Source organism: Martes martes, assembly GCF_963455335.1.
Source record: "Martes martes genome assembly, chromosome: 8".
NCBI classification, from domain to species: Eukaryota; Metazoa; Chordata; class Mammalia; order Carnivora; family Mustelidae; genus Martes; species Martes martes.
In genome coordinates this window covers 85248661-85319758 of record NC_137895.1, presented here as the reverse complement: position 1 = coordinate 85319758, position 71098 = coordinate 85248661, and the positions used below count along the sequence as shown (strand labels likewise).

Here is a 71098-nt window from a genome sequence, read left to right as displayed (position 1 = left end):
GGGAGCAGGTTGGGAGAGAAATGATGAGATGGGTTCAGATGTTGAGGTCCTTCTGGGATGGCTCAAAGAAGGTTCTGGGGGAGTTGTGGAAGCCAAAAGCAGTGGATAGGAGCGAATGGGAGGGGAGACAGAAGGAGAAGCCAGAGTGGGTTTCAGGGCTCATGGGAGGAGCTGGGGAAGAATGTGCAGGTGGAGAGAGGGATGAGGGAGGGGATAACAGATGGTGTTCTGTGCCCAGGGAGGAGGGAGGAGCTGGGATCCAGCCTCCAGGCTGGGCATTTTAGGAAAGACAAGCTCCAGGCTGTGGCTGCGGGAGGGACTGACTGAGGTGGGGATGGGGAGGTCTTTGGGTTTGAGGAGGTTAATGGGCAGAACAGAGGTGGACCTTCCCACACAGGAGGAGAGCTGGGCTTCCAGCAAGTGGAGAGGAGGTTTAAGGACAGAGCTAATGAAATAGGAAGGCTGGGGAGGGACAGAGGGAAAAGAAACAGAGAGAGGAAAAAGCAAGGAAAACCTGGATGGCCACATGGACATAGCTCGGATGGTGAAGGCTGGATACAAGACTTCCAGAACAACTACCCGTGGGAGCCCCTATTGCATGGGGGAAGCAGGCCTCTCAGGAGGGTTCAGCCACAGCCGGAGTTGTGTTTCTGAGGAACCCAGCCCCTCTTCTCTGGCCCCATGGACACTCTTTTCATTCAGGCCCTCAGCATCTTTTGCTCTGATGCCCCAAACAGCCAATGTATCTACCCCCTGACCCCACAGACTTCTCTTTCCAGACTCACCTATTCCCCAGAGCAACCTTGGCCCTGTAGTCTCCCTCAGAACCCTTCCCTGTCTGCACCCCTCCCCCCACAGGATAAACTCCATCTCCTCCCCGCCCCGCCCTGCCCCAGTCCTCTCACACCACACAAGCTGAGTTTGGGCCTACCTGTACTTCCCTGAACAGTTCTGTTCTCACCTCTAGGCTGTGCAGGGTAGCCTCCTCCTGAAAGGCCTTCCCACCCTCCTGGCTGGCTCCTGGCACCATCCTTTTCTTCCTCCAAGAAACCTTCCCTAATGTTCCAAGACTGCCCCGATTTTAGAGTTTTCTGGGCTTTCCCTATCACAGAGCTGTCACAACACTGTGCTCTCTCTGCTCTGGGCTGCCTTCCCCACTGTGGACGGTATTAGAGCTGGGTTTTGGGTCTCTGACATGACCCTAGAGTCCGGCCCAGCATAGAAGCCCAGTAAAAAGGTCCTGAATGAGTGTACCAGTTGGTTGAGTTGGGTTGGGCTGAGCTCCTGGTGTTCTAATTAATTCAAAGGAATACTGTCCTGCTCCTTTTCCAATAGGCTTCCTGGACAGTTGTTCTGGGGGAGAAAGATTGGGTGTCAGGGCTGGATTAGAATGACCTGGATGGCTTTTCACCATACCATTGTCAACCTTCCTGGAGGTTGTATGGTCTGAATTACGTCTGGGTGAGAATAGGGAGGGGTAGCGCCTACACCCTGAGAAAGCTTCCTGGGTGACGCTTCACACCTCCCAGCCTCTCCAGAAGCTCCTTGTTCAAGGCTGAGTTCTGGGCCATCTTCGAGGTGATAACAACCATCCCTGGGGTTCAAACCAAGGTGTGCTGAGTTCTGAAACCACTGTCCTTAGCATCCACACCGTGTTGCCCTCCCCACGACCACCAATACCACTGTCCCCTAGAGAATTTCTGGTTACTTCATTCCTGTAGGGGCAACTACACTCCCATCCTGCCCAGAATCCCGCATGGAGACTGTCTGAGCCAAGTGACCCCCCACAACACCTCCTTCCATCTAGCTCTGCCCGCACGTCCTCCTCCTTCCACAGTCCCGTCTTTTCCAAGAAGCTCTCTTAGACCAGATTCTACTCCTCCCAGCTCCCTCCCTGCTCCCAGTTCTGGATGGATTCTGATCTTTCCTGGGTGTGGTGCTATACCCCACCAGCCAGCGCAAGGCCTGTCCTCATGGGATGATGGGGCTTCATCCCATCCGTGGGTCAGGGACAGAAATGGGGGCAGGGCTGGAAAGTAGGGAGCTCTTAGGGATGCACAAAGAGGAGTAAGGCTGCAGAGCCTGAGCTCTGAGCAGCCACGACTGGAGGGAGGAAGCAGGTCACATTCCTGGAGAGGACACTAGAATTCTCTCCCCAGACAGGTGGGGGTGTCTGGAGCTGAGAGGGCAATTAGCATAGTGCTCTGGGGATTCCCATTCCATCAGCACCTTCCAAATAGTCCCCTGGAACAGCACGAGCCCCGGGCCCCCGAGGACTTGTCTAGCTGTGGACACAGAGTGGGGTTGGGGGTTGAGGTGACCCTGGGAAGGAGGCCCCCCTCAGGGGAGCCGGTCCCCACTCCTCGACTCTGCAGTCCATTCCAGTGTGTACTGGGCCATGCGCAGTCCTTGGTTCCTGAGAGCCAGAAGGAAAGCTCGTGATGGCCTGTCTCTTCCGTGGTTCCTGGGCGCAGGGCTGCACAGAGACTCGGATGACGGTTCTCAAGCTAGTCGCTGTAATTCATCATACGTGCCGGGCTTTGAACATTTCCCTGACATGAAGCTGCCATCAAGTAACTCAGCCATAAAGAACCTCTGCTTTTCCCTGGAATTCCTTCAAGCCGGAGTGGCACCGCTTTCTCGCTGCTACAGATCTGAATCTGCTCTGTACATCTTCCATTAAGAAAAAGTGAGGAAACAAATTAATCATTAATCATTAATTTATCATTACTTACATCTGATGTAAGTAATTCCAACCCAATCCACTGGGTTGGAAACATTTTTCAAAGCATGATATCCATGGCACTAGTGAGGGGTAGGAATAGATAGGAGAAGGTGTCTGTGGTGGTGAAAAGGTAGGGGCTTATCCCCTCCAACCCTGCAGAGGAGGCAGCTGAGGTCCAGAGAGGGAAAGAGATTTCCCAAGGTGGGACAGCCGATAAATATCAAATTCAAATTCAAGTTCCCAACTCCTAGACCAGAGCACGTTCCAGCAGGCCACCTGCCCTCTCCCTCCTCCCCGGGAGCGTAGACACTGCTCCCCCAAAACATATGATCGACTCCATTTTACATTTGTGAGTCTCTGTTCCTTATGGGACTCAGTCTTTCAAACACCCTCTTCAGAGTCTTTGACCAATCTATTCATTCAAGCATGGCGCCCCTAGTCAATTGTATTGTATCGTGTATTTATTATTTTTTTTTAAAGATTTATTTACTTGCTTGAGAGAGAGAGAGAGAGAGCACAGGCAGGGAGAGGGGCAGGGGAAGAGGGAGAGAGAGAATCCCAAGCAGACTCCCGGCTGAGCCAGAAGCCTGATGCCAAGATCCTGAGATCAAGACCCAAGCCGAGCCAGAACCAAGAGTCCAGGCTTAACCCACTGAGGGTGGCTTAACAGGCACCCCTATTGTATTGCATATTTAAATGTTGCTAGAATAGTAAGTCTTAAACAATCTCACAAGAAAGAAATTTCACTATGGTGACGGATGGTAACTAGGCTTATTGTGGTGATCATTTCACAGTGTATACAAATATCGAAGCGTTTTGCTATACACTTGAAACTAATATAATGTTATATGTCAATTATACCTCAATAAATGAAAAAGAGTGTCAGGAAAGTCAGTACTATGGATGAACCTTGAGGATATTATGCTCAGTAAAGTAAGTCCGAGAAAGACAGATACCATATTATTTCCCTTACATGTGGAATCTAAAAAAGAAAACAAACAAATGAGCAAAACCGCACAAAACTCACAGACACAGAATAGATTGGTTGTTGCCAGTGTGGGTTGGGGGGTCAGGTGAAATGGGTGAAGGGGGCCAAGCAGTACCAACTTTCAGTTAGAAAATAAATGAAGTCATGAGGTACATCATGGTAAGTATAGTTAATGATATTGTATTGTGTATTTGAAAATTTCCAAGAGAGTTCATTTTAAAAGTTCCCACCACAAGACAAAAAAATTGTGAGTTGGCATGGTGACAGGTGGTAATTAGACTTGTGATTATTTTGCAATACATATATATACCAAACCATTAAGTTGTACACCTGAAACTAATAGAATGTTACAGATCAATTACATCTCAATTGAAAAAAAAGGGTAAGTGCCAAGAGAGTTCATACTATACAATTCCATGTACATAAGGCACAAAATCGGACAAAATTGACCTATGCTGTCACCACGGGGGACAATGGTGATACTTGGGGTAGGTGGTGCTGGGGAGGGAACACTGGTGCTGGTCACGTTCTGTGTCTTGATCCGGGTTCTGGTTACACAGGTGTGTTCAGCTGGTGAAAATGCATCAGGGCTGTATACTAATGACGTGTGCATCCTAATGTATGTTTGTAATAGGTCAATTAAAAACTTCAAAAGGCAGGTGATCAAAAAATACTTGTCATTGATCGATGGAAGATAGCACTTTGGGACTATTGCTAAGCAACATTTTAAATATTGGATCAAGCCACACATCCCCATGCCCATCAGGGGTCCACAGTGTGATGAAGGCTCTCCCTGCCCCCACAGCTTAGGCGGGCAGCCAAAGGCTTCCGCAGGGGCAGGTGGAAAAGTCCTCATCTTGCAACACCCAAGCTTCATCAGGACCGGTAACCTCTGGCCCAGCTCCCACTGGGCCTCCCCGGATAGTGCCAAAGTTTGCAGTGAGTAAGGACTCTGAGGAGAATGTCCAGCTGGTAGCAGAGAGGTGTCGATGGGGGAAGGCAGGGGATGGCAGGTTGAAAGCCCTCTTGAGGAAAGGACAGCTGGAATCCAGAGCCTGGTGGGAATTGGAGCTGTGTGTGCTGACTCAGGTGGACATAATGACATCTTTCAGACAGTTTCTGACTTGCCCAGGTCTTGGAAGAAGGATGCGTTTGAGCGCAAGAGTGTGAATGGGTGCCTGCGCGTGCCCATGAACACGCCTGTGTTCTAGCCATTCCATCTGCCTAGAACACCTTGTCCGCCCTGCCGGCAACCCTCCCGTCCCAGTCTCCACCTGACAGCATCCTAGGCAGGCGGCCAGAATCAGTTCAAAGGCCAGATGTGGTCTGACACCTCCCTGTCTTCCAGCCAGAATTACTCCCGCCCTCCTGTTCTGGGCCCCCTGTGAGTCAGCCGTAGGCCCCCTGACTCCGAAGAGGGGTGTGTGTGCCAGCTCCAGTCCTGGATCGTGTGCTCCAGAGGGCAGGGACTCGAACCCCAGCTCTACAAAGGACCATTTAAGGGACAAATGCATGCATATTGCTCTGGGAGCCTGTATTAGGATTGATCGGGGCTAATCCCTCCAAACAAAGAAAATCATTAGCAGATTAATTAAGAGCCCTGTTTGGAGTACTAATTCAAAGGCTAATAATCTTTTAGCTTAAGCAAGTTCTGATGTTTTGATAAGACCTGTCATTGTTACAGTATTGATTGAAGCCAGGCCCTGGCTGTGGAATGCCTGAGTATGCAATTCACACATAATTCCTCCAGTAATTTGGGCACATTTTTCTCTTATTGACAAGCATTATAATGACTGTAATAAACTATGGAAACCTCAGGTGAAACAACACATGACTACACTTCTCAATAGAGGTGTAACCGTGAATTTAATGAATGCATTTCCTAAGTCTTTTGTAAAGGGTGTTCGTCCAGGTTCTGATCAGAATATGAACTATATGAGTGACTCAACAGCGTCCATTTATTGTCCATTCATTCATTGATGCATACAGCCTATACTCAACCCCACCACAGTCCTAGGCTCCAAGCCAGGGGCCATGGGAAGTATTTTCAAGTAGATAAGACACCATATTCACTCTCCTGAGCTTGTCTTTTGATGAGACTGGTGATCCCAAAAACCTCACAAGAGTACAAGATGGGGTTGGAATGAGTTAAACATGTAAAATTTTTTTAACAGTATATATTTTTTTCTTTCTACGAAAGTAATTCATGCTTCAGCATGGCTGAAACAATCTTGGAAAAGAACAAAGTCGGAGGAGTCACACTTCCTGATTTGAACTTACTACAAAGCTGCGGTGGCATTCTGTGTCAAGACCATGGTTCCATCAGTGGAATGGACTTGACAGTCCAGAAATAAGCCCATATATTTATGGGTAAGTGATTTTCAGTGAAGGTGTCAGGACAATTCAATGAGGAAATAATAATCTTTCAACAAATGATGCTGGGACAACTGGATGTCTAACATGTGAAAGAATGAATTTACACCCCTTGACTAAAATTAAGTCAAAATGATCAAAGACTTAATGTAAGAGACTATAAAACTGTCAGAAGAAAACATACGGGTTAGTCTCTTTGAACTTGGAGGAGATGCTTTCTCAGATACGACAGCTAAAGCACAATCAATCAATCAATCAAATTGGATATCATCAAAATTAAAAACTTTTGGGGCACCTGGGTGTCTCAGTGGGTGAGGGTCCTGGGATGGAGCCCTGCATCCTTCTCCCTGCTCAGAGGGGAGTCTGCTTCTCCCTCTGCCCCTCCCCCCAACTCATGCTCTCTCTCAAACAAATAAATAAAATCTTTTAAAAAAAATTTAAAACTTTTGTGCTTCAAGGAACACCATCAAGAAAGTGAGAAAGTAAAACTGATAGAATGGGAGACAGTATTTGAAATCATCTATCTGATAAGAGTCTAGTATCCCAAATCCAAAAGGAACATTTACAACTCAAAAATAAAAAGACAAATAACCCAATTTAAAAATGAGCAAAAGATTTGAATAGATATTTTTCTTAAAATATTTATATGCAGAGAGAGGGAAAAAATAGGTATTTCTCTATAAATATATAGAAAAGGACCAATAAGTACTGGAAAATGTGCTCAAGGTCATTAGTCGTTAGGAAAATGCAAATCAAAACCACAATGGGATACACTTCACACTCACTAGGATGGCTTAATAAAAAACAACAGACAACAACAAGTGTTAACAACGTGTGAAGAAATGGGAACCTTCAGAAATTGCTGGTGCAATATAAAATGGTGCAGCCACTATAGAAAACAGTGTGGTGGCTTATTAATTAATTAAATTATTAATTAATTAAATTGATTATGTATAGACTATAGGATCTTTTGCATTCCCAAAAGAGCGGAAAACCAGGACTTGAATAGATCATTGTGTGCCAATATTCACAGCAGCATTATTCACAATAGTCAGATTGGAAACCATCCAAGTATCCAAAAACGGCTTCATGGATAAGCTCAGTGATATATCCACATGATGAAATATTATTCAGCCTTAAAAAGGAAGGAAATCCTGACACCTGCTGCACTGTGGTTGGATCTCAAAGATATTGTGCTAGTGAGAGAAGCCAGACACAAAAGGCCTCCTATCTCATGGTTCCAGTTATATGAAATATCCCAGGAAGCAAATCCATAGAGATAGGAAGTAGATTGGTGGTTGTGGGGGACTAGGGAGAGGGAGAATGGGGGAGAATGGGGAGTGACTGCTAACGGGTACAGGGTTTCTTTTTAGGATGATGAAAATGTTCTGGAATTAGAGCATGGTGATGGGGGTACAACCTTGTGAATATACGAAAACCACTGAATTGTGCACTTTAAAAGGGTGAATTTTATGTTATATGAATAGTCTGTCAATTAAAAAAGATAGTTTTGGTTCATAACCTTCCTGGGAATTTCCTGTGTGAAACCTGGAAAAAAAAAAAAACCCGCCCCTGGCCCAGAGGGAGGCCACTCTAGGTTGGAAGGTGATGATTTTAATAAGTAAAGGGAACTTACAAACAAGGTTTGTTTTGGGCGACAGCAAGACGAATGGATCCCTGCACCTGACCATCAAATCTTAAAAGTTTTTAAAGAGGCCTTAACTGGATTCAGTCACATATATCATGTGGGTGTTTTCAACACCACATCACTTTCTCAAAGCTATGTCCTTGGGGCTGCTTCTGGAAGTGGAAAAGATAAGCAGAACCACATTCCAAAGACAGGGGAGGAGGCAGGAGCTTCTGATCACCCGGGTCCAGATCATGGGTCAACTGGTGATCCCATCCTCTTGATGACCTTCCCCAACATCCTTATCATAGTAAGTTTGGAAACAAATTATTTTTAAAAAGAAGAAAAAGCACCTCCCACATTCTCACCTGGATGATGTCAAGACTAGGGGACACATCAGTAAAGGAGGCGGGAAAAGATGGGGGAGTGTAACTGGTATTGGGGACAACTGACACAGACATTTGGAGGGCCTGAATGCCAGCTTAGACGACATGCTGGACAAGGAGGGGCCATGAAGAGCTCTGGAGAGACCAAGATGGCCCCAGTTAGGAGGTCATGCAAGAATCTGGGACAGATGTAGGCTTCAAGGGGATGGTGACCATCCCACTGAATGCTGAAAATATGTTCTTACTGTAAACCAGTGAGTGTTCATTGTGTGTATGCACAGTAAACAAGGAACGGGGATGGAAGCATTATTTACGATACAAAGAAAATGGAAACCACACCAATGTCCAACAATAGGATCTCTGCAGTTGGAGGAGAGAATGTTGCATGAGAAGATGTTCAAAATACATTAAGGGAAAAAAGCAAACACAATAAGAACCTGATTTTATTTTTAAAAAGTTATTTATAACCCCCACCTTTATATATGAGTGCAGATAGGTAAGCTAAAATGTTACTAGTAGTTCTCTGCTTGGTGGAGTTAGCTTGACTTTCTTTGTCTTGTGTTTTCTGTTTAAAATTTATTTTTCTTTGATGAACATGTATTAATTAAAGGCATAAAGATAAACATTAACTTAGATAAAATGGTAGAGAAAAAATCCCATTTTGCCAATTTTCTGGTTACTCATGGGAGAATCCAGTGAACCCCGGGGTAAGGGGAGACAATATCAACACATCCCCTAATAACTCAAAAGCAATTTGGTTTTTACTTTCAGCAACAGGGCAGAGCCAGGAGTTCAGAGGACCAAGGCAAGAATGGAGTTTCTCAATATTTGGGAGCTAAAGAAGGTAGGCAGGTCCACACTGCCAGCAGGCGGAAGGTATAACACTTAAGCATAAGAGGGGTGCCTGGAAAAAAAAAAGAGGGGTGCCTGGGTGGCTTAGTCAGTTAAGCATCTACCTTTGGCTCAGGTCATGATCTCAAGGTCCTGGGAACAAGACCCACATTGAGCTCCTGGCTCTGTGAGGAGTCTGCCTCTCCCTCTGCCTGCCACTCCCCCAGCTTATGCTCTCTCTTCCTGGCAAGTAAATAAATAAAATCTAAACAAACAAACAAACAAAACCACTTTAGCATAAGAAAGAACTTTCATCCACTCATATATTTCTTTGTTCATTCATTCATCCACCTGTTTGGTGAGCAGCTGCTGGGCGTTAGACCCGGGAGCTCAGTTCTGGAGTTCACTTGGACTTTAGAAAAAGTGCTTGCCCTTGCCAAGCTAGGATTTGGTTTATAACAAATCTATCCTCCCCATACTGAAATTGCCTACCTAGTAAATAGTTCAAGTGATTTCTATGTGTCATGTGCCAAGTGCTTTAGAATACCCCATTTGCTCCTCTCAACAGCCATATGAGGTAATTGGTACTATTATCACTCCCTTTTATAGATGATGAAACTGAGCTTTTGAGAAGTTAGCAGCTTCCCCAAGTTTCTAGGCTTGGAAGTTGTCAGCCTTCCGCCTAGGAATCGGCCTGACTCCAAGGTGCACATAAGGGCAGCCTTGGTCGTCAGCCACGAGACATGTGCTCACCTTGACTGTGTTTAGTGAGTTCCTGCTCTGGGCCAGGCGCTGCCTGGGTGCTGGGGACAGAGTGGAGACCAAGGCAGGGCCTGCCATCAAGCAACCCACAGAACTAGGTGGGAAGCAGAGATGGATACCATCCTCATTCCACAAAAGAGAAAACCGAAACTCTGAGAGGTTGAGAGGCATTTCCGTATTTGACACATGACAAAGCACATAAAAACCGTTTTCTTGCTTCTCTTCATGTTCCTCTTCCTGGTTTTTGCATGTTTTAGTGCAAAATTTACAAATGTTGCACACCGCAGTTGGGGAATGTTTTGTGAAACTAATTTTTTTTTAGATTTATTTATATATTTATTTTTAAAAATTTTTTTAAAGAATTATTTATTTATTTGACAGAGAGATAAATCACAAGTAGGCAGAGAGGCAGGCAGGGGGAAGCGAGTTCCCTGCTGAGCAGAGAGCCCGATGCAGGGCTCAATCCCAGGACCCTGGGATCATGACCTGAGCTGAAGGCAGAGGCTTAACCCACTGAGCCACCCAGGTGCCCTATTTGTATATTTATTTGAGAGTGAGAGGGCATGCAGGTGGGGGAGGGGCAGAGGAAGAGAGAGAATCCTGAAGCAGACTCCACACTAAGCGCGGAGCCCCACATCAGCCTCTGTCCCAGGACCCTGAGATCATGACCTGAGCAGAAATCAAGAGTCGGCTGCATAACTGACTGACCCATCCAGGAGCCCCAGTGAGACTAGTTCTTCAAACTCTTATTTGTACAGTTACAGGTCTGGCGTAACATGGAGGGAACGTGATTCCAATTCTTTACATTGTTCTACAGGAGTCGTTCTCGAAGTGTGGTCAAAGGACTCCTGCAGATCCCTGAACCCTTCCAGAGGGTCCACAAAGTCAAAACCATTTTCATAGTAATATTAAGACATTATTTGCCCTTTTCACGCCTACTCTCTCATGTGCAAACAGTGTTTCCCAGAGGCTGTGTGGCATGTGATGTCATCTCTGCTCTGATGGCAAATGGAATGTATGCTTATGTTTTAAAAGCTATCAGTTTTGGGTCATCTGGGTGGCTCAGTTGGTTAAGCATTAGACTCTTTGATCTCAGCGCGGGTCTTGATCTCAGGGTCTTGGTTTCACTGGGTGTGGAGCCTACTTAAACATTTTTAAAAATAATAATAATAATAAAAGTTAACAGTTTTAATTTATAATATGATAAATACTGATAGTTATAATTTACACAAACAAAAGTTTTCTTTGGAACCCTTAATTTTTAAGAGTGTAAATGAATTCCGACATAAAAATGTTTGGGTGGGGCACCTGGGTGCATCAGTCAGTTGAGAGTCTGACTCTTGATTTCCACTCGGGTCATGATCTCGGGGTCAAGGGATGTGTTGGATTCTGAGCTCAGCATTCAGTCTGCTTGCTCCCCTGCTTGCAATCTCTCTCCCTCTCAAATCAATCAATAAATAAAATGGCTTATTTAAAAGTTTTTTAAAAATTAAAACTGCTATTCTATAGATCTAGATTTTACTTTTAGAAAATTTTCAACCAGGGACGCCTGGGTGGCTCAGTTGGTTAGGCAGCTGCCTTCGGCTCGGGTCATGATCTCAGTGTCCTGGGATCGAGTCCCACATCGGGCTCCTTGCTCCGCGGGGAGCCTGCTTCTCCCTCTGCCTCTGCCTACCACTCTGTCTGCCTGTGCTCGCTCGCTCTCTCTCTCTAACAAATAAATAAATTTTAAAAAAAAAGAAAGAAAATTTTCAACCATATAAGGAATAGCAGTTTCTATAATGAAAAAAATTGTAATTTTGCTATGACAGTGAAAATGTATCGTATGCCATCCCATTATTTTGTTTGTACATGAAACATAAAATTTGTGGCTGAGTTCTGAATCCAAGTATTTCTTGGAGAAGTATATTGATAATTTCCAGCCTCAGCAGAATGAAGTTTCTCCAAATTGAAGTTAATAAAAAACTAAGAACTATAATGACTCAGGGAAGGTTGTCTAATTTGGCATGACTGCCAACAGAAAGCAAATTACGTGAAAATCTCAATTGTAACCATATAATTGGTGATTTTCCTATGACAAAGGCAAGAAAAACAAATTTTATTGAACAAATGTGTCATCATTTATGAATTTTGTATAATTATGTACACACTTATTACTCAACCAAACATTACCAGCCCATCAACAACACCACCAGACAAACACAATAATAATTAAATTTAAGTTTCCAATGTTCTGTCAATTTTCAGCTCTATAATAACCATAGTTTTACATATTTAAACATTTTCTGTCATTGTGAAAGTCTATCATCAAGGTAGGCTGATAGAACATGTTTTATTGAACACTTTGACACTATGTCGGCTTGACTGATAATTTTTCGATATTTAAACACACGGTCTGGGAACCTTTCCTGAGCCCCACAAAACTTAAGAGTGGGCCTGGAAGTTCTGCTATCAACAAAAGACAAGAAGGTGTGGAATCCACATCCTGGCTGGAATCATGGTGCTCACCGCCTTTTCCATCTTCCTGGAATTGCCTGAGCCGTGTGTCCATCCAGACACAGAGAACCTCTTGGAGCACGTGATGTAGGGCAAACGCTTTTTATATGCAGAGACCGGGACAGGGAGATCAGCTGGGACACTCTTCACGCTTCCCGTCCCCCAGCACTCTCATGTGGGCCATAAGGATGAAGTCCAGAATGAGAACAAAGGGCGAGCATCTCCCTTGAGAACAGTTGTCATCCTTGTGTGGGGCTGGGACTCCGGCCGTGGCTAGCAAGAACAGCTCCAGGCTGGAGGCTCCCTGCGTCTTGCCAGGCGTGGCTACCCAAGATCACCTGCACAATTTCTCAACATGGGTTTCCTGTCAGCTCAGGAAATCTGGGTCAGAAGGCCTTGCCCAGACCTTAGCTCTCTCTCTCCACATCTCCATAGGGGCTGCTCAGGAAAAGGGCCAGGTGGGGAGCCTGGGATAGAGGACATTGGTCGGGGGGCACCCAATGGGAAACCAGCTCAGTGTCTTGCACCATAGGAAATGGCACGGCAGAGGAAGCTCTGTCCCCTTCACCTCATCTTCATGGTCCAGCTTGACCTCCTTGTTTTGTCTCACATTTTTGTCTCCCAGCCCGGAAGGAAGGATAGGAAGTGGCAGAAGAGTGACGCTGTCAACCTCTTTTGTCCCCTGTGCTCAACATATATCAGCTGAGTGTTGTTAAGGACAGAGAAAGCCATGGCCTTGGGTCCTCCTCTTCCACCTCCTCCTCCTCCTCCTCCTCATCATCACCAGTTACCTCTATTGGGTGCTACGCAAGGTTCAAAGGTGATGCCATTTCCTACCCCTCAGGCATCTCAGGGCTAGGAGACCAGGAGGTAAGATACACCAGTCACCACCCAGGGTGAAACTCAAAAAGATTTGGGAGCTGATTGGATCAGGCAAAAGGGCTGAGGGAGAAGGGTGGAGATAAAGGTAGAGCTGGGGTAAGAGGCCGACTGACTGTTCTGGGTCCCAGCCCAAAGAGGCCTGAGTGATGGGGACCCTAGGGTGTGGTAGGGAGGGTCAGAGGCTGTGGCCAAACCCTGTTGTTAATTCAGTTCTCATGGGCACCTACTACCTGCCAGACCTTGCTCCATGCAAAAGTGGTCTCTTTCCTCATAGCACTTACATTGCTTTCAACTGAGATATATATCTATTGACCACCTGCTATATACCTGGCTTAGAGTTGGCCATCAGGATTTCAAAGGTTCAATACAATTTTAAAGAGCTTACCATAGACTGTCAGAGGCACCTGTACACAGAGGTCAGAGCTAAGTAACAGGGTGATTGGAGTAAATCACTTGTTTTCTCATTGATAAAATGAGGGGATTTGACTGTTACTTACATCCACCTGCTTCCAAAAGATTTTGAGATTACTTCCAACTAATTACACATTTACAATAGCTTTGTTAAACTAGAATTAGGAAATTGAAAAGCAGGTGGAAGGAGAGAAACAAATTGAAGGAGAGAGGGAGAAAAACAGCTAAAATGAGGTGAGATTGGGTTAAGAAGTCAGATGTCAACCTCCCTAGTTAGATTGTTGCTGTAATGGGCCATAAGGTATGGCTCTGAGCTTCCTGGTAGCCAAAGCAAAGAGAAAAACAGGCAGGGTCTTATAATTACCATTATCTGGTAAAATAAAACATATCAGGTTTTCGGGAGAGATCCTTTTTTCCTGGTAGTAAATAATAAAGATAATTTGCTGTGTGGGTCCTTCCTTCTAGCAGTAATATAGATCACCAGAGTAGATAATGCCTTTAGGGTTAGTTTTTCCAGGACAAAAATAATGCAGTGATTTTTACATGATCATTTCTTCCACCAAACATCAGTGGATGTTGAGAATACAACATTAAACTGGAACTGCGCTGAAGGCATCTTTGCATATCGTCAGCTAAAGCATCTTTGCATATGGCCAGCTAAGCTGATGTGGTTCAGTTGTACAGTTTTCTGCTGACATGAACTGATACCAACATAGAACTCTGAATAGAAGAACAGTTACAGAACAGGGTGTTTCCCCAAGCCATCATCAGAGCTTGAATATTGACAAATGGTGCAAAAGTGATGCCTAAATTCTAGTTGGATTTTGTATTTCTTCAATTATGAGTCATATCAAGCATCCTTCACAATGTTTATTGGCTTTATTTATATTCAGTAAATACATCGACATTTTTATTGATTTATTGATAGTTCTTTTTCTGGAAACTACTTGTCTATATTCCTTGACTATCTTTTTAAACTGCTTTTGGATCCTCATCTATAAAGTGGAGATAATAGGGCCCCTGGGTGTCTCAGTCATTTAACCATCTGCCTTTAGCTCGGGTCATGATCCTGGGGTCCTGGGATCGAGCCCCACATCGGGCTCCCTGCTCAGTGGGGAGTCTGCTTCTCCCTTTGCCTCTACCCCTCCTCTCACTAGTGCTCTCTCTGTCTCCCAAATAAAGACTTAATATCTTTTTAAAAAGTGGAGATAATAATAGCACCTGTCTCATAGCGTTAGAAATTATAAATCAATTCACCCACACTTTGTTGTGGAACTTCTATGGTTTTATTTATTGCACTTAAATCTTTGATCCGAATAGAATTTGTTTTGGCCCCATCTTTATTACCACCCCCAACAATAATTCAGGTGCTCCAACACCATTTATGGAATATTCTCTTTTCTCTGTCGATGGAAGTGGAAATGCTTAGACCTCTCACTAGCATTCCCAGCCCTTTCCCTAACCTAAATCTCCTTTTGGCCTTAGTATGTCAGGACGGATGTCAATGCACTGGAAGAAACAGGCGTGGATGGGAGCATTGGACTGGGAGGTAGACAATCTGGGTCCCAAGTCTTCCTACTGTTAGCTGGAGGAGGGATCTTAATAATTCATTTCTGCCTTGTGGCAGAACATATATAAAATGAGGTGGTAAGACTAGATAGTTCCTGAGGTCTAACACTCCCAGCTCTAATACTGTTTGATTCCAGGCATTACAGTGAGCACGTGCTCCTGAGAATGCGAGCGAGAGCTGGAGATGGAGGCATCGTGGTGTGCCTCAGTCTCTCCAGTGCCAACCCTACACCCCCCTCTCACCATTCATGCCCCCATCTCCTCTGCTTAAGGCCCAAGGACCTGGGAACCAACAGCCTGCCATCCCTAGAGATGCTGGCATGGAAGACAAGGCCCAAGAGAAGCTGCTGATTGAGGGTCTGTGGACAGATGGCACAGCCCCTGAGAGAACCCGCCCCAGGAGTTCTGGGGCGTGCCTGGGCCGCTGGAGTGTGCCTGTCTCCAGGGCCCTAAATCCATTCCAAGACAGGAAGGTCCATAGAGGCCTGGAAAGCCTTACTCTGGAGGTTAGAGGTGACCACACACACTCAAGCTTGTACCCGCTTCATCCCACAACACACACACAGAAAGGAGAGCAAAATTACTTAGGCGTTGAGGTGGGACAGTCCTGGGTTCAAATCCCTGCCCCATCACTTAATCTCTGTGACCTTGGGCAAGACACTTAACTCCCAGAGTGTCCTAGAGAATGAACCTCACAAGATCTTTGTGAGAAAACTCAATGAATTCTCACAGTGCCGGGACAGAGTGGGAGCCCACTTCAGGATACTCCATGTCCACTCGTGCTCCTTCCCTCACCGTCCTGGATGCTCGAGGCTTTGAACAGACCACAGCGTGTTGCCCTGAGGAGGGAGCTGGGCTTTGTCAGCTTACATCCCTTCAGCACCCAGCATGGTGTCTGGCCCTCTGTGAGCATGCGCTGAGAGGTATTCATGTCACCATTCAGTACCTCGTCGATGAGCCTGGGAGCTCACCCAGGGCAGCGTCCAGGTAGGTGATAGCAGGATGGGGCATCCAGACCTGAAGGGGAGAGAGGCTGACCCCAGCAGGCCTGAGTGTGAGGGGTCTGCTAATGGATAAGGGCCTAAGACAATCGTGCTGAGGTCCCGGCAGACATGTTGGCAACTCATCCTCACATTTGATTCAGGTCTACACAGCCTTGGCAGAGCCGTTTCCTGGCCCCACATCCCTGTCAATAAACTGCCAGCCAGTAATAATAAACTGTCAATAAACTGTCATCAAAACGGTTTCTAGATAAAATCCAGGATGCACCATTACATTTGAATTTCAGATAAACAAATCATATATTTGTTTTAGGAACTCACCTTTTAATTTTCTTTTTTTTTTTTAAGATTTTATTTATTTGACAGAGAAAGACAGCAAGAGAGGGAACACAAGCAGGGGGAGTGGGAGGGGAGAAGCAGGCTTCCCACTGAGCAGGGAGCCCGATGCGGGGCTCAATCCCAGGACCCTGGGATCATGACTTGAGCTGAAGGCAGACACTTAAAGACTGAGCCACCCAGGAGCCCCAAACAGATCATATTTTTGTATAAATATGTCCTGAAGGGTGGCAGAACACGCCAGTCCCCGAGATGCCATTCTGACATGAAGACTATTTTGAGCTAAAGGCCCTTGAAAAACAACAGATGCGAGAAGAGCAGCCTCACCTCCCTTTTCTTCCCGTGTGAAAGATGCCCTCCCTGTACCAGGAAAACAAGAAACATTCTTCAAAGGTGAGTCAAAGTCAAGAGACTTTGCTAAAAATAAGATAACTTCCTTCGCTTCCCGTATTTTGGTTTGTTTACTTTTCCCCATTTGCCTCTGTTCAACCCGGTATAAAAGCATGTGGTTTTTCACCATGTCTTTGGGTCTTCCCTTCCTTATGAGGCTCCCGTGTCCTGGAAAATTTACATACATGAGTGTGCTTTGTTCCCATTCATCTGTCTTATGTCAATCTCATTCTCAGGCCCGGCCAAACACCCCTATGAGGCAAGAAGTAGAATTCTGCCTCCCCTGCAGTCCCAAATATTGTGTGGGACACACTTACGCTAAAGAAAAAAGAGTTCTTTATCTGAAATTCAAATTTAATGAGGTGTCCTGGATTTTTATTTGCTAAAGTTGGCAACCCTAGCCATTGATCAGCCGTCATGATGATGTCTGTTGGGGCCATCACAGCTTACATTTGTAGGACACCTTATTTTATTTATTTATTTATTTATTTATTTATTTATTTATTTATTTATTTTTACAGATTTTACTTATTTATTTGAGAGAGAGAGAGAGGCAGTGAGAGAGGGAACACAGCAGGGGGAGTGGGAGAGGGAAAAGCAGGCTTCCTGCTGAGCAGGGAGCCCAATGCGGAGCTCAATTCTAGGACCCTGAGATCATGACCTGAGCCTATGCCAGAGGCAGACCCTTAATGACTGAGGCACCCAGGCGTCCCTGTAGGACATTTTAATGACTATTGCATCAGCTGTGTGCTGCCCTTTGCGGCTAAGGTCACATCCGCCAGCTGGTATGATCCGCCAGCAGATATGAGCTGGTGCACACTGGACACCGCAGTGGGGGGACACGCAGGCATTGTTGAGGGGATGGTCAGAGGCTGACGACAGGAGAGTGAGCTGGAAGTGGGTAGAGGTTGGCTCTGGGAATCCCTCAGTCCACAGTATTATTACTTCCATTCACATACAAGGAAACTGCAGTGTATTCATTTAAAAATATGGATAATGGGATGCCTGGGTGGCTCAGTTCATTGAGCGGCTGTCTTTATCTAGGGTCGTGATCCCAGGGTCCTGGAATCGAGTCCCACATCTGGCTCCTGGCTCAGCGGGGAGCCTGCTTCTCCCTCCCACTCTGCCTGCTTCTCTCCCTGCTTGTACTCTCCCTCTCTGTTAAATGAATGGATAAAATCTTAAAAAAAAAAAAAATGGATAGAGCTCAGTGCTTCTTGAGGCCCTGGAGGAGAGGGGAAGGGGTTTGCACAGGTCCTCCCATTGGAGATAACGGCTGACTGAACTCTGCAATCTGGGGGTCACCTACCTCTCCTCCTTCTCACAATGCCAGACTCTGGAGAAGCCTAAGCAATCCATTGTATATGAATTAGAATTTTCTGTCTGTCTCCTTCCCTACCCAACTTCACTCCTCCCACCCCACCCCAGGCTGGGCCCCCAGGGGGCAGGGAAATTCTTATTCCCCTTGAGATTTTCCCAGTCTGGAGCTCAGAGTAGGTGCTTAGTAAATGTGTATTCCAGAAAAAGTTACTTGAAGGGGTTCTCTCTTTCCAGGATGTTGTACCCTAAGCCACTGCTTCTCTGGGGGCAATGAGGCTTCTGCTGGCCACTGCTCTCCATCTGCTCTGCTCCCTTACCTTCAGGCTGCAGAGGAGTCAGTGGAGGAAGGGCAGATACCTGGGTGGGACAGAAGACTGGGACAGGTTGGAGACATTCAGGATTAAGGAGGTAAAATACCAAAAGCATACCTAGACACATAACATTATGCTTGATTTAGCAGGTCTGGCAATTAGGGTACGGGTGGGTCCCTAAAATTAAAGTTCAGTGGAAGAGGAGTTAGGGCAGGGCTGGGTTCAAGATCAAGATCGGGGTCAAAATGCTCAGGTAGGGCTGAACGTCTTAGCGGGTTGGAGCCACATTCCGTGGCTGTCCCCTTCCCCAGTGCAGTCCCAGCCCTTCCCCACCGGCTCCAGTCACACTGGTTCCTTTGCACGCATGCTGCCATGTGAGGGCCTTTGCATGGGCTGCTGAGTCTTCAGAACGCCCTTCCCCCCAGAAGTCCACCCAGCTACTCCTGACCTCCTTCAAATCAGCTTCTCAGTGAGCCAGGCCCTTGCCCACACTGCCAAATGCTGTGACTTCTCCCCAGGCTCACATGCCTCATCACTCTTGCCTGGCACTCCTTTCTTCCTTCCCAGAAACTTTACTTATTTATCTTTTGTTTTGTTGACTAATGTATCCCCAACCTGTGGAATAACACCTGGTATAGTGGGTGCTGAACTTGAACTGGGTTTGGAAGGGAACTTGATAATCTAGATGTTTCTATTTTGGAGTTTCCCATGGAGCTCATTAAAATACCCCAACTGGGGATGGCTGGGTGGCTCAGTCATCTGCCTTCAGCTCAGGTCATGTCCTGGGATCGAGCCCTGCATCGGGCTCCTTGCTCTGCGGGGAGCCTGCTTCTCCCTCTCCCTTTTCCTGCCTGCCACTCCCCCTTCTTGTGCTCTGTCTTTTTAACAAATAAATAAATAAAGTCTTTCAAAAAAACAATTAATAAATAAAATAAAATACCCCAAACAGAAACCTTTCCCTGGACCTTCTGAGTGAGCTTGAGATGCTTGCTAAGGCTTGCTAAGGCTTCTTATATAAAAGCACGTTCTTGGCTGCCGTCCCCACACTTAGCAAGGCAGGCCCCCAGAACGGCATAGTTAGGGCCCAAACCAGCATTCTGGCAATTCTCTCCTACTGGGGCCCTTTGTAACTCTTCAGGCCAATCTGGGCACCTCCTAATCCAGTGTGGGAACCCTCAGGTCAGAATATTAGTTACTAGACTCCCTGGTGGTACTGATCTCTGTCTAGCTTTCTCCTAACCCGGCTAACCTAGCACATGGTTGGAATTCAGTGAGTTGGTTCTTATTACTTACTGTTATGGTCTTTGTAAGCTGTGATGCCTGGGACCTAGGCATCAACCCAGCTAATCTTTATCTTGTCATTCCCAACAAGGCTGAGCAGGAGCAGGGCGGGAGGAATCAGGACCTGAGGATGCCTCTGCCTCTTTCTTTCATTATGCCCTGATTTTGGGAGCAAAGTTCTCTAGTGTCTGGAGCACTAGGCTTAGGGTCAGTCATTAATTGCTTTGTGGCCTGAGTATATCCCATAACCATTCCAAGTCTGTTTGCCAATCTGTAAAATGGGCTAACTTCCAGGATCCACTTGAGGCTTCCATGTGACAGTGTACCCCTGGAAATTCCTTGCAAACCACAGATCATCATACAAACCCCAGTTATCATGCATCAGCCCTCTAACTCAATGCTTCCCATGCATCCCCCCAACCCTCCAAGAACAAAGTTGCAGTCCTGAAGCTGAGGTTCTTCTACCCAGCACCTCCCAACCCCCAAAGCCATGTGCTGCCACTCCTCCCTACACACCCTTCACTCTGGCCAAAGTTAGTCACCGCCCTGAACAGGCCATACCCTTTCATGCCTCCACACCTTTGCACAGACCGTTCTTCCTTCTGGGAATGCCCCCCTCCCTTTGCATCACCTTTTTCCTTGACTCCCTATACCCGAGGTGGAGTTAGATAGTCTGGGTTAGACTCTGGGCTCTGCCACCTGCCCCACCAAGTGACCTCGGGCAAAGTTCCTTAACCTCGTTTGGCATCGGTTTTCTCATCTGCAAAACAGAGATAATAAGAAGACCCACCTCTTCGGGGCACTGTGGGGATGAACTGAGATAACACGGGGCCTGACCCCTGCCTGGCACACGGCAGGTGCTTGGGAAATGACAGCTAATATTGCTGCTCGGAGTGTGCTTACCGACACCTCGTCCATCCCAGCTGCGCCCAGGATCTCTGCCCTCCCTACCAGCCTGGGAGGTCTGGGCCTATCCTCAAAGACTACCTGAGGGAAGGTTTTGAGAAAGCAGAGGGAACTTTCCTGCCTTTACTGCTTAATAAAGCAATTAGGAAGAGAGCCAGAATGACAGTGGAAATAGAAGTGGCCAAGGACAGCTGCATTCTTGGAGAGGAGGTCTCTGTCTCAGCAGGTGACGGAAGCCCGGGGAGGGAGAGACCACAGCTGCAATAGATTCGCACCCTCCCCCATGTGACTATCCTCCGTTTTGAGGGGAGGGGCCAAGAGCCAAGGACAGCTCTTCTCAGGCTCTGGACCCTGCCCTTCCGCCTGTCAGGGCCTGCCTTTTTCCCAGTTAGCTCCTTGCCCAATCCCTCACTCTAATGGGGGTTACTTCCACCACCACTGGTAATTCTCACTAATTATGTAACTACAGGCCAGGACTGTGAACACAGGGTACCAGCTAAGAGCCTGGGCTTTGGTGGAGTCAGGCCAAGTATCTAGAAGGATGTCTGGCATATAGTAGGCCTGTGATGAATGATCACCATCAGCATCTCGAACCTTCACAATAACCACTGTATGACAGTGTGCTTTGGAACCAGACTGCACTGGGTTCAAGTCCCTGCTCTACCACTTTCTAGGTGTGTAAACTCTTCTTTTTTTTTTTTTTTTCAAGATTTTTATTTATTTGAGAGAGAGAGAAGAGTGAGAGAGCACAAGCAGGCGGAGCAGGGGAGCCCAGTGTGAGGCTCGATCCCAGGACCCTGGGATCAAGATCATGACCTGAGCAGAAAGCAGATGCCTAACTGACTGAGCCACCCAGGCGCCCCTCTAAGTGTGTAACCTTGGCAAACTGCTCAACCACTCTGCTTCAGTTTCCTCCACTTCCTTGAGATAGGATTAAGAATAGCTCCTACCTCTTCAAAGTATTTAGCACAATGCTTGGAAGATGGCAAGCACTCAATAAATGTTAGCGATTATCAAACACTTCTCCATTTGGGGGATGAAGAGGTAGAAGAAAAGAGAAATTAATTAAGTAACCTGACCGAGGTCAGCCAACTTAAAAGTACTAGAGCCAAGATTCCACCCCGGGCTGTTTGGCTCCAAAGTCAGAATTCTCTTGGCTTTCCCATGTTGTCCCTCCCTTATTTTTCTTGCTTTCCTTCAATAAACTTAAGCCAGAAGACAGTTTAAAAATACATGCTAGCTATAATGACAACGAGTTAAAGCACTCCAAATATATTTAAATCCATGCAGTTATGATTTTTTTAAAAATGGATCACTTTTGGAGAGGCTAAGAAAGTAACTCATTATTTTGAAAACTGTGAAGAAAGGGAAAAGAATCAAGCTCTCATCTGCTTTTCCTGGATAGTTTACAAAAGTTAACTCAGGTTAACGAAGTTAGTTGAGAGGGGGAGGTTTCTCTTAGTGAAGGTGTTTCGGTTAGCAGGTGCCAGAGGAATGACAGACCATCACTGTTTTGCAACTCCTAATGAAACCACGGAGCTGAGCGCTGATTATCAACAGCTGCTTACAATGTGTATCTCTTGGTAGAAAAACACCCCACCACCTATGGAGTAATCGTCCCAGATGTTGAACCTGAATCGCATGAAGTTTCTACAGAGAGAGATACAACCAAACTCCGGACTGTGGGAAACTTCCAGCAGACAAATGACCCGGTCTCTTCAACAAATAGAGTGCAAGGGGGGAGGAAAGAGAAAAAGGGGGTACCTGTCATTTAAAAAAGACTGGAGTGACATCAGTCATGTGCATCATCTAGACTGTCTTTGGAACCCCAATTCGAGCAGATTCTTTCCGAAATGAGACAACTGGAGAATTTGAACGATCAGATGGTTAAGGACATTGACACGCTGTCGTTTGATCTTTTAGGTATAAGAATGACAGAACTATTTTTAAGTCCTTATCTCTTAGAGATTCCTACTGAAATATTTATAGATGAAATGATGTGATAGCTGAGATTTGCTTCAGAAGAACCCTGGGGTAGGGCAGGGCCATAGGTGAAACTCAGCAGGCCAAGCGATGATGATCATTGAAGTGGGGTAATGAGTACGTAGGAGTTCACTCTATTATTCTTTCCATTTTTATATGGTTGAAATCTTCCATAATAAAAGCTACAAGAAAAAACCCAAATGATATAAAATAATTTCGTCTTTATAACAGAGTCTAGTTATTATTCCTCTCGGGGTTTCATGTCCCCAGCCCTGGAGTGAGGGAGCTAGCCTGTTTGCAGCAATGAGTGTCCGTCATGTACCAGGCACAGTGCTAGGCTCTCCCATCTCAGTCAGTGACTCTCAGAACCCATGGAAGGACGGGAAACCTGTATTGTGCCCATTTTAGAGGTGAGGACGCTAAGGTCTAACTAAAGAGTTTAGTTGCCTCGTTCAGGTTGCACACAGCAAGTGGAGAACGTGAGATCTGAACTCAGGCCTTCCAGTTCCAGAGCCCTGGTGCTCAGTTCTGCTAGAGGCCTCAGCATGCAGTCCTAACCACGTGTCCCTCAGAGCCCCTCCGGGCTGCTTTCCAAATTCACAGGCATTCCCTGACCCTCCTGCTTGCCTGCTTGCCTCCAGCTTGCCTGCTGCCAGGCAGAAGGAGGAGGCCATGATGGGAAGCTGCCAGGGGGACCCCACCTCAAGAGAGGAGGTGTGTGAGAAGAGAGCTTCTGAGAATCCTCAACACATGCATTGGGCAAGGGCGGGGCCCTGGCTTGAGGCAGTGGCGGGGGGGGGGCGCAGAGACGCACCAAGCAGGAGTAGCTGAACATTTCCTCCTTCCCCGGGCTGCTATGGCAGCCGTTCCCATCCTGGCCTGAGTGTGGGGAGCCTCCATGAGCCCTCACCCAGGTGTGAGCGCCTATGGGGAGGATCAGCGGAGCCAGCAGGCTGACCGCAGAAATGGGAAGAGCCTTCCCCTCTGAGGGGGGGAAGGAGGCAGGAGGCTGGAGAGGATGACACTGTGGGTTCTCACTGCCTGTTCCCAGTTGTCTTGGGGGCTTCTTGGCTCTCTGGAGACGACGATCTAAAGGACTGGAGGATTAAAATCTCCAGATATTCTGAGTGCTGTGCACCCCACCCCCCACCCCCAGGCAGACCGGCCCCATCTCAGCACAGTTCTCTGCTGTTTGAACCCTCTCCCTGTCCTCTCCCTCCCCTCCTTCATTAATTCAGTGCCTGCTTTCAAGGGCTTACTAGATGGCAGGCCCAGCACTGAGGATATAAGTGTGCATCGAACAAGGTTTTCTTTCTCTGGGGAAGCTCACAGTCTGCTAGGGCGGCAGACCCAGGAACGGAGAAATAGGAGGCCGGCAGAGAGAATACAGCTCCACGCTCCCTTCTCCTAGGGAGCCCATCTGCCTGCGGCCTCCCTGGATGGGTCACAGTCCCTCTGCGGGGCTCCCTCCTGCCACATCTCCCTGTCACCCACCGGCTTTCCCTTCGAAAGAGCACGGAGAATAGAACCATGTAGATCGGCTGAGTTCAATAGAAAGAAATATGTGAGACACAAGTGTGAGTCATGTCTGTAATTCAAGTTGCTCTCGTATCCACATGAAAAAAAGCAAAAGAACAAGGGGAATTAATTTTAATATATTTTATTGAACCCAATATACCCAAAATATTACCACTTCAACAGGTAGTCAATATAAAAAAATTACGAAGAAGACAGTTTACGTTGTTAGCTTTTCATACTCTCTTGGGAATCCAGTGTATGGTTACACTTACGGTCTGCCTGTTTGGACTGTTCGCGTAATAAGTGTTTGACCACCCCATGTGGCTCATGGTTTACGAAATCGGACAGCATGGATCTAGATGGTCAGTCTTGGGATTTGGTCCACCTGACTTAATTGCCGCTGGAAACGCATCCCCATCACCCAAGAAACAGGCTCTGTCTCCTGTGCTGGGAAGAAGGGTAGCTGCAGCCTCACATTCCAGCCCAGAACACACCCTCGGGGTGCCGGGCAGGAAAATGGCCTGAGGCTGGGCCAAGGGTGTGGCCCATTAACCAATCAGAGAGTGGGGGGGGAGGGAACCCAGGACCCCGAGATCATGACCTGAGCAGAGGAAGTCAGCCGCTTAACCTGCTGAGCCAACCAGACATCCCAGCACACCTCTATTTTAACCATGATTTTCTCTGGGTTGTAGAACCCGGTAACTCTTCTTTTCTAACTTTTCTACATTTTCTTAAAATTTTTTAAAATTATGAGCACATTTCAATGACACATATCACTGGAAAAAGAAATCTGTATTAATGTATGGATTTTGCCAATCCTGTCTGGTCTTCAAAGACCAGTTAAAATGCCAACTCCCTTGAGGGCCTTTGAGGAGCCCTTGAGGGCTCCCTCTGCCTCACTTTCCTCTGTTATGGTTCTTACTACAGCCTGGCCAGTCCTGAGTGTAACCACTGGCCTTTCTTTCCTATCCAGCCTCCCAAGGGTGGGGTCTCCATCTTGGCATCACCATAGGCCTGCCTCAGTGTCTGCCACCCAGCAGGGCTCTCTACCTGCTGTGGGATGGACGATTCATGCAAGCTAGAGCCCGGAGGGTTCCTACGGGACTGGACACCTTAGGGCTCGACAGAGTCCTGCTGCTCCTTCTTTGCGGTGACCAGCAAAGCTACTCGGCTCCCTGATTTCTATCACCCAATATATCAAGTCACAAAGTCCACAGGTGCCAGGGACACACCTTGAGAGTTCACACTGTCCCTGGTGTGAACCTGGGGTCATGCTCCTCCCTTCCTCTCCTCTCCCTGTTCCTGGGTAGTTACATGCTTTAGCCACTTGGGTCCAACCTGGGTAAGTTGTGAGCATGTCAGAATTCAAAGTCCCCCAGTGCTAAAAATGCTGGATAGCCTAGAAGAAACGGGTAACTTCCTAGAAATGCACAACCTTCCAAGACTGAATCATAAATAAATAGAAAATCTGAACAGACTATAACTCATAAGGAGATTGAATCAGTAATGAAAAACCTCCTAGGGGCGCCTGGGTGGCTTAGTGGGTTAAGCCTCTGCCTTCAGCCCAGGTCATGATCTCGGTGTCTTAGGATTGAGCCCCGCATCAGGCTCTCTGCTTCCCCGTCTCTCTCTGCCTGCCTCTCTGCCTACTTGTGATCTCTCTCATTGTCAAATAAATAAATAAAATCTTAAAAACAAACAAACCAATAAAAAAACCTCCCAAAAGTGGCACCTGGTTGGCTTAGTCGGTTAAGTGTACGACTCTTGATTTAGGTTCAGGCCATGATCTCAGGGTCATGAGATCGAGCCCCACGTTGGGCTCTGTGCTGGGCATGGAGCCTACCTAAGATTCTCTCTCTCTCTCTGCCCTCCCATCCCCCTACTCTCTCTTAAAGCAAAAAAAAAAAAAAAAAAAAAAAAAAAAAGAACAAAACAAAACAACAACAACAAAAAAAAACTCCCAGCAAAGAAAAGCCCAGGACTGTATGACTTCACTGGTGACTTCTACCAAACTTTTAAAAAGGAATGAATTCCAATCCTTGTCAAAATCTTCCCAAAAACTCAAGAGAAAGGAACATTTCCAAATTCATTTTATCATGCCAGCATTATTCTGATATCAAAGCCAGACAAAGATATCATGAGAAGAGAAAACCACAGGCCAATATCCCTGATGAACATAGATGTTAAAGTCCTTAAGAAAATACTAGCAAACCTAACTCAACACATTAAAGGTGGGATTTATCCCAGGATCCAAAGACGGGTCAACATACAATAAACAATTAATATGATACACCACATTAACAGAAGGAAAGATTTATTTATTTTTTGAAAGATTTTTATTTAGTTATTCGACACACAGAGATCACAAGTAGGCAGAGAGGCAGGCAGAGGGGGTGGGGGGAAGCAGGCTCCCTGCTGAGCAGAGAGCCCCACTCGATCCAGGATCCTGGGATCATGACCTGAGCCGAAGGCAGAGGCTTAACCCACTGAGCCACCCAGGCGCCCCAGAAGGAAAAATTAAAAAAAAAAAAAATCCCATGATCATCATCTCAATAGCTGCATTTGACAAAATTCAGCATCTTTTCATGATAAAAACTCTCAACAAACTAGGAATGGAAGGAAATTATCTCAACGTAATAAAGGGAATATATGAAAATCTCATCACTGTGGGGCGCCTGGCTGGCTCAGTGGGTTAAAGCTTCTGCCTTGGCTCAGGTCATGGTCCCAGGGCCCTGGGATCGAGCCCCACATCGGGCTCTCTGCTCAGCAGGGAGCCTGCTTCCCCTCTTCTCTCTGCCTGCCTCTCTGCTTACTTGTGATCTCTGTCTGTCAAATAAATAAATAAAATCTTCAAAAAAAAAAAAAAGAAAATCTCATCACTAATATCATAGTCAATGTTGAAACACTGAAGGCTTTTCCTCCAAGGTCAGGAACAAGGCAAGGATGCCCAGTCTCCCTGCTTCTATTTAACATGGTACTGGAAGTCTTGGCTAGAACAATTAGCAAGAAAAAGGAGTAAAAGGCATCCAAACTGGAAAGGGAGAAGCAAAATCATCAGCTTGCAGATGACACGATCTCATAGGCAGAAAACCCCCAAAGACCAAAGGAAAAACAAAAACAAAAACAAAAACCTCTGTCAGAACTAAGAAATGAATTCAGTAAAGTTATGAGATACAAAATCAACATACAAACCAGTTGCTTTTCTATACACTAACAATAAAGTGTCTGAAAAGGAAATTAAGAAGGCAATCTCATTTATAATAACATCAAAAGGAAGACAATGTTTCAAAATAAAGTTAATTTAGGAAGCAAAATGGTCTTAAAGAGATATGTAGACTCTCGGGTCCATTGCGGCGTTGTTCATAATAGCCGAGATGGAGAGACAAGGTCAATGGGTCAATGTCCACAAACAGAGGAGTGGATGAAGAAGATGTGGCGTGCATACTGTGGACTAGTACTCAGCCTTCAAAAAGGAGAAAATCCTGCCATTTGCAACAACATGGACGAAACTTGCAGATGTTATGTCATGAGAAATAAGCCAGCCGTTAAAGGAGCAATGTTGCACGATTCCAGTTTTATGAGGTCTCTAAAGTAGTCAAACTCATAGAAACAGAGTCAAATGCTGGTTGCGGGGGGCTGGGGTGATGAGGAAATGGAGGGCTGTTTTTTAATGAGTATAAAGTTTCAGTTAAGCAAGATGAATAAGTTCTAGAGATTTGCTGCACACCATCACGCCTATAGTGAACAATATTGTATTGTGCACTTAAAAACATAAGTGGGTACACTTTGTGTTAAATGTTCTTATCACAATAAAACATTTATTAAAAAAAAAAAAAGAATTCAAAGGCACTGACCGGGTCAGCTTGCTGTCGATTCTGGCTTCAGTCCGGGATTGGAGGGCATAGCCCGTTTCCCTTGTTTTCTTTCCTGGGCTCCCTGCAGTCCTTCCGGGACCCCTAGTGTGACCGAGCCTTGCCTGGCCCAGTTTACAGGCCAGGGGGTGTGGTGGGGGTGGTGGTGTGGGGAACCCACGCATGGCTGGCCAGCCCCTGCCATGGCCTCTTTGGTAAGATGAAACCTCTGTTTGTTCGCAACCTGGTCTCTTTCCAGAAAAAGTCTGCAGATCTGTCTCGTGCCAGTGACTGTCAACTGTTCCGGGGGAACGCTCTTTTTTTTGAACATGAAGCTGATCAGACACTTGTAACAGGGCCTGAGACATGTCGCAGACCTCACTGTCACAAGTGCTGTGGAGAACAGGCTTCACAGCCTCAGCTGCAGACACCACTGAAATATTTACAAGGCTCCTGGCTCATGAAATGGAGCTTTCTGCCGAGGAGCCAGGTAAGGGACACGGTACACGTGGACTATCTACAACATGTCATCCCACTCCGGGGGGGTTTTAGTTTCATCCTGGAGGACTCATGGCTCCGTGAAGCAGCAGCCTTTAACCCCATTTAACTGGTGAGGCCACTGAGCACGGCGAGCTCGCATGGTGGTTGAGAGCCCGGCTTCAGGGTCTGCCTGCTTATCGGCAGCTGTAGGAGAGCTTGGGCAAGTCATGTAAGGTCCCGAGTCTCCATTTCCTCGGCTGTCAGAGGAAGATGCTAAGGGGACCTCCCCCTGTTTTCAGGACTGAAAGGAACAGTGCACAAATGTTACCTATTCCTGTCATTGCCCTGCTTCCCCGCTGCTCCCTCCTCCTCCTAGAACAACCCTTTCATGTTATTCCTCTGGGGGTGGTTTGCTTCTGCCAGGGGCCTCTTGGAAGCTGATGCTTGCCCAAAGAAATGAATTTCTAATGGTGGAATCCTGAGTCTTGGCCAAGGTAGAGGGCGAGGCAGGGGGTCCGTCAAGCCCCACCTCTCGGAGGGTTGCCTCCTGTGCTTGTGAATACAACTGCCTTGCCTGAATCAAATGCCATCCTCACCCTCGGCTAAGCCATATTGGGATTAAGGACAACATTTGTGCCTCTTCTTTTCCTTCCTCCTAGCCTTGATTTGTGTGCCATTCTGGTCCCCCGAAGGGCCGCCCTTCCTATCTCGCCACCACTGTCTCTTTCTGTGGAATCCTATTCTCTTCTCCCAGATGCGGTTCAAAAAGCCACCTCCCCTCCAAATCCTTTCTGATCCCCTAACCAAATATAACCTCTCCTTTCTCTGAACCTCCCCAAGTACATCAATCATGTACGACTCAGTCTGAAGGGAATCGGGGAATAAACCCCCCCACGCTACTCCGGACACTCTAGAATGTTACGGTTCTTTGTCGTTTGCAATACAGGCTGGTGCTTGTCCTAAGCTTCTGAACAATGATGAGGGTAGTGCTGATTCAACAGTCATCAGGGCATTACGCCATGAGTTCCTTGAGGATGTGGACGGCTGTTCCACATCTTTGTCTCCTAGCACCCGGCACAGAGCTGGCACACTGGTAAGTTCTCCAAAAGGGGCTCTGCACAGATGTTCAAAACAAGGGCTCTCATCTGTGGGGCCTCTCATGTCAGGCACCGTGCTAACCTCTTCCTAAGTGAGTGCATCGAGCCCTCCCAATCACCCTTTGAGACAGGTGCTCCTAGCCCCCACTGGAAAGCAAGCCCCACAGGGAAGGGATTTGTGTCTTTTGTGTTAGTTGCTGGAGATGTGGTAGGCCCTCAATGAATATTGGCTGAATGGATGAATTAATTAGTGAATATCCATTTACAGATGAGGAAACTAAGCTTGGAGAGGTTTCATGACTTGCCTAAGTGGTAAGCTCAAAATCTACACCCACACAGACCTAATTCCAAAACCTATCTTATCACGGAGCTCTGGACCAGGTGGAGGAGGAGGAGTCAGGGCTGGAAGGATGGAGATACGCAGTCCTACCTTTAAGGAGCTTTCCATTCGGTGGAGAAGCAGAAATGCTCATATAGAAATCACATAGCTCAACACCAGATCCTAACAGATCCTGACCATGCCAGGAATCAGCAAAAGCCCAGGGGTTGGGAGGCGGGGAGGAGAGGGACAGAAGTGTGGTTTCACATCTGTAAGCAATCCCTGCAGCTGGGAAGAAGGGTGATTCAGGGTGCTGATGCTTGCAAGAGGTTTCTTGTCCCTGTGCTTTGGGACCGTATCTGGGGAGGCAGTGTGCCATGGGGAAGGGGTGTCGTGGGGCAGGAATGCAAACCCCAGCACAGGTGAGTGGTACAACCAGGCTACAGCTGGCCAGGATAGGAGGGCCACTTCTTTGCTGCTGGGCTGCTGGAGGGGGAGGTGGAGAGGGCCTGTACGGATAGTAGTGAGAAGGGCAGGGGGCCAGGGCCTTGCAGGGCAATGAGAGGCTTTGAAATTTGGTGGGGGTGTGGGTGGGGGTGTGGGCGGGGGGTGGTGGTGGTGGTGGGCAGCCACAGCTGAGGCTCAGTAAAGCCAGGAGGGCGTTTCAGCTCTTACAGCACCCTGAGACACCTGTCTGCTGTGAGTGACCTGGGCTTTAGCCCCTGCCTCCGCCCTTCCCCCTCACTGGTCTCAAATGCCCTGCTGCCTCCCCCACCCCTCTCGTTCTCTCCATCCTTGGGGGGGCAGGGGCTACTGCGGGTTTGGAGAGACATACCTATGGGTGAGGATCTGGGAAGAAGTGCCTGGATAGTTCTGCTTTTGTCCATGTGAGAACCAACCCCCATGTCCCCCTACACCCCAAATAAGTGATGTCACTGAAACACTCTTGATGTGATGGCCCCAGAGCTGGGGTTAAGTGCACTCCTCTCATCTTGGCTTGGCCCCCAACATGTCATGTAACTTGGAGTTAGTCACACACCCTCTTTGGCCCTTTGCTGCTATGGCTGTGAAAAGAGAAGCCTCGCCTCTGTCCACACCTTCACACCCACCCCTGCACTTGCTGCAGAGCTGGCTGGTGAGCAGAGCAGAGCGAGGGTGGGGTGGGCTGCCTTGCGCTGTTGGCCTGAAAGGAGGAGGGAGGAAACACAGAGGCCCACACGTTCCCCTGCCCTGAGAGGCAGTCCTGACAACACTGCCTGGTGATCTTTTATTTTTTTTGTAATTATTTTTTTAATGTTATATTAGTCACCATAGTCTCTCCCTCTCACCTCACTGGAAACGGTGAGGGGGTTTTGGAGAGAGGGAAGAACTTCCTTCCGACTCCCCCCCCACCACCACCACCTGGTGCTGCTCTGGGCCTGCTCTCCCCTCTTTTCTCCTTGGCCTCACTGCGCAAGACGTTGTCATGTACTCTGTGATTCAGCCGCTGTTCAACCAATGACCAAGAAGTCCCAAACCCCCAAACCCAGCCTGGTCCCAGCTGCTGCACTGCTCAGCTTGATGGGGCCCGGAGTTGGGCTCCCGGGCAGGAGGGGATGAGGCATTCCCCTAGGATGCGATGCAGGTGCCCCCTGAGCTCTGTAAGGCCCTGCCTGGACCTCTCTTCTGGGCACCAGGAGCCTCTAGCTAACTGCTTACAGGACATTTCTACCTACGTGTCCCATGGGCACCACAAACTCAACCACCCCCCCAAACACATCAGCTCCTTCCTTCCTTTTACCAAAACACCACTCTCCCAGGGACTCAGCCTCCAAGCCCCATCTCTTCTGACCCCCCTTCTCCCTTTATCCCACATCCAGCCGCTTCCCAGGTCCTGCCCCAAGCCATCTGCCCCTCTCCCTCTTTTTTGCCCCTGGATCATTTGTCTGATTTCTGAATGATCAGATATGCATGGGTACTTGTCAGCTGCCTGGTTCTGCTCTCAATGCTTTACCCATACTAATTCACAGGTTTCAGTCTACAGATGAAGAAACAAAGGCACAGCAAAGTGCCTTGCCCAGGCCTGGGATTTGGGCTGGCCCAGCCTGCTCCAAAGTCTGGGCTCTGGGCTGTCATGAGAGCTCAGAGTCTGCAAGCTCCTTTCTGCACCTCAGTCTTGCCCCCCTCCAGGCCCTCCCCATGTTACTCCCAGGCTGATCCTTTTGCCCTTCTTGCTGAAGAAAATGCTTTAATGACAAAAATTGCTACAGCACTTTGGTCCTTCTAAAGCATGATTTTGAACCTGCTATTCCCCTGCTCAAAAACCCTTGAAAGTTCTCTCCACCTCCACTTCTCATGTTAACGGAATAAAGCCCATTCCCTGGGCTAGGGATTCAGAGATGTGATCACAGTAAGCTCCCAACTCCCCTGGAGAACCCCTCCCTGTCCCTGGCTCCCCTCAGGCACCTCTGGGGGGGGGGGGGCTGCCCATGCCTGCTCCCACCCCAGCACCGCACAGGGCTGAGCTCTGAATGGACCTTTCCTCCTTGAAGAAGGGCTGCATGTCTGAACCCTCTTTGAACCACCAAAGCTTCTACCACAGTGTCACAGTCACACAGAGAGAGGAAGGCATGACACACGTGATGTATGAATACCAGTGGAACTGAGCTGCCTTCTAAGGGTGGAAATTAATTATTTCATTAAACAACATCTGTGGAGCACCTGGATGTCTCAGTCGGTTAAGCGTCTTCTTCGGCTCAGGTCATGATCTCAGGGTCCTGGGATGGAGCCCCGCATTGGGCTAACTGCTCTGCAGGGAGCCTGCTTCTCCCTCTCCCTCTGCTTGCTGCTCCTGCTTGTTCTCTCTCTCTTTCTCTCTCTCTCTGTCAAATAAATAAATAAATAAAATCTTTACATAACATTTGTGGAACACTTAAATCTCATGCTAGCTTCTGACACTGAGTTTATCAGGTTCTGGGTACTGTGTGGAGAGCTCTCTCTCTATCATGACTTAATCCCCTCTATAATTTTAGGAAGTCCCTACGATCACTATCTCTCATTTCACAAATGGGGAAACTGAGGCTCTGAGTGCAGGACTGACTTGTCCAGAGTCATACAGCTTTCAAGTCGAGAAGCCGGGAAGGGAGACCCAGGCTGCCTGACTCTGGGGTGTGAGTTCATGACACCACACCCTACTGTCTCCAGGAGCCAGTGGAGTGTGAAACATACACTCCAAACTCCAGGCATTGGCCAAAGACCATGAAATGGGGACATATCAATGATGTCAAGATAATAGAGTCCAACATCTGAGAACCATCACAGCACGGACAATGTCAAAATGTCTGAGGAATATAGGGATTTTGTATATTGTTGTACTTTGCTCATCCAAACATTTATAGACACCTGGCACATCCATGCCAGCTAGTGTTTTAACTCATCGGCATAAACCGACCCATCAAAGTGCCTCCTTTCATATAGCAGGTGTTCTAGTAGAAAGAGAGAGAAAGCAAAAATCTAAACAAAAGGTATGTGTCAGAGGTGACAATTGCCAAGGAAGGAAAAATAAAGCTGGGTCAGGGAAGAGACTGCCCAGTGAGCTGGGTGGGGGTGTGTTGGCAGCACTGCTACTAATACAGGAGCAGGAAGACCTCCACAACAAGTTAATGTGCAAGCAGAGCCGTGGAGTAGGTGAGGGAGTGAGCCATGCAGTAATCTGTAGGTATTCCAGGCAGAGGCTAGTAGAGCAAGTGCAAAGGCCCTGAGCTGACAGCATGCTTAGCCAATAGGAACAGCCAAGAGGCCTGTGTGGCAGGAATGGAGTAAATGGGGAGAGGGGTAGCACGTGAGATTCACAAATAAATTCAGGCCTACCTAAATTCAGTCTCTGTGTAACACCATATGTCTGGGTAATAGTCACGGTGAGGATTTATTGAGCTCATTCCGCATGCCTAACACAGTAGTACTCAGTCCTGCCGATGGGAAAACTGCTAGACAGGATCTCTTAGGATGTACCAGGGAGACAGACAAAGAAACTCCACAGTGCCATGTGCCAGGGGCTATGAAACTAGAGGAGAAAACATCTAACCTGGATCAGGGGCGAAGGGGGCTTCCTGGAGGAGGGGGTGCTTGAGCTGTTAAGCAGAAGAAAACCACTCCAGAACACATGTTCGGAGAGGGGAGGGGTAGGCCAGCTAGCCCTTGGGCCACAGTGGTGTCGGGGTGGGGGTGGGGACCTATGAGGACAGTTTGCAGGAGAAGGGAGAAGTGTTGGGGAGGACAGTGAGGGGACAGGGGGGACGATGGGGAGGACTTCGGGGTTTCGAGGGCTGAGAGAGCCTCTAGACAGGAAGGCCTAGGCTTAAGTCAGCATGCGGGCAGTTGGTAGCTATGGGGTGGGGCACAAAGAGTGAGTAGAGTTGGAATCAAGATTCAGTAATCCACTTGCCCACCCAGGGACCTGTTTTCTCACCATCATTAGGTGGGTCTAGCTAGGAGGTGACAGAGAAGCAGGAGGTCAGCGGCCACCCCTGCATCAGGTCTTGGTTTCCCATCCCATCCAATAAGGTTCAGATCCTTCTAGGCAGATCTCTGAGCCCTCACCCTGGGGCAGCCCAAGACACTCCTGGAGATTTCTCAGTTAATAATAACTCACATACTGACAGCACTCGGTGGCCTTCAGTGTCCTTCTCCTCCCGTACCTTATGTGTCTTACGGTCCATCTGGGATGGACAGAGTGCCTCCTTTCCATAGGAGATGCTACAGCTCAGAAACATTAAGGCCTTGCCAGAGTCACAAGGCCAGTGGGTGACTAAATTGGGAATCCAGCCCAGCTCTGGAGCTTGCGAACTCCATAGTGACGCTGCAGCAGCTTTGGAAAACAGAGCCTGGTGATGGCTGATTCCCAAAGAGGAGCCTGGGAAAGGGGATGGGACAGGCTCCGGAGTGGGAGGAAGATGGGGGTGATGGAGGCCGAGAATAGAGGCAGAAAGGGAGCAGTTTGGGGGTAGGGATGGAGGTTGGAGAGGCTTTGAGAGAGAACTAGAGGTCTTTCTGGAAAGGCCTGGTCCAATGGTCCAGCAGGGTTGAAAAAAACAGTAGCTGCCTCCTCCTACACCAGGCCTCAGTGAGGAGGTGGGGAGGAGCCCATTGTTCCCATTTCACAGGAGGGAACATGGAGGCAAGAGAGATACCCACATGGCTTGCCCAAAGGCCCCTAGGAACTTAGGGCCCAGGGGCCCTGTTAGAAGCCAGGGAAGGTAGACAAGCCGTGGGAGACTTTCCCACTCTGCGGTGGATGATGAAACAGAGGAGAAGGGAGGTGGAGATGGACAGAGAAATCTGGGGCTGCATCCAGAGGCGGGGAGGGGGGAGGCTGAGGCTTGGAGAGAGCCTGTCAGCAGCAGAGATGGTGGAGGGATAAGGCCCTGACACCCAGCTCCGGTTCCAGGCAGGCAGCATCAGCTGGTCGGGTGTCACGGAGCCCCGCGCCTCCTCCCTCCCCGCGGACCCATCCACTTGGGTGGCTCCGCAGCGCGCGCTCCCTGGTCCCGGGACGAGGGGACAGGACGGAGGGGACGGGGGAGGGGAAGGTGCGCCGCCTCCTCCCCCTGGGCTTGTAAATCCGCAGCGGCCTCCGCAGCAGCCTCCCAGCCCGCCTCCGGCCCCCTCCTCCTCCAGCGCTGGAATGGTACGTTCCGGTCCGCCTGGCCCGGCTGCAGTGGATGTTGCTAGAACCCACGCGGAGGAGGGAAGAGACGCAGGCAGGCTGCGGTGACCCAAGCGGCCGCCCCTGCCTCAGGGACCCCTTCCCGGAGACACGGCACCATGACCCAAGGAAAGGTATCGGCATCTCCCCCACCTGCACCACCCTCCATCCTCCGGCTTCCAGCTCCCTGTCATCCCGAGGGAACTCTCTGGATCACTCGAGCATCCGCCCCTGGCGCTTGAGCGAAGGTCCTCTGTGGTCCTTGTTGAAGTCAGAGGACCTAAAGGCCCATTTCAAGGAATGGGTTAGGGCTTCTTCCTGCCCAACAGGTCCACCTCCCCTCCCTTCCACCCCCCACCTCCATATCCCCCTCCCCCATGCGCTTTGGCATCTTAGGACCCTTCACAGGTGCCTTGTTTCCCTTAAGGAATCAGCCTGGGTGTCCGCGGTGTGGTGGGGGGAGTGGTGGAGGGCACCTGGGTTAATGCCCGAGGGGCCATGCCTACCCTGCCCAGTCCCCTGCTCCAATCCCAATCCCGATCCCGCTCTGCTCATCTTTCACACCCCCACAGAGACACCCCCCACCCAACTCCCTGTCATTAGTCCCCACCTGGACACAGCCCTTGTGTTTGGGCTGGGGAGGCATTTACCATGACAACCCTGCCTCAGGATGCTGATTTTTGGTTTTGGTTTTGCTAGGCATGGGATGAGATGGGACCAGATGAAACGTCTTTTTTCCCCATTTTTAGGCCTGAAATGGAGGGGAGGGGCTGGGGCAGAGACTTGGCTGGCCTAGTACAGTTACATAACGTCAACAGCCTGTGGAATTATACAACAGCCAGGGCCTGGGGCAAAGGGGGAGGGTCCTCTGGCCCTCTGTTTTTGGGGGTGCTAAGGATTGGGCAGAGGAAACAGAAGAGGACCCTCCCCTATACTCCCCCTTCTTCTCACCAAGATGAGCCTCAGAGCCAATGACATCCCTCCCTGGGCTCTCAGACCCTCCTCTCTCTGTTTTTGATCTCATGAGACCTCCAAATGATGTCATTGGGTGATACCACCTACTGCCACTGGGCAGACCTCACTTGGGAATGCCGGATATGTGTGTGTGTGTGTGTGTGTGTGTGTGTGTAGGGGGGCAGGGCCCTGGAGGCTTTGGAGCTGATCAGCAGGGTGGGGGCTGCACCTGTTCTGGACAGGGCTGAAATCAGAGGTGATAACCCATTTCCTGGATCTGGGCTCCAAGGACTTGGTTCTGGTGGGCTGAACTGGATTTTCCTGGACGTGAACCTTCTGGTCTGGGTGATGAAGGAGGATGGGGAGCAGGAGGGCCCCTGGGAGAGCCAGGGCCCCAATCCCACAGGCCTGGGCTCTGCAAGGCCCTTCCCTAAGGGGGGAAATGAAGAGCTGGTGAAAATGAAGAACTTCACCCCCACTCCCCGCTCATCCCCTCTCCCCCCTGCTGATTCCCCCCACCTACTCACAGGCTTTCTGGGGGTGGAAAAGAATCCTCCAGTTCAGGGGTCCTTGGGGCTGCGTGCAGGCAGAGATCTTCTGGTGCTCAGTCACCTCTGGGCTGCCTTAGCCAGAAGCACCCTGCGAAGAATGAACTCTGCGGCCTTGATCTAGGGCCCTTCAGGCTTAACACATTCTTTCTGCAGCCAGACCTGACTTCTATGCATTTTCTTTTCTTTTTTTTTCTTTTTAAGATTTTATTTATTTATTTGACAGAGAGAGAGAGATCAAAAGTAAGCAGAGAGGCAGGCAGAGAGAGAGGGGAAGCAGGCTCCCCACTGAGCAGAGAGCCCGATGCGGGGCTCAATCCCAGGACCCCAAGATCATGACCTGAGCCGAAGGCAGAGGCTTTAACCCACTGAGCCACCCAGGCACCCTCCCATTCATTTTCTGAGTTTCAATCTTTTTGTTGTTGGTTCAGTTTTCATACTGCACCTCCCCCGCAGTCTTCCCTCTGGGCGACCTTAAGGCCCTCCCAGCTCGCATCCTCGCACCAAAGCTTAAGTGGACACTCTGGGGCAGCGAGCAGAGCTGAGTGTAAATAGACTTCAGTTTTCAACCTGTCATGGCACATTTCCCACTGGGCCTCAGTTTCCTCATCTGTAAAATGAAGGAAGGGGCGGAACTAGGTGCCTTCTGAGGTCCCTTCTAGCCAAGACAGCCTGTGATTCTGTTCTGGTTTGGGAGAGAGGCTAAGATGCCAAAACACAAGGCCAAAACAGGATCCTTTACCAGGGACCTCTTGCCCTTCCTCCAGTTCCCGTCTCCCCCCACCCCTCTTTGTTTCCCTGCTCGCCCATCCCCAATTTCCTAGTGTCATCTCCAGCCTGACCAAAGGAGACCAGTCCCAACGGAGGGTGCTTGGGCTCTGCAGCCCAATGGTCTATGTGTTGGTCTGTGACTTTGGATAAGTCATTCTTCCCCTCTGAGCCTCAGTTTCCTCATTTTAAAACAGGGCTCAGAATACAATTAGCAAAAGGTAACAGGGAGATTAAGGAAAAGAAACTTTCACTCCATAATATTCTTGAGGGTCTATTCTGTGCCAGGCCCTTCCCTGGACCGCAGGGAGACAGTGGAACCATTCCGATCCATTCTCTGCCCCAGGGATGATGACCGCCAAGGGTGGGCTCTCCTAAGAATGTCTCCTTCCTCAGTTTTTATTCCAGCTTCGGTGTTTGCCCCGGGCCAACCCTGACCTTCCTGAAGCCCAGTTGAATCATCTATAGAAAAAGGGAGAGCCTTTCCCCCCACCCCAGCTTTATTGGGGTATAATTGACAAATAGAAATTCTACATATTTAAGGTACACAACTAGATATTTTGATGTACATATGTACTGTGAAATGATCACCACAATCAAGCTAGTTAACCTATCTGTCACTTCACATAGTTACCTTTCTTTGTGTGTGATGAGAACTTTTAAGATCCAGCCTCTCAGCAAATTTCAAATTTACAATTCAGTATTGTTAACTATAATCACCGTACTGTACATTAGATCTCCAGAACGTATTCATCCTGCACAATGGAAACTTTGTGCCCTTTGACCGACATCTTCCCATTCCCTGCCCCCACCCAACCCCTGGCAACCACCATTCTCCTCTGTGCTTCTTTGAGTCTGGCTACTTTTGATTCCCAATATAACCGATATCACGCAGTTTTTGTCCTTCTGTGTCTGACTTATTTCACTTAGTGTAACCATCCTCCAGAGTCACCTATGTGGTTGCAAATGAAGGATTTCTTTCTTTCTTTTCTTTTTTTAAAGAAGATTTTATTTATTTATTTGACAGAGATCACAACTAGGCAGAGAGGCAGGCAGAGAGAGAGGGGGGAAGCAGGCTCCCCACCAAGCAGAGAGCCCGATGCAGGGCTCAATCCCAGGACCCTGAGGTCATGACCCGAGCTGAAGGCAGAGGTCCAACCCACTGAGCCACCCAGGCACGCTGATTTCTTTCTTTCTTAAGGCTGAATAACATTTCCTATCCCACATAAAATAGGGAGATTCTCATCTGTGCTCCGACCCTTCCTAGTGCAGGTGAGAAAGTACCAGAAATTAGGGGCTGGTGAGAAGGACTTGGAAGACTCTCTTTCCTTGGTGACTGTCTGTGACTGTCTCTCTTTGCCTCTACTCCACAGATCTCCGTGGCTAACAAAGCCCCCGGGACAGAGGGGCAGCAGCAGGCCAGTGGTGAGAAGAAGGAGACTCCAGCAGTGCCCTCAGCCCCGCCCTCCTATGAGGAGGCCACCTCTGGGGAGGGGCTGAAGGCAGGGGCCTTCCCCCCAGCCCCATCAGCCGTGCCTCTCCATCCCAGTTGGGCCTACGTGGACCCAAGTAAGTCTCTCAGCTCCTGGAGGCAGGAGCATTAAGGGGAGTGGTGGGACCAGATGAGAAACCTGGGTAGGAGGAAGTTGCCTGTAAATAGATACATTGTGTGGTTGTTATATGAGGCTCTGTTGTCAGAGACTTGGGATTTGGAGGGCTCTTCCAAAGGTAGGTCAAGGAGGACTCCATGAGAAGGGAGAGACACAGTGTCTGCAGTCACAGTACTCTCAGATGGGGAAGAAGGGATTTTGTTCAAGTCACCAAGCTCGGGCAAATAAAGGGATCAGAGTGGAGGGGGAGGGAAGAATCAGGGGCTGTCCTAGAAAGGATCTCCTCAAAGAACAGGGTGCATAAAGAGGGCGGGGAGAGTGGACACAGGAAGGGGCAGTATTAAGCTGTGGCTGGCTCCCTGTGAGTGTGGGTGCGGTGTGTTTCCATGTGGGCTGACCTGAAACCTTAGCGGGGACATGTTCCCATGAAGACCCCAGGACTGTTGGGAGCCAGGGATCTGAGGTTCACTTTACCCTCACTTTCCTTGTCTCTTGTCCCTTTTCCGAGCCTTTGCTGGGAACAGGAGGACATGATGTGGGGGAAGTGTGTGGATGTCAGCCTCTATGCCTCTCACGGCCAGCATAATTCATAGGCAGGCTCACCGAGGCCAATGCCAGCTCTTTGCAGACCAAGAACCACAGCCAGTGGGAGCCCCTGTCAGGATGAGCAGCTTGTGGGAGCTTTGCCTCAGGGCTGGGAACATAGAGCTCCCCACAAGCTATAAGGAAGGGCCCCCTTCAAACCTTCCTCAGCCCCTGCGGCCTCCCTCAGCAGCTCCTCAAACCTACCCTCCCACTCCCATCTTATCAACTCCCACCCTCCCCAGCAGATTCTAGAAGGAATCTTAAGAATAATGCCTCAGACAGAGCCTCTATTCACCAGCAGCGGCCACCATGGTCCGCACCCCTTACCACAAACCCCCTCGGCCCAGAGCTAAGCAGCCCTATGCCTGCCGTGACCTATTGGAAGGCCAATGAAGGTCTGGTGTTTGTGGGAACCCTTCTCACTGCCCCAGATACCCACAGGACTGCTTTCTTTCTCCTCTTCTCCCACTCTGTGGCCTGGCATTCAGGCTTTGGCAGGGACTGTAGACAGAACGTGAAAGAGAAGTGGAACATTAAAGGGTGAGGTCCTCCAGGCGCCAGGTTTGTAGTGGGTTTCCCCTCTCTCTCCCTTCCTCAGTTTCCATTTCCGGGTTGCCAAGATTAGCTGCCTTAAGTAATGTTTTCCAGGGAACTGCTGGGGCAGGAAGGGACCTCATTTTAGTCCACATGTGACAAACATTTTTAAGTGTGTGCCAAGCACTGTGTCCAGCCCCCGTTAAATTTCTAGGGATGCATCTATTTGCAAGACTTGCCCTTGCAGACCTGACTCCATAGACAAGTATGCAGTGACAGAGGCCTAGACAGCTGACCTAACCCCCCCGGCAGTCGGGGAAGGCTGCCTTGACAAAGGGGTATCCACACTGAGTCCTGAAGGATGACATGAGTTAGCCTGGTGAAGAGACGGGGAAATGCGTGTTCAGGCTGGGAGATGATGATGTGCAGAGGTCCAGAGGCAAGAAAGCACACGGCTGGAAAAATAGAGTCAGCTGGAGGAACGTAGGAGGGAGGAATGTGCACCAGGGCTGAGGGCTCAGGGGAGGCTGTGGAGGCTTTGTTAAGGATCTTGAACTTGAGTAAAAGGCAGTGGGGAGCCATCCAAAGAGCTTGATGCAGGCTCGGCTTTGAAAGACCAAAACTGACGCTTTTGCTCTGGAGGGTAAGATCATGGAGAAATGGCAGAAGAGGATGGGAACTGAAATGACAGAGGACGAATACAGAGCCGAGTCTTAGGAGTGGCCCAGCTGAGGGGTGGAAAGGAGAGGGCAGCAGAGTCCCTACCAGGCACAGAGCCATAGGCTTTCACTTTCATCTAGTTTGGTCCCCATGGGGTATCACTGACCCCACAGAGAAGACTTAGAGATGGCTGGTGACTTGCTCAAGGTCACACAGCTAGTCAGTCTTAGAGGAAGGATCTGTATGTTGGTCTGTCTGACTGTGGATCACATGCTCTTCCCCAGGCCTGATACCTGGGCTCTGGGTTCTGGGAGCAGGCCCCCAAACTTCATTTCCATCCATACCCTCCTTGCCCTGTTCTGGCTTTCCTTCCCACTCTGGTCTTCCCCCTGCCTTGCTTCCAGGCTGGAGTACCAGCAGGTCCTTCCTCCCCAGCTCATCCCCAGTTATCACCCCCAAGGACCTCAGAGCAAGCTGGGGTAGGACCTTTGACCCTGGGATGTGCTAGGAGGCCCAGGGAGAGTGGCTGTCCCTCTCTGGTTCTCAGCCACAAGGGGAGAACAGCCAGCAGGTTCAGGGAAAACAGTGGGGGACGTGAAGCAGAAAGGGTGGTATTTGTTTGCCAGGGCTTGGCCCCAGAGAGCTCCAACCAGCCTGCAGGAAGGGGAGAGGAAATGACAGTTTATTCTCAGGACTCAGACAGGAGAAGCAGGTGGGGAGAGTGATCTGGGGATGGGATGGGTTTGGGTGAGATGTTTGAGAACAGGGCTAGAGAGAAAGGCATGCCCAGTCCTGAGAGCCACTTTGACAAAAGTCAACTCTGGACAGATGGCCACTGGGAGCAGCATTTAAATGATTTAAATGTCTGGGAGCCCTCATGGCCCTCCCCATGTCCATCCAGGCAGCTCTAGTTATGAGAACGGTTTCCCCGCTGGAGACCATGAGCTCTTCACCACCTTCAGCTGGGATGACCAGAAAGTTCGTCGAGTCTTCATCAGAAAGGTAACCACCTCCCCCAACTCTCCAGGACTCCGGGTTAGGTTGGGGGGAGTCCCTTGGGAAGGCCCTGGGCTATCCTTCTGTCTGCAGATTCGTACAGAGGCCACCCCTCTCCCCCTCTCCTATGACCCCAGCTGACAGCACCTACTGGGAAGCATGTCCTTAGGTTTCAGCCCACTGCCCCCTGCTGTGCCTAACCCAGTGTCTCATCCTCTTTCCAAATACTTGGGGCCTCTCATCTTGTAGGGGTGGGCTCTGGAACATCTTTGCTCTTTTTATACCTTGTCCTTAGTCCATTCTAGTGACCCCCAAGAAGGAGAGTGGAGGGTACAGGATGCAGGTCTAGAGAGGAGACTGAGTCACTGGGAAGCTGGGGTCCCCCTGAGCCTCAGTTGGGGGCCAAGTATCCGTGGCCACAAATGGGGCTCCCTAAAGCTGAACAGAACTCCCTCCCACCCCTAGGTCTATACAATCTTGCTGATCCAGCTGCTGGTGACCTTGGGTGTCGTGGCTCTTTTTACCTTCTGGTGAGTTGGTGGCATAACCTGGCACCTTCCAGGGACAGCCGTGGCGAGGCCAGACTGCTCTGGCAATGCTTGGCTAAGCGATTTGGCTAAGCAGATGGTCTCATGCTGGGGAGGAACTTCAGTGAGTGCCCATGGAGGAGTCCTCAACTCGGGGACAGGGGGTGGAGAGGACCTGGTGGTTTCTGGGCCAGCAGTTGTCTGAGAGGCAGTCATCCTCTCAGATCTTCCAGCCCCACAACATGGCACCTCCCCACCCCAACCCAGGACTGTGGCTGGGCCTCCCTGTGCCCCCAGGGGTGCCTTCCCCCTTTCTCCTCGCCAGTCCTGGGAGCCGTGGAGGGTGGATGCAGAGATGGAGCTAGAGGGCACCTTCTGATTCTCCCCCCTCCTTTCTCTGCAGTGACCCCGTTAAGGACTACGTCCAGGCCAACCCAGGATGGTACTGGGCATCCTAGTGAGTATACCCCAGGCCTCCAGGCCCCTTGTCAGAGAACCCTCAGTGACACAAGGTGGGAAATCTCCCCTGACAGAAGCCAAGCCCATGGCTCCTCTCCACCCTAAAGGGAGACTGTCCTCACAAGAGTGTGACCAGAAGGGCCCTTCTGGTGTTTAGATCTGAGGCGGAGGGAAGAAGCAGACTGAGGTTCTGGTGCTTGCACAAAGAAGGGAGGGTGGGGCTGGGGCCCCAGCTGGAGAGACCCAGACCTTGGCCCTGAGGGGAAGGGGGCCTGGAACACCTTGGCCCACACTAATGATGATGTTGCTACTCTAATTAATGTTGTTATTAATGCCTATGAATTATTCATCGTAATAGGTACCACTTACAGAGTGCCTAATAGGGGCTGGGCGTTGTTCTGTGTGCTGGATGTACAATATTGCGTTTGATCCTCGAGTCAACTGGGAAGGGTTACCTCAGAAAACTGAAGGTTCAGAGAGGTTGAGTAATTTGCCCAAGGTCACACAGCTAGTCAGTGGTGGATCGGGGATTCAAATCCAGGGTTCAGGTTGAGGCCTGTGCTCTTCATCACTCTGCTTGGCAGCTTCCCCTCCTCTCAAGCCACTCAGCTCCTGCTTGTCCTCTGGAGTGTGGCAGGTAACTCAAGAGAAGAAGTTTGATGGGGTAGCTGATTCCTGACCCTCTTATCTGGGCAATTAGGGGTCATTCTGGATAATTCTAGGCCAGAACTACCCTGGGCTCAAAGCAGAACTGCTCTCACCTAAGTCTTGTTCAGCCTACGGTCCATTTGGTAAATAAGGGACGAGACTGGCGGAGGACTGGAAGGTTCCATGTAAGGGAATCTGAGACACCTCAGAGAGCCGTGGAGGCTTATTGGGCGGAAGTTCTGGATGTCTGGTGAGGAGCTTGCACCTTCCAGCTGTGCTAGGCCTGCTTTTGGGCGGAGATATGGTGGAGAGGCTGTCTCGGCCTCCTGGACCACCCCAAGTCCAGAACAGTCCTAGAGCAGGCTTTGAATTAACACAAGCCAGCCATAAACTGACAGGAAGGAGGGTCATCCTGGCCTCTACAGCTCCTTAGAGGAGCAGAGGAGTGGAGAGGTGGCTCAGTCAAGTTGGGAGTCCCAGGGGAGGATACATTCACACCTGGAACCTTTCTTAGGGCGTAGGACAGAGGGCCTGTCTGCAGACCAGACGGAAAGGCATACAACTAGGGGAACAGGGAGGCACTGTGTGGTAAGCTAATGAGACCCCAGGGACTGCCCCCGGGCCAGCCCACATGGCAGGTTGGCATGGTTCCCAGCACGTCAGCTCTGCCTGGCAGACTCAGGTGCCCTGAGGACTCGGGAATGGCGTCCCCAGGCCCTTTAGCAGGCCTTCTGTGGGAGGGTCGGCAGGATTCCACGTCCTGAGCAGACGGTGGCAGGGACACAGCCCAGGAATGAGCAGACTCGGAAGTGGGGGCAGAGTCCACCCCACTGAGGGCAGGCATGAGAATCCTGCCTGTGGATGGCGAGATTGAATGGTCCTCCACCTCCACATCTCTGGACAGAAAGCGGAGATATTCCCCCCAGCTCGGGGGAGGGGGGTGGGCGGAGAGATGTTGGGAGTGGGCATGGACCCTGCGCTTTTTATGGGGTGTCACAAAGCCTTGGAAGTACTTGGGAATTCAACCACCAGGATGCTGCCCTCTTTTCCAGAAAGCCAGCCTGTGGTTCTGCCCCGCCCCAGCCCCTCCCCTCTTCTCAGCTCTCTCCCCTTTGCCCCCCTGAACCTGCTTCTGGGTCTGAGACCTCATGGGTCTCACCTCCTACCACATACCAAGCCCCTAATAGCAATAAGAATAAGACCACTCTTCCCATGGTGAGGCACTGTGTCAGCGCTTTCCAGGTATTATCATTTGATCCTGAAAACAAGCCTACCAGGCAGATACTGGGATTATCCCCATTCTACAGATGAAGACGTGAGGTGAGGCTCGTGGAGAAGTTCTTGCTTCCTAAGCCACGTAGTGTTGCGCACTTCCCCTAGGTGCTGGCTGCCTCCCTGCTGCCCCGGGATTGGCCCTAGAGCGGGACACATGGAGGGAGGACACTGGGTTTGGACGCTTTCCTCCACCTGAGCCTCACTCCCTTGTTCTGACACTCTGTAAACAGACCTTGGCTCCAGCCCAGGCCCTGGGGCCCCAGCACTGACAAGCAAGTTTCTTTCTTTTACTTCTGTGACTCATTCTCTGCCCCCTGGGATGGCGGCCTTCCAGCAACCCCCTCCACTCTCCGCCTTCTGGAGGCCCCAGTCATCTCCCTTAGCAGGGTTCCTGCCGTATTGTCTGATTATTGTGTGATTGCTCCCTCAGGGCCCTGGTGGTGGGAAGGAGTTGGGGCTGGGGGCATGGGTGGGGGGGTTGGCAGGCAGAGGAGGAAACGGTGAGACCAGAGCCCAGAGAGGTGGGTCAGAGCCTCTCTGGAAGGTTGTCAGTCTAATAGTAATAACAACTCCCACTCTCAAGTCCTTACCCTGTGCCAGGCCCTGTGCTAAGTGTTGGGGTGCACACTCTCTGTCCTGCTACAGCTCCGTGAATCGGTACCAGTATTGCTGTTTCACGAAGGAGGAAACGAGGGGGCTCTGCAATTAAGTAACTTGTTCAAGGTCACACAATCAAAGTGGTAGAGCTAGGCTAAGAATATGGGTGTTGAGCTCCAAACAGGCACCGTAACCCCTGGGGGAGTATGTCCCTCTGCCCTTCCTCGGATCCCTGGTCTTGAGGGCTGAGGAGCTGTGGGCCAGGAAGAGAAAGAGACTGGGTGGGCTTTTGCCCTTTGGATACTCCCAGTCTGGAAGGGAGGCAGGACTCACACCCAGGACGCACATAGACAAGGGTGTTGTTATTATTATTATTGTTATTATTATCATCAATATTGCCAACGTGACCGACCAGTGACTCAAGTTGAGACCAGAAGAGAGCAGATCCTAGAGTGTTTCTCAACTGGGGCCAGACGATTCTACTGTCCCTCAAGGTCCCTGGCACTAAGAACCCCTCAGTCACTGGGGCAACTGTCCCCCATCACTTGAGAGCAGCTGAAGTAAAGGAGAAGATGACGATGGAGAGGTCCTATTTGCTAAATCCAATAGGCTTTCCTCCACCCCTACATCCCCTATGCTTTTGGATTTCATCCAGTTGTATTTAAAGGTCACCTAACCATTGCCAGGCCCCGGGTTAATCGGAGGAATGCAAAATGAGTAGGTCACACCAGATGCTACGTCTGGGCAGGGGTTCAGATGAACAGGCCCGTAGGGTGTGGGGCATGGGCTGCAGATGAGGAATGCCCATGGTGCACGGAAGGAGCCCCTCTGACCCAAGCCTTGGGCATCCCTGCCGGCTGGTCCTTCCCAGCAGGAGCAAAGGGTGGCAGGCGCGTTAAGAGGGTGCAGAGGGCAGGGAGGAGGTTGGCAGGGCAGATCAAGCGGGGCTTTGCCAGGTCTTTGGGAATTCTAAACAAGGGAGTCCCGGGGTCGGGTCTGTCTAGGGCTATCTAGGGTGAAAGGGAGGGCTGGAGGCAGCAGGACCAGATAGAGAGAGGCGGCCCCACCTGAAAGGGTGACATTGGGCAGGGAGAGAAGGTGAAAGATCTGAACGCTGCCTGGGTAGGAGGATTGGCAGGTCCCCGTGATTAATCAGGCAAGGCCAGGTGAGAGTCAAGGATGCAGAGTTCTCTGGTTGGGCGACTTGGATGTGCGTAGTGTCCTCTGCAAGAGGAGACTCAGGAGCAGGGACAGGGAGGAGGACAAGTTCACTCCTGACCTGCTGGGTTTGGCACATTTCTGAATGGCCGTGTCTGCCGAGTTGGCAGCTGCCTGTTCAGGTCTGGGGTTGAGAAGGAACATCTAGATGAGAAACAAGGGTGTGGGAGCCGTGAGCCTTTGCCTGTTAGAGGGAGTCCTGCGGGGGAGTGAGCCCCCAGGGAGAGCATGAGGGGACATGGGCCGGGTGGGACTCTATATCAAAGGAACGGGGACTGTTTAGATTCTCTGAAGGCGACTAGGAAGGAGTGGCCTGGGGCATAGGAGGGGACCCAGGAGTGTGTCATTTTGGAACCAGGGGAACAATGGGAGTGATCAGATGTTGAAAAGTCAGGTTAAGACAGGGACTGACAAGTGTCGCTGGGACTCAACAAGGTCACAGGGCTGTGGCAAAGCCGGCTCTCATTAAGTGGGGCTGGGTTTGGGTTTGTGGGGTTGGGGTGTAATGGAGGGATGGAGAAGGATACTGTGAAATGGGGACAGCTGTTTCAAGAAGCTTCTCTGGGAGGGTGGAGGAAGTAGCCATAGCTGGAACTGGGGAAGATGTTGGCCGAAGATGGGAAAGAGCTGAGGAGGGCTGTGTGGGAGGAGAGGCACCAGCAGAAAGGTTGAGGTATTAGAGAGAGAGACGGTGGGACAGCTGAGTGGGTGGGGCCTGGAGCCCAGGCTGGGGTGATGGGCCGGGGATGGAAGGACAGGAAAAAAGGCACACAAATGCACGGTACGATGTTTGCAGATGGCAGGCGGGGAGCCAAGGGAGCCCCACGTCATCTCGAATCTTTCTGGGATGCGTCAGATATGCAGGAGTGAGGCAGATATGCAGGAGTGAGGCAGCCTGGGATGTCTGTGGGTGGGGGAAAGATGGTTGGAATTGCTGCTGGGTGGGATAGGTGATGAACCAAGGAGGGAGAAGGGCAAGGATGCTCAGGCACCCTGTTGAGGGCCCACTGGGGGCTGGAGACCATGCACTGATGGTGGCACCAATCTAGATGGCATGAACACACCCCTGGAGTCCTCAGCCCCTCGTCTTCCACCTCCTAGACTGGTCCTCACCTCCACTGCTGTCTAGAAAATCCTCAGTCCTCAGCCCTCCCTGTTGCTGGGTGGCCCCTGAGCTCCCAGCCAGTCATCCGCTGGACATGGCCTCCTGATCCGGAAATTCATGTCACTAGTACTTCCTGCCTGGGCCAGGGGCTGGCAGGACAGATGAGGGCCCGTCCCTTGATTCATTTGTAGTCTAGCCGGGGAGACCAACAACAAAGCAACAAGGTGATTACAAGCAGTGAGCAGGGCAGGAGGGGACTGACCGAGGCAGTATAGGGCAGTGGTTACAAGCTAGGACTCTGGGGCAAGAAGGTTCGAGGATTACATCAATTAGTAGTCCTAAAGCACTTGGCACTCTGCCTGGCACACAGAAAACTCTGTATACAAACTTACTGCAGAGTATTGAGTGTCTGGGGAGGCCACTTTGGACCTGGTGTGAGCTGCCCCATGGCACCCCTGACCCAGTATTTCCCGAAGCTCATCCAGCGCCCATTCCTGTCTTTTGGGATTGGATCTCCCGCCTGCCTGTTGCCAGGTTCTAGGATGACTGTAGTCTTCAACCCCCTTCCCCTTGCCCGATCCTACCGCCTGACACCCGAAGGCAGGTGTGGCGGAGAGGAGAATGAGCAGGGCATTGGCTGGAGGGACCTTGGGGCACGGGCTGACTGGCCCATCCCTCTGTCTCTCACAGCGCTGTATTCTTTGCGACCTATCTGACCCTGGCCTGCTGTTCTGGACCTAGGTATGTGATGGTTCGAGGAGCAACTTGTGGGAACACAAGCAGGGTCTTGAAAGTTCAGGCCCTTGTCCTGTCCGCCCCCAGGGTACAGTGCATGTCTGAGAGGGCTCTATCCTCTGCCTCCGTCAAGCCTGCCCCTCCCTCCTTCATTTGGGGCCTCTGAGGTAGCAACAGGAAGGTGTGGATCCACTGATGGGGGTGCCTGGGGATGTGGCTGAAGGAAGGGGCTCTGAGGAGTGGGGATGGGGTGAGACTGAGAACCCCTCCCTGTGGCAGTGACCCCGGCCTTTGCCTTTTGGTGCCCCCCCCCGCCTTCTCCTCTGAACTTGGTGGTTTGCCTTGCAGGAGGCATTTCCCCTGGAACCTGATTCTTCTGACCATCTTCGTAAGTGATGTAGCTGGGGTAGCTGGGGACAGGCTGAGTGGAGATGGTGGGGTGCGGGAAAGAGGGTGGGCTTCGAGGGCCAGGAAATCTGGGCTGGGGATGTCCAATGTGAGGTCACTGGTGGAAGCAAGAGCATCCTCACCCCACTTCTGTCACAAAGACGTCCCACTCTCTCTTTCCAGATGGGCTTAGTCTCCCCCAACTCTATCCACTGTCTCTTCTTTGTGATGTTGTTTTTAAGAGGTTTGAGTGAGGCATCCCAGGAGCTACGGATAATGAAGAGTAGGTCATAGAAAGGTGGGGAGGAGGTGGAAGCAGGGCTGCCAAAGAAAGAAGGGGACAGCTAGTGCCGGCCTGTTGGGACACTCCTCACCAGGCCTGAGCTGTGGAAGTGAATGTGTGTGCGGGCGAGACAGACACAGAGCTGAGGGGTGCACACCAGGGGTGGAGACCCAGGTTGGGCCTTGGAGATGTCTGGTCCCTGAAGGCTGAGATCTGGAGCATTCCCTCATCCTGCTTCTCCTTCCAGACCCTGTCCATGGCCTACCTCACTGGGATGTTGTCCAGGTAAAGGGAACAGGTGGAGGGGGATGGGCCACACTCTGAGGGGAGTTGCTCCCGAACACATCCCGTCAGACAGCAGTCAGATGGGGAGGGGGTTCAGGCAAGCAGGAAACATTGGCCTGGAGCCCTCTTCTCACACATTCCACCCAACAGTGACAGTGGGACCTGGCCAGGTCAGCGGGGCAGAGGTGGGGAATGGAGAGGCGCAAGGTGACCTCTCGAGCTGCAGCTTGGAGGACCCCAGACTGGCTGATCACCCCATTCCCTGTGAGCCACCTCCTGGCGGCAGCACCAAGCCCTCCCCACCCTCCTCCACTCCCACATTCTCAAGATCCTTCTGACGGAAGTTTGAGTCTAAGCAGGCTCTCAGGGAAGAAGCTGGGAAAGCAGGGAGAGGGAGGACACTGGGAAGTGGGGGAGGGTGAGGACCTGAGGTCAAGGGATCAGGTACTGAACAAAGATGGTGGGCCTGGGAGGAGGGCCGGGGAGACCAGAAGGCCCGCCCAAAGCTGAACTCCTGGCCTTGCATCCTGCAGCTACTACAACACCACATCTGTGCTGCTGTGCCTGGGCATCACGGCTCTCGTCTGCCTCTCTGTCACTGTCTTCAGCTTCCAGACTAAGGTCAGCTTCAGGCTCATGGGCAGGGCAAGGCCTCTGGGATGGGGGTGGAGGGGAGCTCCAAGTGTGGGTCCCTGGCTCGGGAGAGGTGAAAGGGGTGAGCGGGGTCTGGGGAGGCCTCCTGGAAGAGGAATGCTGGCTTCTGCCGTGTAGACCTCTGCCTTCTGGCCAGCACACTGCCCAGCGGGGGCCCCCCAAAATGCGCAGCCATCCTGGGCAGGCCCCACAGCTAACGCCTGTCCTGTCCCTGTAGTTCGACTTCACCTCCTGCCAAGGTGTGATCTTCGTGCTGCTCATGACTCTCTTCTTCAGTGGACTCATCCTGGCCATCCTCCTGCCCTTCCAATATGTGAGTCCTGCGTCTCCCAGCCGGGCCCTGGGGAGGGAGGGAGAGCTCACCTTGCCCAAGGCTGCTGTTTCCTCCCCCGCCCTCCAGGGAAGGCCTCTAGCCAAAGGCCTCCAACTTGCCGTCCTGTCCAGCCCTCCTGGCACCTGCCCTGGGCTGGTTGGCAGGATAAGCAAACAAACAAGGAGGCTTTTCTTGGCAGGCCTGGGCACCTGCTTGCACCATGAGCCACATCCGGCTTCACCTTTCTCATTCTCCCCTCTGGGGGGAGGTGAGGCCGGATGTGGGGGGAGCATAGCACATTTAAACCCTAGGCAGAGAAGGGAGCACAAGAGATCCAGAGGGCCACGAGGCCCAGAAGGGCCCCAGGGAATGGTCCCGGAGCTCTCAAGGGATCAGTCAAGTCCAGAGAGACAGAATCTGGCTGGCCAGGCAGGCAAGAGGTGGGGCAGTGGGGCTCTGAGCCTACATCCCACCCCATTAGAGTGTCATCTCACCTGTCCAGTTGGCCCTGAGAAATCCAACTAGGCCTGCACAGGATTCGGTGGTGACTGAGGCAGTCAGGCTGCTGCCGATGGAGAAGGGGGCAGACTGAGGGCATCATAGGAGGGACTGGGGTTTAATCCTGGGAACCCAAGGGATGAGGCTATTAGACTTCTACTAAGGGCTCAGTGCTTCTACCCCCCCCCAGGACCTCCCCCCCAAGGCTCCTCTTAGCCACCTTTGGTGCACAATCCCCGCTCCCCACCCCCCGTTGCCCCTTTTCTGCCAGGCTAGGGCCAGCATCCCTCGCTCTCCCCTTCCCCACCCCATCCTGCCCAGCCCCGGCCCCCAGGGTATTGGCTTCAAGTCCAGGACATCAGGATTGTTTCTAGCATTTCCTTGGCACTTTCCAGGATCCTGTTGACGAAGGGAGGAGCCGGAGCTGGTCTGGGGGCCCTCTGTGTATCTAGGATGGGGGCGCGGTTACAGGAAGGGGCCTCAGAGCTTCAAAGAACCCTTTATTGACTCAGGGCAGGCTAATGGGATGCTTGTGTTTCCAAGAATATTCTGGGGGATGACCCTATGGAGGGGGGCACAACTGAAACTTGCAGGGTTTCCATACCCATCTGGACACCCCAGAGACCTAGGGGAAGCCGAGGTTGGGCAGGGGTGCTGTTCCTGTCTCTGCAAACAGTCCCATCATGCACAGTTGGCAGGGGCTCAGAGTACCCTCCCCACCCCTTCAGACAAAGCTAAGGAGTGCTCCTACAGAGGAACAGACAGACCCCGCACAGGACAGGGATGAGTTCGCCCTGGGGGAAGTTAGCAGCTTGAGTCCAGGCTCAGGCAGGGAGGATGACAGGGGTCCCCCAGGGTGAGTCTCCCTCATCCAGCCTGAATCTGGGGCTGTGTGGGCAGGGAACAAGTACCGTCACCTGGGAACGGCCCTGCCAGTCCCTCCATGATCACTGCTATCCTGGGGTTCCCCAGACCCACCTGGAGCCCACAGAGAATCACGGACCCCTCTGTGTTCTGGGGCTTCTTAGGGACGGCTGGGAGGGTGGGGAGGTCCTGTGAGAGATGGAATCCACCAGGGAGGTCTGTGCTGTGTCCTTTGGTCTCTGGACAAAGGCCTCCTCTCTGCCCTGTCATCCCCATCCCCCTAAACCTGTTTCGTGTCTGCTCCCCAGGTGCCCTGGCTCCACGCAGTGTATGCCGTGCTGGGAGCAGGCGTGTTTACGTTGGTGAGTGTGTCTCCCTGGGGGGCCCCGCCTTCTCAGCCTCTGATCACCTCCCCAGGTCCTTCCACTGTCCCTGTCTTCCTCACAGTCCTCCTCCCTGACACCATACGAAGCTCCTGTGGGCAGGTCAGGGCTCAATACCACATTCAGGGAACTCTCTCTGGTCTCCAAGACACACCAGCTTAGCTGGGCAGAGGGTGGGTAGGGAGGGAGGTTGTAACAACAGGATTAGAGCTTAGGACAGAGCTGAGAAGATGCACCTCTAGGCCCTGGGGAGGCCAGTGCTGCTTGTGGGGATGGGAGAATGAGGGTGCCCTGGCCACAGGGACTGAGTTAGTCAATGCTCTCCTAGGAGTAATCTGGGAAGGCTTCTTGGAGCCAGGGAGATCCCAAGCGTGAGAGAGGCACTTAGTTCAAGCTCACTCTTGGTTGTTCTCACTGAACTGAGAGTGTTGAGGACAATGACAATGACAATAAGAGCAATAGCTAATATTTATTGAGTACGTCCCCCCAACCAGCAAGCCCTCCGTGTGCATTTAATCCTCACTGTAACTCTATAAAATAGGATCCATTGCCGTCAGATTCAGATGGGGAGCTTGAAGCTCAGAGACTAAACAACTTGCCCAAGTTCACATGGTTAATCCTAGGAAGTGGAGGGCGGGACTGCGACCCCGGATGGTCTGACTCCAGAGCCCCAATCGGGGTATAAGGTCACATGGTCGGGGGCCTGGGGTGGCTGGAGCAGAGGCCCAGGAGACAGGAGGTCACCAGGGGAAGACAACTGCCTGGAGCAGCCCACCACAGGCCCTTTGCTCAGGTGGGCTCCAAGCACCTGAATGTGATGCTGCCCCGGGACACCCCCAACCCACCCGAGGTGGGCAAGCCCATCTTGGTGACTTCTCGGGGAGCACACAAGGTAAACATCCTCCGCCAGCACGAGCCACCACCCGAGCCTCCTGTCCCTCCCCCATTGGAATGTTCAGCTCAGCTCAGTCTGGCCAGAGTTCTAAGCTCATTCATGGGGGTCCACAGGCTTGTGGGTGACACACTGGAAAAAATGGAGGGTCGGAACCAGGAGCAGGGGTTTTGAAAGGTGTGGACAAGGTACGGGGTTTGGTAGATTCATTCATTCATCTCCACGAGTCTTTACTGAGCAGCTACTGTGTGTGAGACTCAGTGCTCTGCGCCCAGGGTGCCATGGTCAACAAGAAGAGCACAGTGCATGGCACATAGTAGAGTTCAGGAGCTATTTGCAGAATGAGGAAATGACCTCAGGCTTGGAACCTGAGGCTAGAAGGGACTGAAAAGGAATCTAGTGAAACTCCAAGCCCTCCCTTTTATAGAGGAGAAAACCGGACCACAAAGAAGTTAAATGACGGGTCTCATTTCCTGGCAAGATAAGGACATATCAACTAACCGTGGCCTTGGTTATAACTAGGTTAACCCATTCATCCCAATTTACCCAGAACTTGCCCAGTTTGAGTACTGAAAATCCCACTTCTTGAGGGAACCCTTAAATCCTAGGCAAATCGGGAAGGTTGGTCACCCCACAGCGTTGACTTCTCTTGGCTCCTGCACCAACGCTCCCTCCTCCAGGCAGCACCTACTTAAAACAGATTTCAGTGATGAGGATGGGGTAGGGAATAGGGCCAGGAGGAAAGAGAGAGGCAGGGTCACACTTCGGGGAGTGAGCCTGGGGGTCTTCAGAGGGTGGCATTTGCCAGGGACAAGTGGAAGAAGAGGGGTCAGTATTGCTGGGCAGAGTGAGAGGTGGGTGAGCCTCGGTGGGGGCTTGGGGAGTTTACGTGGCTTTATGGGGATCGGGGCACAGCTAGCGTGTCTGCTAAGCAGGAAGGCTGTATATACAAGTAGGGCTGTATGAACAGTAATCTCTTAAATTTGTTTAATAATCCCCTGTATTATTAGAATAATAAAAATAATCCCAGTCATCTGTTCCACCCTTTACATTTTACAAAACACTTTCACACCTGTTGCCTCATTGGATCTCCACCACAACTCAGGGAGGGAGGCAGCGGCTGATGTTACAAGACCTGCTTTCCACATCTGAAGCCCTGGGTGTTACAAGCTGCCACAGAGTCCCACTGCCGGTAAGGGGCAGATGTAGGACAGGACCCAGGTGTCCTGTCCTCAGCCTGGTGCCATTTCCAGCATCCCTGCGGCCCCCCTTCAAGAAGGCAACTCTTATTAGCTTAGAGTTAGGAAGAAGCTGGAGAGTTCTCTCCAGCCACCCCCCTGCTTCCTGCCCCCACCAGCATTGCCCTCTCTCCTAGGTTATTCCTGTCAGCGTGGAAACAGGCTAGAATTTCTCCCGTCTGGAAACACACACACACACATAACAACACTCTTGACCCACATCCCTTTCTAGCCACCCCCATTTAGAGCAAAAAGCTCTAATAAGGAATCTATACTGACTATAGGCATCCCCCCCTCCCCGGAAATAGAGCGTTCCTACGAAAACTTTCGTAAACTGGAAGAACGAAAAGTGAGGAAGCAATTACCATTAATTTCAGTGGAAGAGATTTTGAGTGTCCCAGACCCCAAAAATGACCTCTCTTAGGTTTTTCTGCTACCTTAGGACACATCTTGCGGAACTTATGCACAAAATAAATAGAGAGAAAACACAGGAGCTCACAGACGCAGCTCAGAGCTGCAGCGGCTTGATGCCAAGATGCTGGGTACAGTTCCCAGGCAAGGAGCTTGGGGGCGCTGCTCGCTGCTGGGGGTGCATGCTGTCGCTGTTACAGCTCTCTGCAAAGCAATGCTGGAGATGCTACAGCTGCCTTTTTTTTTTTTTTTTTTTTTTTAATAAAAGTGAAAATCCTCTTTGGATTTCTTTTGGTTAGCGAAATCAGGTGCTACTGCAGGTCTTTTGTAAAAATGAAATGGCATAACTTGATTTTCGGCAAGAGGGGGACCTGTATTTCCAATTCTTCTCCTCCCTTCTCTCCTCCCAATCCTTTTCCAGTTCTCTCAACCCTCCTAATGCTCTCACCAGGTCAGCCATGGCCTCCATGTTGCTAAATCCAGAGGTCATCTCCCAACCCTCACCTTGCCAGACTCAGCCTCTTTGATACAGTTGCTCATTCTTCTGCCCAGAAGCGCCTTCTGCCCCAGGCATCTTGGACACCAGATGTCCGGTTTTCCTCTAGCCTCCCTGCTCGCACTGAGCGCCAACCGGCCATTGGCTCTTCTCTCTCTACCCTCACTCCCTACAGGATCTCAGACTGTCTCAAGACTTTGAATACCATCTTTTAATGCTCATGGCCCTAAAACAGCCCAGACTTCAGACTAGAATTTCCGGTTGCCTACTCAGTATCTACATTTGGAAATCTACGCGGCACCCCAAACCTATTATGCAGAAAACTGAGCACCTGCTCTCTCCCTGAACCCCTGTTTCTCCCACAGCTTTCCCATCTCTGTTAATGGCAACTCCGTCCTTCCAGTCACTCAGGCCAAACGCCCTGCTGACATCCTCCACTCCTCCGCTCTCTTCACACACCATATCTGGCCCCGCAGCAAATTCTGTTGGCTCCACCTTCTAGCCAGCCTCTGACCACTTGTCTCCACCTACATGGCCACTCCCTGGGCCATGTCCCAAACTGCTCCCACTGGTGGGGTCCCCGCAGTCTGTGCTCAATGGCAAGCAGCTAGAGTGTTCCTGTTAACTGTGAATGAGGTCGGATCATTCCTCTGCTTGGCCTTCAGGGGTGGCTTCCCAGGCCTGCCAGCCCCTGCTGACCTCACCTCCTCCCATGCCCCCTTCCCCCACTCTGTCCTTGTTGCCCCTGACCATGGCTGGCTCACGCCCAGCCCAGTACCTCTGCACCTGCCTCCGTCCGTCCCCTCGGAACCACTCACAGCTCTCCGTGTCCCTGCCTTCAAGTGTTCACTTTGTTTACAATCCTGTGTGACTGAGCCCACACACACGCCCACACATGAACACACACACACACATGCACACAACTCCCTCCTCCTCTTCCCTGCTTTATTTCTTGCCATAGCACTTCTTGTCCTCTGACATATGCTTTGATTTTTCTGGTTGGTTTGTTGATTGTCTCCCTGCAGCAGAATTGAAGTTCCTTGAGGGCAGGGATTTCCGCATCCCCGGTGCCTCGAATAGTGCCTGGCACACAGGAGGCACCCCCTTGGTGTTTGTGGAATGAATGGCTGCCTGAGAGGCCCGGCTGGCTGAGGGGCCGGCGCTGGCTGCGGGGCTGGTCAGAGCAGGGCAAAGAGCCTCAGTTGCATAGTGAGTCACAGGGGAGGAGAAACCACAGCGCCTAATTACAAGTTAATGTCTCATTAGGAGAACAACACACAGAAAGGCCAAGGCCAAGCTCCTCCTGCAGATTATGTAAACAATGGTTAGGAGCGCGTTGTGTGACGCCCCCAGATCCATCCCCTGTCCCTCATTCCCCTGGGTCACCAGGAGGGGAAGCTATCCCTGAAGGCCACAGGTTCCCTGGGTCTCCTGGGAATGGAAAGAGCTGAGGAGGGGCCCTGGATTCGTTCTCCTCCTCCCCTGAGTTTCAGGTGGACAGAGGCCATCAGAGGCCCAGCCCCACAAGAACTATCTTGGGGCCTTTCCATTAACCCCCACTGGGAATCTCCTTGGCCTCAGTCTGACCCTGCTTCCTGCGTCCGTTCTGTCCTAAGGAAACTGTGGTCCCCTAGTCTCTTCATCTGCTCACCCTGGCCTCTCCCACCCCAGCCGATGGAGAATTCTCAGCACCACCTCCCAGCACTGTGGCTCCAATGAGGAGATAGCACTCAGAGCCTCCCTGCCCAGCTGCCCAAGGAGGGTGTGTGAGAAAGGAGAGTGCTGTCGGCGGAGAGTCCAGACCCCCGGTGAGGAGCTCCCTCCAGGACCCAATCCTCCCAGCTGGGGCTTGAAAGGGCTGTTAGAATCTAAGCTTTTCCTCTCCTAGAGACCTCAGCCCCTCCCTGACAGTCTTTGGCATTTGTGAGCTGCCAGGCTGGATGAAGCTGAGCTTGGGGGTGGGGAGCCTAGGCTTCTTGGTCCTGCCTGGAGGAACAGGCCCCTCCAATGCCTCACCTGTCTAGCCTTGGCGCATTCTCAAGAGGCTTTGGGTTTTCTGCCTCACCCCTATCTCATACCCCCCACTGGGCTCCAGACCCAAATGCCCATAGAAGCAGGTGAGTCAGCCCACAGGTAGGTACCTCAGGGTGGCCGCCTCCTCCTCACCCTTTGCATTCCCTCTTCTCTCATGTAGTGCTTTCATGTAGAAGCTCATGGAAGGTCAAGCAGGGGAGCATGAGGGCTTGGCTGGGTGGGATGATGGGGCAAGGTGGAGGGGCTGGGACAGAGCAGAAGGGCTGGGGCAGGGAGAAAGAGAGCAGGTGGGGCCGAGGGCCTGTCCAGCTGGTTTCCCACTGTGGCTGAACCTCTGTGCTTACACGGCTCTACCTCAGAGCTGGGCCTTCTCTGGGGAAGCTAAGGTCTCTCCGCCACCTGAATGAGGAAGCCAAGCCAGGAGACTTAGGGAAGGAACTAGGCACAGGACTTCAGAAAATCGGTGACAAGCCCAGTAGGAACAGAACTCTCCCCTGCCCAGCCTGGTGTCTGGGGACCTCAGAAGACATCACAGTCTCTGTGTTTTAAGGAAGATTATCAAGAAACTGTGTGGATAGACCAGAGGCAGAGAGACCAGATACGAGGCCACTGCAGAGTCCCAGAGTCAGGGACAGGGTGGCAAGAAGAACATATGTTGGTCAGAACTGGATGCTTCAGGGCCCAATGGTGTTCGGATGAGTGAAGCTTAGGTAGGAAGATGCTTTGTTTATAGAGGTGCTGGGTCTCCAACCCTGGGTGTTGGCCCCTGACCATGGGGAAGATGTGCACAGCCATCTGTCCTCAGCCCCTGGAAGAAAGGAGGGCAGAGACTGAGTCCTCAGAGCTGGCATGGACCTATTTGTGCTGAGGCCTCAAGAGAGCATACCCCCCACCCTACATACACTCCTACGTACCACATGCGCCACACAACCCCCCATGTACCGCACACACCACACATGTACCACACATACACCAAATACTACACATACCAAATAACCCCCCCCACATACCACACATACACAACAACCCATGTACCACACACACCACACACATACTGCACACCATGTATGTACACACACACACACACACACACACACACACAGGCACACAATGTTAGTTGCCAAGGCTGGATGAGAGCCCCATTTTCCTGACTCTCAGCCCAGTATTCTTTCAACTCTACCTCCCTGTCCATTTCACAGGGAAAACAGAGGCCTCCTGACTGACTCCTTCCACAGCAGAAGGACCCAGAGAGGCTTTCTCAACCTCTGAGACCAGGCTTTTAGCAGTTACTTCTATCCAGCCCCAACAGAAAATCTGTGTCCCCTGTGCCCCATGACTGGCCTAGGTCAGCCCCCACAGCATCTGAAAGTTTCTAGAAAGAGACTCCTGATTGTCTCCCCACTCCACCCCTCTCCCTGCTTTTCTGGTCAGGGCCACGATATATATCTTATCTTCTTCATGATTAGACAAACACTTTGAAAACAAAAAGGGGCTACACAAACCCAAGGCAGGGTATGGTTTTTTTTATTTGTTTGTTTGTTTTTTTAGTCTATTTCATCCAGAGCTTGGAAGTTCTTTTACGTCCGTTTTTTATGTTAGCCTGAAAGATCTTATGAGAACCTTCTCTGTTTTGCCACCCACCCTCAGGCCACTGAAACAGTCCTAACACCTCACCTGAGGCCTCGTCTGAACCCTCTTGAAGTTGAGTTATTTCCTCTGAGGGCTACAGCTTGGAGGGTGGAATGCTGGGTAATTGCTCCTTCAGGGGGAAAGTGCTCGTGGTGTCCCCCTCCCAGGACTCTTCTCAGTTTCACTTCCTGAGGTGCACATCCTCAGCAACCAACACCCTGCTCAAACCAAGCCCTTGAAACCCACACCTTGACCCAGAGAAAGCGAAAGAAGCCCCCCTCCCAGCCCCCAGGGATGGGGGACTCAGGGAGAGGGGTGGTTCAGAGTTCCTGTAGGGAGCAGGGCTGAGGAGTATCTAAGTGGCATGCTGGGGCAGGGAAGGCACCAGTAGTTGCTCTCTTATCCAGAACAGAGCTGGGAAGAGGTGCTATCAATCTCTAGCTCGTCCTCTTACTACTGCGACCTTGGGCAGGTTACTTGACTTCTCTGTGCCTCAGTTGCTTCATCTATAAAATGGGCTAATATGAACTAGTTCACAAAGCTGTGGTAATAATTAAATAAGATACTTTATGAAAGGAGAAATGAAAACAGTCTAGCACCTGGAACTTGGTACTTTTTCAAACTATCATGATAGCTTTTACTCTTTTTTAAAAGATTTTACTTATTTATTTGACAGAGAGAGAGATCACAAGTAGTCAGAGAGGCAGGTAGAGAGAGAGGGGGAAGCAGGCTCCCTGCTGAGCAGAGAGCCCAATGCGGGGCTCCATCCCAAGACCCTGAGATCATGACCTGAGCCAAAGGCGAGGCTTAACCCACTGAGCCACCCAGACGCCCCATAATAGCTTTTACCCTTACCATAAATGTTAACCTTGTACCTCAGAGCACCAAATTCTGGAGCAGAGTACCTGGGGTTCAAATACATTCTCCACCACATTCTAGCCCTGCAGACTGATAATATCATATCACCTCCCTGTGCTTCCGTTTCCTTATCTTTAAAATGCAGATAATAATAGCACCCACCTGTAGGTTGTTGAGACTTGCGCGTGAATTAAAATATGCAAAGCACTTGGAAAGCGCCTGGCGGGTCATTAATCAATAATATCACCTGTTAGCCGTAGTCAGTTGCAAGATTTGAACCCAGGTCTTCATGACTCCTCAGTCCATGTTGTTAAGCACTGTATTACTCTCATGCCCTTCCTCAGAGGACCACACATGGGCTCTTTCACACACTTTCCTACACACCTCCATCCCCTTTATCCTGGGCCAGGCTTTCTGGCTCAGGTGCCTGCCAGACCCTGTTCCCTCAGTGGCCGCCCGGAGGTGCTCGGGCCCACATGCTGATGTTGTCTGTGCCATTGAAACTTTTGACACTCAGGCCAGTGAAGATGAGTATCTTCTCTTGGCACCAGGCCACAAGAGACCCCAGGCCTCTGCTCACTGCCTCTCCTTCGCTCCCCTACTCCCTCACCTGGTCCCGCATCCCTGCCAAGGGCACAAGGACTTAAGGCTGGCAGCCTCTTCCTATAGACTCCCCCATGCCCAGGCTCACCCTCCAGCCCAGAAAGTGGGGGCAGGGCCAGGTGGGCCCAGTGCTCACTGCAGACCCCCTAGGAAGCCTGCAGCACTCTTGACCGTGTGCTCTGTTTGTGCTTCTCTTCCCACCTCTTCCAGCCTTCTACGCACGCGCACACGTACACACACACACACCCCAAAGCAGTGTCACATGGTGGAAGGAGAACAGGATTTGGCGGTCTGTTCTCTTGGCTGTGTAAATCAGGCGAGTCACTTACCCTCTCTGTGCCCCAGACTCCTCAGCTTTACAATGGACACGATAACAGAACACCCATCCTGGAGGCTTGTGTGAGGATTCAGTGAAAACGTTCACCAACTCTTTTTTGTTTGTGTTACTTTAATCCTTCTTTTCTAAATTTCTGATTAAATTATATATGAATACATTCATTCATACATTTCAATTTTTAAATTCTGACATAATATAGGTAAAGCAAATGTCACTTGCACAGCCTTTGCTACCTTCCTCAGTGGTAAGCGCTGTGGTCAATTGTCTCTCCTTCCAGATCTTTCTATATGCATTTTATAGGTATCTGCTAGCTAGACTTCTATGACATGGTTTTGTGCAGGTGTTTATTGTTGTCGTTACAGAAAGGGGATTTTATGATGTAGATTTTTCTGCACCTTGTTCTTTTCTCATGAAAGCCTATTTCAGAGTTGTTTCTGCCTCAGTACTGCTGCCCACAGTTTATTTAACCAACCCTGTTTGCGTGTTTGGGGTTTCCATTCCGTCACTGTTAGAACTGTGGGGCGTGTGCTGCTTTGCACACTCACGCCGCCATTTCTGTAGGATGGATGTCATCCACGTTATTTTGTCCTGCCGATTCAACACATGGTAACCCCAGCTTTTTGTATTCAGTGCCTGTTTCTTGATGGCTCTGAGTGGGTCTCTGCATGGCATGGCTCCCCATGTCCTCTGGGAGGACAGCAAACATAAGCTTAGGTCCTGGACACAGCGGGCTGAGGCCAGTTGTGTGGCCAGGGGGCCCTGACCAGGCCCAGCTTGGCCAACAGGGTGGACGAGGCAAGTTGAGGCAAGTTGGCCTTTGGCTCCTCTGCCCTCTGTGCCCAGTCCCCTCGGCCAGCCCCCCACCCTCTCCCCGACCTGCTTCTCTATCAAGGTAGGAGACAGATGGTCTGGACCCAGCATTAGGGAAATGATCATTAGCAAGCCACTCTCTTGCTCAGAGACGCCTTTCCTTATATGTAAAATAGTGATAATAATACCCACCTCCTAAGAGTGAGCCGAGAGAAAGGATTAGTGTGTGAGAGGGCGACTCAGGCCTAAGTTAGTAGCCTCCTAGTCCCTCTCTGGCTCTTGTCCCCGAGCTGTGCCCTTCCTCCTTGTGCTCAGCTGTGACCTTTTAGGCGTCAGCAGTCAACCCGGCTGTTAGCGCTCAACTCAGGTCTTAGCCACCAAGACGATAGCTATGACCAACGTAGCTGCTCTCAACCAAGATGTTAGTCAACACTGCTCACCATCACCCAAGGTCATCAGGTTCCTTTCCCCTGCAATGAGTACGTGCTCCTAATGGAATCTCTGATCATTTGCTTTCATTAGACCTTCGGTTGTTTAAAGGCAAGCTCCCCGGAACATAGTAGGTGCTCGATAAATATTGTTGGAACTAATGAGTGAAAAGCTGTCAACTGACTTACAGGTGTGAGGCTGCCGTGCTGGGTGGTACCAGGCAGTGCAATTGAAATCTGGAGCAGGTTATCCCACGTTGATAAGCATCCATGGCCACAGGCCAAGGGCAGGAGTAGAAATCATTTCATTCCTTTTTTTCTGCACGAGCAAAGCCTGCTGGCTGCTCTAGGAGGCCTCCTGGGTGGGGGTTCCTTGGAGGAGCGCCCTGCACCCCCCCGTACCTGGTCAGGACCAAGCCTTCTAGGTTGAGAGATTCAATTTCATTAGCTCACCCAGGGGTGACCGGGCTCTGAGAAATCAACGAAGCAAACCACTGATTGATAAGCCAGATCAGCAATTTATTAACTTCTGTTGGCAGCATGACCGCTAAGCAGCCTATAGCATTCGAGTCGGTCCCTCTCCTTGCTCATTCTCTCTGGAGAGGGCAAACTTCCGTGGGACTCCAATCCCAAATCCGAAGGAGCAGAGCAAAATGAGAATGGTTGAGGCCACACGCAGTCATACGTCTACCCTCAACACTGCACCACAGTGTGGTCATAGTTGCTGTCCCATTTTGTAGATGAAGACACTGAGGTCAGGAGGGGACGGCTATGGAGGGATGGAACCGGAGCTCAAATACAAGTGTTCTGACTCCAGTCCCCGGTTCTCCTGCATCCTCCCCTCAATGCAGCTAAGCTCAGGGAGCCTGACCTGTGCCACACAAGGACCCCCCTCAGCCCCTCCTCAGTCATCACCCCACCCACCCCATTCCTTCTGTTAATCCTACACAGCGTCCCCTAGTACCGTTTCCTCCACCTTGATGGGCCTCCTTGATGGGACACCTGGGACTCAGCAGCCGCCTATGACAAGCTGTCAAGGGGGCACCCCTGCTTCTGCAGATAACTACAAACCCACACTAGGAGCTAGTGGTCATTAGATTCTTGCCACATGTCAGGCACCAGGCCAGGCACTTTGTGTGCCTCTTCCTCCTTGCAACTTCAGGAGGCAAGCCCACTTGTCTCCCCTTTCCTGATGTGTGCTCAGAGCTCAGGGACACCACCTTGCCCAGGCGCTCAGAGCTAGTGAGGAATGGAGTTGAGGCCGCAATTCATTTCGGGCTGACTTTCAAGCCCGTGCTCATAACCACCCCCACCTCCCCACCTTCCGGGGAGTCATGCCTTGATGTCCCCCGGATGGGGGAGATGCTCCCTATAGGAACCTCTGGCCCCAGAGCTCTAGTCCTTCTCCCTTCATCCCCTTGCCCCCTGCCCCCACCATGCTGAATTCCTCACTTTTCACACCATAGCCCGCACCTCCCCAGGCCTTCTCAGTCTAGCAAACTCCTACTCGTCCTTCAAGCTCCAGGTAAAATGTCTCTCTCCTCTGCTGGCCCACCTTCCTCCTGCTCAATCTGCCCTAATGATGGCATTTACTCAGTTTTATTGTAATCACCCCACGAAGCAGTGAGCCCCAGAAGGCAGGCACGGCATGGTGGGGACTCTTCCCGCAAGTGGCCGACACCAGTTCTTGCCCCATACCTATTTATTGCATAATGAATGTTCCAGAGGACCCAAGGTACACAGGTCTTCCACACACGAGTGATGGAAGAGCGGGGCACAGCCCAGTTAGCAAGAATGTGAATGGATTTAAAGAATTCCAATCCCAGGTGGGCCAGTTCATGACCTCTGAGACACTGGTAGAACTTTTGGGTTTCCTTCTCCCCCAAAACTACACTATGCCTGTGAAGCATCATCTGCTGTTTCTAGGGGGTTCTGCTTCCTGTGCTTGGACCCCAGAGAATAGCCAAGTGGGAGGAGCTTGAGTCAGTGTCGACAGTAGGAAGACCTGGTGGGGGTGGGGGCAGCAGCGGGGCAGGGAAGAGCTGTCTCCAAGGGAATCACTGTTCATAGTCTGTTAGGCCAAGAAGATGCCCTGGGGAGAAGGCATTTCCTGTCAGAAGACAGATTTACCCCTGGTGCTATTCCCGAACAGTGGAACAGAATGGCTAAGCCTGGGGCCTCTGGAGCTAGGCTGCTCAGATTCAAACCCTAGCTTTGCTGCTTCCTAGCTCTGTGACCTCAGGCAAGAACTTAACATCTCTGGGCCATGGTTTCCTCTGGGAATAATCCCTACTTTAGGGATGTTATTAGGACTAAGTGGGCTAATGTCTACACAATACAGAATAAGTGCCTCTGCTCACTGTTAAATGAAGCGTTTGTTCATCTGCTAAAAGCAGGGCCCTGAGGCAATGGCAAGGAGACTAGGCCTCAGCTCGAAGCCTTCCCGAACTCCCTGCCACAGGGAGTCAAGTTCCTTATTATTAGCTACCCTCCTGGGACAATTCCCATTTCTCTTTGATTTCACTCACATTAATGATTACTTCCACTCTAGACTCTAAGGCCTGGATCTTGTCTGTCTTGTTCTTTGTGGTTTTTTTGTTTTTGTTTTTGTTTTTTTGAAGATTTTATTAATTTATTTGACAGAGAGAGACACAGCAAGAGAGGGAACACAAGCAGGGGGAGAGGCAGAGGGAGAAGCAGGCTCCTTGCTGAGCAGGGAGCCCCATGTGGGGCTCAATCCCAGGACCCTGGGATCATGACCTGAGCTGAAGGCAGACGCTTAACGACTGAGCCACCCAGGCACCCTTGTCTGTCTTGTTCTTGACTATTTCCTTGTGCTTGGCACATAGTAGGTGCTTGGGGAGATAGGTGTTAATTAGGGAGGGAAGGTGTTGGAAAAGTTCCAGATTCTGGGCCATTCCAGAAGGGTCACTGAGCAGCCAAGCAGCAGATGATGGTAGCAAAATTGGTGGTGGTGGTGATGGTGGGGCCCAGAGGGGACACTGGGCCCCCTTGGTCGATGTCACAGCGGCTGGACCTTCTGACTTCTCTCTCTTCCCCCTTCCCTCAGTTCCTGGCATTCGACACCCAGTTGCTGATGGGTAACCGACGCCACTCACTGAGCCCCGAGGAGTATATTTTTGGAGCCCTCAACATTTACCTAGACATCATCTACATCTTCACCTTCTTCCTGCAGCTTTTTGGCACCAACCGGGAATGAGGAGCCCTTCCTTCCTTCCTTCCTTTCAAGAGTGTCTCCCTTGCTGGTCCTCTGTCCCTCCCTGTACTCTCCTGCAAGCCCAGATGTGAAACTAGCTGTCAGCCCACCCTTTGGCCTCCCCTCAGCCTGATGCTTGTCCTCACCCTCTGCAGCTTGTACCCCAGCATTAGGGGCCCCGCAGAACCGAGGTCACACCTTCCCCCTCTGTGCTGCCCCTTCCTCCCACTTACATCTCCTGAAGTGGACAGTCAAGACTGGAGGCTCCCCTAGGTTTGAGGACCCAAGGGATGAGTGGGAGGAGTCCAGCAGGATTCCAGAGGTGGGAAAGAGATCTCAGGACCCTAGCTGAAGTCTGCACCCCACCAAGGTTCCTCCTAAGGCTGCCCCAGCTGTGTGGGGTACACTGTCCTGTGTCAAATCCACTCCTCTGTTCTTTCCTTCTAGATCAGGCATTGACACTTATAAGGGGGTGGGAGGAAGCTGGGAGAGAAAGTGAGGCTGTTCTGCAGGTGAGGAGATGTGGATCGACCCAATGGTTGTCCCAGGCTGCCCATCCTGGCAACTTTGAGACTAGCAGCATGTTCTAGGCACTTGAGCCCTATGGCCCGTGGAAGAAGGGCAGGAAGCCAGAACCATCTGCACTTGCCTTGGTTTACCCTCCTGGGTCATGAAAGAGCTCTGTTGGGGCAGGAGGTGGGGACAGGGGACCTGTCCAGGGATTGTAAGGGAGATGGGGGGCAGGTGGTCCTCTGGGAGGTATGGGCTTTGTAGTAACACCAAGTCACCCAGCCCTGCATCCCACTGTTGGGGGGGGGGGCGCGTTTGAAATTGGCAGGACTGACTTCCTCTCACCCTGTTCCCTGGACCCCCTGGATTGTCCCCCAACCTCGGCCTGAGGCTGAGTGGAGAGCATGGACCCTAGAGGATTGGATGCTCCGATAGAGAGGGAGGGTTATACTAGCTGCTGAATTAGCCCCACTGGGAGGGAATCCTGCCCTGCCCTGAGGCCTTTCCACACTTCTTTCCTAAACTCCCCCCATCCACTGCTGCCCTGTGCTGGTGGATCCCCAAGCCAGGCCTCCTGAGGCCTCAGTTGGCAGTGCCCATGTCCCTCCCCCGGCTTCTCTGGCCACTCAGCCCAGAGTCCTAAGCCCCCCTTCATTCCTTATCTCCTTATCTCTCGACTCTAGAAGCCGTTCAGCTGATGCTAACAGCCAGAGCCGGTCCTTCCAGCTGGTCCCATGTGATGAGGTCGGGTCTCCTTATCAGCCTCCAGGTCGTTGAGAGCTGAGACTCGAGCAGGGTGTACGTCAGCCCCCCAGCCCCCTGCACGCCCTGCAGGGGAGGGTACGATGGGGCCACACCAGGGGGAAGTGTGCAGTCAGCACCTCACAGCTAGCTCTGGGCCGATGGAAAGTTACCGGGTGGGGTCTGGGAGGTTCAGATACCTGGACCTTCCCTTGGCCTCTCCCTCCAGGGCTCACCTCTCTTCTCTGTGCTGGGGGCTCTTTTGCCCTTGGAGAGAGTGACTAGGTATGTTAGCAATCTGTTTTGACTCTTCCTTCTCCACCCTTCCTGTTTTCAGCTTTCAAGAAATATTGCAGAAGCATTTGAAATTTTGTTCCCCCTTGGGCATTTGAGGAAAGAGGGAAGCAAGAAGGATGGTGGTGTTTGTGCATGAGACAAAGGCAACTGGGAGCATGGCTGGGTGCCTACTGTGTGCTGGTCTAAATCAGTCCATTAAAGCAATCCTGTAAAGGCAGTCGTCCGCACATGCCGATCGCAGAGGGCAAAGCTGAGGTGGTCGAGAGGATTGGGAGCAAGACCGAGGGCATACAGCTAACCTACTAGACCGGGGCTGGAATGAGACCGGGTGGTGAGGCCAGACATCCTAGGTCTCCGGAGGATTTGTTGTCTTCTGTGTACGCCCTGGCTCCCTCCTTCCCCCAACTACCACCTCCAAATTTTGTAGTCTGTCGTTTCCACCTTCTAGACACAAGCTGGGAAGCAGAATTCTGGTGGCTGATTCTCAGCCTCACTGCCGATGGGCTCATGGTATTAAGTTGGGCGTAGTTTCCAGATCAATGAGATGGAAGACCTCCGCCTGGGCAGTGCAGGGAGAGGGACCAGAATACATTTCCCCTGACTTCCGGGTCCAGTTGCCACCTTTCCTCCAAGGTCCGTTCACTTCCTCTCCAGTTCCAAAAGGGTCATTCAGCCCAGGCCTTGGTCATGCTTCCCAGAATCCTCTTGTCCAAGTCCTCCTCTCCCTAGGACAGTTTATGCAGAAATAGGCTTGAGAAGCGGATCTGGGCCTGAGCTCTGAAAGGTTGAGGGAAGGAGGTAAGCCCTCAGCAACAAATAATGTGACTGGGCAACTTGGCATTCTGGAAGCAGGGACGGTATGCCGCAGACTCTCCTGTGAGGGGCCCCTGCGGGATCCGGAACACGCTGAGCCGGCAGCAGAGCTGGGGCTGGGAGCCCTGCTTACTGCCTCCCCGCCCCCAACTCAGGCCAGGGGGAGCCCAGGAACACCTGGCTGGGCCTTTGAAGGAGGAAGGGCAGAGGAACAGGAATGCAGGATTAGGAGAAACTGAGAAACCAAAGCTAAGCAGGTGCCACAACCTGCCGAGGAGGAGGAGAACCTGTGGGCCCTCACATTTTTGGCAGGGGAGGGGCTGGGCCAAGGAAGGAGTAGGTTGGATTTTATAGAGCTCGAGGCAGCCAGGAATCTGATCATCTGGTGATGTCAGGTCGGAGGTTTCCTGCCAGGAGGAAGACAGATCAAGAGATCCTCTCCTGGGGTTGCATCTGGGGTCCCGAGAGGCACAGGGAATTCCCCAGACTCCTGCCCCAATTCCCAGGCACATGTGTGGCTCCTGGGTTGTCTGAGGAAGCCCCAGGAATCTTGACTCTTCCTCCCAGGGGAGTCAGGAACCCACAGATACCCTTATTTCAAAAGGCTCTGCCTCTTCCTCCCTGGCCCTCCTGGGACTAGCCCAGGACCTAGCCTTGCTCCCGAGGGCTGAATTTCACGCAAGCGCTTTGCTGCCCCCCGGTGGCCTCCGGAGGAAAAGCAGGGCCTGGTTCTGTGGGCGAGAAGCAGAAGGGCTGTGTGGCTTGCTGCTTTCAGACAGGATTCATTCACGACCCTTCTCAGACCTCCCCAGACCTCTCTCCTTATCAGCCTCCGATTGTTCCCTTTAGTCCAACCGTTGTCACATCTCTGGGACACTGTTCACCCATCTCCTAGAAACCACCCTGTGCCACCCGGCCCCAGAGCTTTCCCTCAAGCGACTGAGGGCAGACACCTGCCACCACACACAGCCCCTCTGGCCTCAGCCCCTTCAAGCTGCCCAGGGTCCGAGTCTGTTCCTTTTCCTGGCATCACCTTCCCGGTCCGTGACTGACAGGAGATAATAATAAAATTATGACATCTGAACCGTTTCCTTCGCCTGCCTTTTGCTTGTCGCCTCAGTTGTCCAGGGAGGCCGTTTGTGAGGTTTAACTCAGATTCGATGTGAAATGTTCATACCAGAGCTCTTTGTCCCCACAGGGCTAAGTGTAAATTAAATCTCCACACTTATCTTAATGTGGAAAAAGAAACACTGGGGGCACCTGGGTGACTCAATCAGTTAAGCATCTGTCTTCGGCTCGGGTCCTGATCCCAGGGTCCTGGGATCGAGCCCTGCTCCAGACTCCCTGCTCAGCAGGAAGTCTGCTTTTCCCTCTCCTTCTGCCCCTCTCCCTGCTCATGCTCCCCACCCCCCCAGGTGAATAAAAAATGTAAAAAACACCGGTCCTTCTGTCAATATATACCCCTTGTAGCGGCTCTTAGGATGCTTGTACATGTCACCGCTTGGCTGGAGGTGACTTCCAATAGCAGGCCTTCCTTCTAGTTCTGTTAGAAGAGTCTTCGTTATATTGACCCAAACCCCGTGTCCCTAGAAGGAAAGCCTATGTTGTAGCTGGAAGGATCTTGAAGACGGGCAGCTTTAGGCATCACTTCTCCCATGAAGCCTTTCTCAGCCCCCCTTCCCCCCCAGTGCTCTGGCCACCCCCTCCTCAGAGCCCTCTTGCCCTGTACCACCCTGGCGCATTTTAACCTCTTCTCCTGTCTGCTTGTATGTATGATCCTTGAGCTCCTTGAAATCTTGTTCACCCTTGAATTCACGGGACTTAGACAAATAGTCTCAACAGTGGTTTTTGTATAAATGGGGGAATGAATGAACCTGCTCCACTCCTTTTGTTTTACTTGACAGGAAACCGAGGAGCAGAGGTGCCTTGACTTATCTGAGTTTACACACAAGTTAGTGCCAAGAGTGAGATTAGAAGACACATGGGGGTGATGCTTACATTGCCAAGTTCCTTCAGGGAACTTGGGACCCAGGGTGCCGTGTGGGAGGGGGACACACCACACCGATGCAGAGGGGGACATTATCTTCGCCTGCGACAAGGTTTTGGCATAAATTCAGCCGCAGCAGGGGAAGGAGCAGGGCAATGTTTAGGGGACTCTGAAGAGAGAATAAATAACACTTATTAGGCACCCACTGTGTACAAAGCATTTCCATAGACAAGAAAGATAGGAGAGGGAGAAGTCAGCGGTGTTGCAGGAGAGAAAACATAGATGACAGCTCCCGCGACCACTTAGCTCACGGTCCCAAGTAAATGCTCTTGAAAGCAGGCCTGGCAGGGAAGCAAGTACTGAGGAGATGTGGAACAGTGGCGAGGCAGTGGGGGTCCTCCGAGTCAGGGTCTGAAGCACATGAAAGGCTGAGCCTGGGCAACGGTGGAAGGGGAGGGAAGGCAGTCCCTGCAGGAGGTGGGGGCCGGGTTGGAAATACCAGGCTCCTTACCTCCTCCTGCTTCCAGCCAGCCCTTCTGTCTGCCTTCGGCCCATTCATTCTTCATTAGTTTCCTAGGGCTAGGGTCACAAATTAGCACCAACTGGTGGCTTAAGACCGCAGAAATAAGTGATTCTCACACAGTTGTGGAGGTTAGAAGCCTGAAATCAAGGGGGCAGTAGGGTTGGCTCCTTTCTGAGGCCCTGAGGGAGAAGCCATTCCAGGCCTCTCTTCCAGCTTCTGGCGCCTGCCCGCCATCCTTGCTGTTCCCTGGCTTGGGGCTGCCCTCCAATCTCTGCCTGTCTTCACACAGTCTTTCCCCGCTCTGTGTCTTGAATCTCCCTCTCCTTTCTCTCATAAGGCTGCCTGTCATGGATTTAGGGCCCACCATCAATCCAGGATGAGAATCTCTCCTCAAGGTCTCAAGGTCTCTCCTCAAGGCCCTATTTCTGAAGAAAGTCACATTCACAGGTACAAGGGCGTTAGCACTTGTACATCTCTTTTTGGGTATCACTATGCAACCCACTATACCATCCGTTCCCTTCTGGCAGCTACTGTCTTAAGCGGTGGCCTCCAACCACATCCCCCCATCCCCATGCCTGGGATGGTCCTCACACCAAGACTCTTCATTCACATTCCCAGGCTCCTAAATTAAGGCTGGAGAAATTACAGAGCTGAGCAGACTTAATCCAGCTCATAAATATGCCATCTGCTTTCACTCAAGTACAGCAACTCCCAGCAAATGGGTGTTTGCCCTCTTGCTGATTACACACACACACACACACACACACACACACACACAGCCAAGATCTTTCGTCCCAGCCTACTATCCCCAAATCCTCTCCAAGTTCTCTGCTTTCCTTTCTGGGAAAACCTTGCCAAGAGA

The 71098-nt window shown here is 51.0% G+C and overlaps 1 protein-coding gene across 1 annotated transcript; it reads left to right on the top strand.

The window, feature by feature from the left end:
• Positions 1-28313: 28313 nt before the first annotated feature.
• On the top strand, positions 28314-65368 carry FAIM2 (Fas apoptotic inhibitory molecule 2; the record flags this gene model as incomplete). The annotated part of the gene is made up of 15 exons (XM_080810255.1): positions 28314-28437; positions 29496-29520; positions 35449-35508; positions 35710-35830; positions 39170-39365; positions 42087-42187; positions 42647-42711; positions 43112-43165; positions 48701-48751; positions 49094-49133; positions 49663-49700; positions 50234-50321; positions 50572-50667; positions 52338-52391; positions 65219-65368. 15 exons carry the CDS (start codon positions 28314-28316, stop codon positions 65366-65368), a joined length of 1263 nt encoding a protein of 420 aa, XP_080666381.1.
• Between the last annotated feature and the right edge of the window lie 5730 nt (positions 65369-71098).